Below are 72089 nucleotides of genomic sequence, written 5' to 3' on the forward strand. Positions count from 1 at the left end.
TTCGACCCACGCAACACAATACTCCTCAATCATCAGCAACTAAGCCATGAACTAAAGTGTATTGGAGAAAAGCGCTGGCTTTGGAGGGTCTGGAAACTTGTATTTAAGTCTCAGACCAGGGATTATGACTTGTGTAAATTTAATCAGGCATTAATTTCTCTGAGCCTCTTCTATTCTGAGTTAATGTATGTGCCTGGTTATTCTCTGGATGTCCCCCCAGACACGTTGGCCCCCCTTCTCTGCCTTCTTTGTGCCCTAAGGATTTGCCGTCTCCTACTAACTGCACTGCCAGGACTCCGTTGCCATCTGGCTTCTGGTTCAGTAGATCAGAAGGTGGAAAGAAAGAAGCAGCAAGATGATTCTGCCTTCCCACCTTTGGCAGTGGCTGGGCGACCCTCTTCTTCAGCTCTGACTTGTCACGGGGCTCCTTAGTTTTAAGGAAGGTAATGGCTCTCTGCTCTTGCCAGTTAGCCTCTGGTTGCCTCAGCATGACTCGTGTGCTCTTTAACCTGTCCACAACCTCTGCAAGTGTTCCTGTCATTAAACTTTCCATTGAATCTTCTGAGTAAATTCTATTTTTTTTTTCGCTTAGAACCTGATGGGTACATTATTCAAAAAGGTTTGAGAACTATAAAGCATCATCTATAAAAAGATGTCATCAAGTTCGTGTTGTTTATTATTATTTGGCCACATTTTCACCATCAGCACTATATTCTGAAGTTTGCAAAACTCTCCTGATTTAGCAAAACATTGTGCCAGCCCAGAAATTTAAAAAAATCAGAAGCCAGTCGTCAAGGCTATGTGGATTAAGGCATCCCTGGATCTGGTTTGCTTCCTCTTTATAAATTAGGAAATAGTGGCAGAGATAAATAGTTACCAAAGGAACAATTTCTGTCATAATTAAACACTCCAACCTCAAGGAATGAGTAACTAAAAATAGAATAAGTAGCTACTGTTTTTGTACAAATGTAAACATGTGTGTGTCCATCTATACACACACACACACTGTGTGTGTGTATATGTATATATACATATGGCATTTTTTAGTGAAGGGACTACAGCAGTTTCTCCCACATTCAGCTATTACAGTGATTGATTTCATTTCTGCTGTAAGTATTTCATTTTGGAAATGGGAGTTTATACACATTACAGAATTTATTTGAACATTAACAGTTTTACATAAAAAGGCCAGTCTATTTGTAATTCCTTTTTTAAAATAATGCTTTTTAACATAAGACTATAATTTTTCTCAATACATTCAGAATAGTTATACTTATTGCATATATATATTCAAACTGTGTTTTTCTGCCCTGAGGAGTAAACTATTAGATGACTCAAGGAAAAACAAAATGAATTCTCATTTTTGTCAATTTCAACAAATATATTTTTAAAGGTCTAACAATTGTTTATGACATTCTCCAATTTATTTATAAGGGTAAGTACATTAAGATTCTTTGGTCAGAAGCAAAAAGAGTCAATTCTGGCATATTTAAGTATAAGGGAATTTTACTGGAAGGATATATGGGCTAGTTCAGTTCAGCTTGGGGATCTAAATGGCAGGAAAGGATGGATGATTTCTTCAGAGCTCCACCATCAGAAAGTCTGGCTACAAATATCTTCTGACCTTGAGTCACCCTGCTCAAGATTCAGATCCCAGGAGAATCCGCTTGGCCTGGCTCGGGTCCCAGGGACACTGCTTGGCCAAGGGAGTTGGGTCAGTTGATTGGCAGTCCTGGCAAGTGGAATGAAACGGAGTGGTTTGCAAAAGAAAAAGTGGGGTGCTAGGACGAGGAGAAGGGGGAAGAAACAGTAAGCCAGCAAAAAGAACAGAATCTACCACAAAAATCTTCAAAGTATTTTATGATATATTAAGAGACTGGATATGGTACATTTTCTTCCTTAAAATAACTCCCCCAACTTGCACAGTGGGACGTTAAGGATATGACATGAACCTAAGGTTGAAAAGGAGGCCACAGAGGTGGTTCTTTAAATTCTTGTAGAAACTACCGTTTCTTCACCAGAATGTGCAGTCAGGAACAGCTCTCCCTGCCACCCTCCTCCATGACTCAGTTAACACAGCTTCCATAGGGGCAGCAAAGTCTTCCTTGTCACAGTGAAGATGAAACCATATTGGCAGCAGCAAAGACTGTTACCTTTCTCCATCCCTCCAGTTAGAAACAATGTTTTAGATTTCAGAAGCTTTTTGATTGACAGGAAAACAAACAGGAAAGAAGTCTTTAAACAAATAGTTATCAGGTGGGTGGGTATAGCTCGATGGTAGAGCACATACTTAGCATGCACGAAGTCCTGGGTTCAATCCTTGGTACCTCCATTAGAAGAAAAAAGTCATTATTAATTTTAGGGTAAATGTGCTATGCAGACACATGCTTTTTCAGATCTGTGTCTTCTCCATGGAATTCTGGGATGAGTAGAAAATGTTTGCCCATGAGGGCAGGGATTGTGTCTATAACGTCTGCTGCCATCTTCTGCGCCAGATAAGCACCTGATACATATTTTCAAAATAAATGGATCAATGACTGACTGAATATACCTATTACTAATAAACAAGATCTCATGATGACTCATTTTTTACAGAGATTTTCTTTTAAAAGTGAACAGTTTTTGCTTTCAGAGTATGCAGAAACTTTGAAACTTTTGGAAGGAAAGAAAATCTACTTCAACTATTTCTTCTGTTTTGGATTTAGATTTATTAGTTTTAACTGTTTCTAACTTATTATGTAATTTAGCTATTTATTATGTTTGCTGTCCATCTACCCTTGTTAGAAAGTGGAATGCACAGGGATAGATTTCTTTGTCTTTTTTGTTTACTGCAGGGCTTCTAAGTAGCCAATAAATATTTTGAATGGATTAATAATACATAAGTTACCTAATATTATATGAAGGGTTAATGGAATATAATCTTCACAAGGGCAGGAATCTTTCTCTGCTTTATTTATGATGTATATCCCAAGTACCTTGAGCTGGACATGGTGCATTTTGGCTTTAAGCAGATACTTGATGAATGGAAGAATGAATGAATACAATATTTAATAAAAGTCATTCCATCTCTAATCACCCCCTAATTATAGAAACATATTTAGCAGTTATTTAGAATGCTGCTAAATTAAAGCTTTAACATACTATATCCTTACTGAAGATAGGTTTGAAAAAAAAAATTAAGATATAGTTGACATAGAACATTTGTAAGTTTCAGGTGTACAGTGTATTGGTTTGGTACCTTTGTATATTGCAACCTGATTACCACAGTAGTTTTAGCTAGCACCTCTGTCACATCACATAATTATCATTTCTTTTTTGTGGTGAGAACATTTAAGATTAGTCTCTTAGCAACTCTGAAGTTTATAATACGTGTTGTTAACTATAATCACTAGGCTGTGTGTTAGATCTCCAGGACTTACTCACTTTCAGATTGCAAGTCTGCATCCTTTAACAACATCTCCCCAGCTCCCCAGCCCCCTAGGTCCTGGTAACCACCATTCTCCTCTCCATGTCGCCGAGTTCAGCTAAACATAGCCTTTAAAAGGAATATACACTATTGGACCCTAATCTCTGCTATTTGCAGAGTTCACACAAGATTTGAGCCCTGTTGGAACCTATCTCCACCCCCTACTCCAAGAACAATTCCAAGAGGCTGGCTGAGCCTCTGCCTTCTCAAGCTCATGAATCAAAAAGTTATTTTATAATAGTTAAAAAAACTTTAAAGGTTTTCTCTAAAACTACATTTTAATATAACACCTCCTCAAGTTTAATCCTTATTTTTAATCTTATTTTTAATAAGAGTCAGTGGTGCCCACATTCCAAAGATCAGTTAACTTGTTGAGGATTATACATTCATATGTCTGAGGAAAACACAGAAGGTATTATAAATTAAATCTAGAACAAAGAAAATCATTCTCCACCAACTAGTTTCTTTTTCTGTTTCCACAGGCAAAAGTATCACCTAAGTAGCAGCTGGGGTCCTGCTTCTTATATAAGTAACAGAAGGCTGGTGGGGGCTCTACATGAATTATTTCCTAGGAGGCCAGAGAGGTCTAATGACAGCACTATAACTGGGAATAATTTTCTACTTTGCAAAATATCTATTTCAGAGAAAAAAGAAAGGAATGTTATCTGACTTTTATTATAGTTGTAGTCATTTTAAAAGCAAGAAAGCGAGAAAAAAGTGTTTTTTATGTTACCTAATTACTAGCCAAATGTATAAAAATGACTCAATATGAATTCTATTCTTGTGAATGAATTCTAGTGTTGAAAAGATTGACAGGTCTCATTTGAAACATACTTGTATTGTTCCAATATATATGCGATTATGTAGCCATGGGCTGGAGGTTTCAGTAACTCACTTGCTCAGCTATCACTTATTGGCCCCTTGCCAGGTGCCAGGCATTGTGCCAAGGGGACCGCAATAAACAGCCCCTGGCCTCAGAGAGATTACAGTCTAGTAGGAATATCCATTGTGCAAAGTAACTACACAAAGATTCAATCAAGTATAATTTAATATGTGCTAAAAAAAAGAACCCAAGTGAAATGTTAAGTGTATAACATGGGGCTGGACCCAGTCAGGAGGGTCAGGGAAGACTTGCCTGAGCACTGATGTTTAAGCTGGGGCCCAAAGGATTAAAAGGAGTTAGCCTGGTGCAGGGCGGGTGGTGGGGGTTGTGGAAGAGTTGGAAAGAGTATTTCTTGCAACAAAAACAGCAAGTGTGACAGCCTTGATGTGTACGGAAGTAAGGCACGTTCAGAGAAGCAAACAAAGTCCCCTCTGACTGGAGAATAAAAAGTAAGGAGGGAGAGGAGAAGACGGAAATGGAGAGGTTGGCAGACGGTTTTGGAGGCCTCGTTAAATATCTGGACTTCATTCTAAGGACAAGAAGAAGTGTTTGAAGGATTTGTTTTTAAAACACAAATTATGCTTTAAAAAGAACTCCTTCTGTTGGAGGATGACACTGTCCAACTTTAAGACTTACTGTAAAGCTATAGTAATCAAGACAGTGTGATATTGGCAAAGAAACAGACAAATAGATCAATGGAACAGACTAGGGAACCCAGAAACAGGACCACATAAATACAATCAACTGGTATTTCACGGAGGAGTAAAAGCAGCATAATGGAGCGACAACCGTCCTTTTAACAAATGGTGTTGGAACAACTAGACATTAACATGCAAAATAATGAATCTAGACACAGACCTTACTCCCTTCACAATTAACTCAGAATGAATCATAGACCTACATGTTAAATGTGAAACTATAAATAAAACCCCTAGAAAATAACATAAGGAAAATCTATGTGACCTTGGATATAACAATGACTTTTTAGATGCAACACCGAAGTCACGATCTATGAGAGAAGACACTGATAAGCTGGAGTTCATTAAAATTAAAACCTTCTTTACACTGTCAAGGGAGTGAGAAGACAAGCCACAGACTGGGAGGAAATATTTTCAAAAGACACATCTAATAAAGGACTATTATCCAAAACATACAAAGAACTCTTAAAACTCAATAATAAGAAAATGAACAACTCAATTTTAAAAAATGGGCCAAAGATTGAACAGACACTTCACCAAAAAAGAAATACAAATGGCAAGTAAGCATGTGAAAAGAGATTTAATATTGTGTATCATTAGGGAATTACAAATTAAAACAGCATTAGATACCACTGGGCATCTATTAGAATGACCAAAATCCAAAACATTGTTAACGTGAAATACTGATGACGATGAGAAACAGTAGGAGCCCGTATTCATTGCTGGTGGGAATGCAAAAACAACAGCTTGGAAAACAATTTGTTAGTTTCTTATATAATTAAACATACTTTTGCCATGTGATCCAGAAATTGTGCTCCTTGGCATTTACCCAAATGAATTGTTATGTCCACATAAAAACCTGTGCACAGATGTCTATAGCAGCTTTATTTATAACAGCCCAAACTTGGAAGCCACTAGGATGTCCTTGAGTTGGTGAATGGATAAACAACTGTGGTATATCTAGACAATGGAATATTATTCATTGCTAAAAATAAATGCACTGTCAAGCTATTAAAAGACATGGAAGAACCTAAAGTTGATATTGCTAAGTGAAAGAAGCCAATCTGAAAAGGCTACATACTGTATGATCCCAACCATATGACATTCTGGAAAAGGGAACGCTATGGAGATAAGTCAAAAGACTAGCAGTTGTCAGGGGTTAATAGAGAGGGAGTGATGAATAGGTGGAGCACAGAGGACTTTCAGGACAGTGAAACTATCTGTAAGATACTATAATAGTGGATCTATCTTTATACATTTGTCAACATCATAGAATGTACAACACCAGGAGTGAGTCAATGGAAACTGTGGACTTTGAGTGATTGTGATGTGTCAATGTTGGGTTCTTGACTGTAACACATGTACCACTCTTGTGGGAGACGCTGATGATACAGGAGATTGTGCGGGTGCAGGGATAAGGGGCGTATGGTAACTCCTTGTACCACCCATTCAATTTTGCCGTGAACTTAAAACTGCTCTAAAAAATAAACTTTATTAATTAAAAAAAAATGGAAATACCAAGTTAAAGACGAAAAGAAGAAGCTTCTGGTTCCCAAGAGGAGAACAGACTGGAGATAACAGAAGTGGAAGCTGAAGAAGCCACTGCAGTCCTGATGGGGTGGGAGCATAGCTCAGTGGTAGAGCCTGTGCTTAGCATGCACGGGGTCATGGATTCCATCCCCACTACCTCCATTAAATAAAAAATAATAAATAAATAAAAAAACCTAATTACTACCCCCCCAAAAAAAACCCCAAAACAAACAAAAAAGAAGCCACTGCAGTCCCCCAGTGAGAGGTGATACCAGCTCGGACACAGGGGTGACAGCGGGAAAGGAGAGAAGAGGAAGGATTCAAGCAAGATGTGTTTTCGGTGACAGAATGCTGGAACTTGCTGAGGGATTGGATCTGCTGGTCAAGCAAAGGAACAATCAGGGATGACCCTGGGTGACAAATGAGAACTGGAAGGTGGGAGGGAGCTGGGAACAGCCATGCATGGAGCACTGGGTTTTTTTGGAAGGAGAAACCAAGAGTTCCACTATAGTCATGCTGAGTCTGAGATGTCTGAGATATTCAACTGGAGGTACCAAGTAGGTTATTTTTGCTTGCTTTTACTTTGTGGCAATAGAAGTTTTGTTTCACTCTCTAATGGCACAGTTTCTCAAAAGTGACCTTTTCTGATTTGGGTTTTTAACTTTTCATTTGCATAACTGAAGGGCCCATTTTGATGGTTTTTCAAGAAAAAAAGAAAAATCTGACTCAAATAACTATCGTGTCAAATTCTCCAGAAAATTGCTTGCAGTTTTGAAATGAGTTATTCCAGCTCTATTTCCATCCTTACAGAAGTGACTCGAGGCCAGGTTTCAGACAGCTCAGGCTCAGGCACAAGGTTTTTTCTAATAGTCTCTGCAAAAAGGAACACTCTCAGCAGCTGGGTGCCTAAGAACGCAAGCTCGGCTGGGGACACAGAACCGCACATGGATGACAAGACTTACTATGCTGGACGGCCATACTTGTTTCCTTCTCGGTCATCCCTGCTGGACGGTCAGCATGCTCAGGCCAGGGAGTTTATATTCTAAGCATTAGCATTGATGCAATATTGGATATTTGTGTATTGGATTAACATATAAACCAATTTTGAGCCACTGGGTTTTTCACTTAGAGATTTAATACTGTCTTACCTGAAGTCACGTCAATGGTAAGAAACATAACCAAGCCACTGGTTGTTCACTCTGTGTTGTGACAATCAACCAACTTAGAATGATTTCTTTCACTGGGTTGACTAAATTTAGTGGTTTAGTAGTGATTTAGCGGACACTCTCTCTTGTAAGGGTGGTACAGTGTCAGTGTTCGCTGCAGGTTGAGGAGAGTCATAAACCCTGTTCTGAAAGCGCTAGATTTTATTTTAGATGTGTCGAGGTTTTGGTGTTTTCCTTTTGGCCTTTCATGAGAATTTTATTTTTTCCAGTCAGAGACTATTCACTTTCTAAAAAGCCATTCGGTGTTTAAGAAGAAAGAAATATCACAATTTTTGGTGTGTCTGATTTTTCACTCATTCACTCAACAAATATTTGAGTGACCCTTGTCCCAGGGACTCTTTTGGGCCACCAACAAAACAGCTCAATTCTAAAGTTTACACTCTGGTGGGAGAAGTCAAATAAATTACAGACAAATCATGGGTTGGGTGTTAATTTAAGTGCTATAAAGAAAAGTGAAGTAGGTCTAAGGAGATGGAGTGTGGAGAAAAGTGTGCATTTTTAGATAGGAGTCAGAGCCGACTTCTCTGAGAAGACAGGTGATCTAAGATCTGAGTGAAGTGAGGATGGGGGCTATTTGAGGAGAATAAGAACATTCCAGAAAGAACAGCAAGTGCAAAGGCCTGGAGCTGAGGGACTGGCACACAATTTCTACTGTATTTAAATGACAAGCTTCAACTATTTTCCTTTTCATTACTTAAGGTAGTATATATTTATATCTAATGTAAGTATGTATACACACATACTTATGTATTTATAACATGTACATATATATAGTAACATATAATATAAATACTTATATTACTTAAAGTAATACACTTTCATTTCAAATAAACAGAACACCGGGAGAGTGATTACCATATAACCTTCCAAAATTCCTCAGTTTTCAGCAATTCAAATTTAATGATAGAGAGAAAATTCCAGTGGTTGTAAACCCTTGACCAAATTGTGGGGGCATTTACAAGTCATTTTATCTGTTTATCCTTTTGTCTCTCTGTTCAATGATCAACTTCTCTCCTGCCATAGAAAAAGATATTTTAAAAATTACAAACAATGAAACATATGAGAATTAGGATGGACTGAGGGCAAAATAACCTGTGAAGACAAAGTTTGCTAAGCTGTTTGAGTCTAAATAATACTTAAGGGCTCTGAGTAACACATAAAGATCCCTTAAGCATCTGAGGGGCACTAGTTTACCTCACATATGTGAGAGCTGGTTTTGACCCATTTCTTTCATTCAGTCAAGGCCGTCTCCTGAATAATGCTTGGTGACTCTCATTCTTATAATGCAGGGAATTTTAAAGGAATTAGGCTGAATTTACTTTAAAAAAATACTTTCTAATTTAGACGTCTCACAGCAAATTTGACCTTTTCCCAGGTAACAAGGATGAATGGGATTTTGCAATGCTGATAGTTACAAATTTGCAGGAACTATATTATTTGTAATTTATGTAGATTAAATTTACATCAAACTTGCTGGACAGATTTTTCTCAAAATGGGAGGGTATCATTAAGATAGTCTGACTTAAAATATATAGACAAAAACTTGGAGTGGCCCAGGATACCCCCAGAAAGACTGGATTGGCATCCTTCAGTGAAGTTGAAGCAATGGAACAAGGAGAGACGAAGTCACTGTCTATAGGACCGTGAACCGTGGAAGAGGCAACAAATGGTGCCTCTATAATCCTTCAATTAAAAAAAATTTTTAATAGACTATATTTTAGAGCAAAATTGAGTGGAAGTTTTCCATATACCCTTTACTTTACATGCATAGACGTGCTCATTATCAGCATCCCCCTCTAGAGTTGTGCGTTTGTTACAACTGTTGAACGTACGTTGACACATCGTTATCACCCACAGAGTTTACATTAGGGTTCACTTTTGATGTTGTACATTCCATGGGTTTGGAAAAATGCATGATGAATGACATGTATTCAAAATTGTAGTATCATACAGAGTAACTACACTGCCTTATAAATTCTCTGAGCTCTGCCTATCCATCCCTCCCAACCCCTTAGCCCTTGGCAGCCACTGATCTTTTGATTCTCTATAATTTTCCAGAATGCCATGTAGTTGGAATTATATAGTGTGTAGCCTTTTTAGATTAGCTTCTTTCACTTGGTAATGTGCATTTTAGTTTCCTCCATGTCTTTTCATGCATCAATAGCCCCATGTCTCTGTAATTTGAAACTGAAATAAAAAAATCAAAATAACATTTCTGATTTATGATTCAGCTACTTTCAAATGGCCCACTCCATTTGACATAATTCAGAATGAATTTGAGAGACTTTTAATCAATTCATTCACTCATCATCAATATTTACTGAGCATCTCTATACGGAGCACACACAATGAACACAATTTGGAGCTGTCAAAGCTGCTCAGCTGGCTCGGACAGCCAGTGCCCTCTCGGCTTTGGGAAGGACTGCAGCATTCCAGTCTGGCCTGGGGTGCCTGCAAAGGGAAAGGCATGCCTTTCCCACAGCTCTGAGTTCTGATAAAGGGGCTTCCCTAGGCACCCCACAACATGGTACTAGGCACCTTTTGCCCACGGTCTTGGAAGATGGGGAGAATGCGAGGACCCGGGTAGGGTGGAGGGGAGTGTGTTCATCAGTGATTTCCCTCTTTACCCCCAGCTGTGTGTCTATCTATACTGGCTATGGGAGGGACCCCTTGCTGTGGGAGCAGTGGGATCTACCTGCGGCCCTGCCTCCCTAATGTCATTACATTGAAGGGGGACGAGGCCCTTCCGTGGCTCACAGAGCTAAATACGAGTCCTAGCCATGGGCTAGAAATGACCTTAATAAACATCTGTATTTAAAAAAAAAAAAAAAAAAGGAGGGGGGAGCACTATCTAGGTGTTAATCTATAATATACAGCAACAAAAGAGCCAAAATGTTGGTCTTTATGGAACTTACGTTCCAGTAAGAGGGTGAGACAATGAGCAAGGAAGCAACATAGATTAGTGAGTACTTGGTGAGTATTTCTCTTCCTCCTTCCTTTCATTTCTTTCTTCCTTCCTTCATCCCTTCAAGGTTTTCATTTGAACGATTTTTCGAGCACTGTGAGGAGCCAGGCGTCTACTGTTTCTCATCTGGCTCTGCTGTAGCCTCTCTGTAAGACCTTAGGCAGCTCCCTTCCTTCTTACGAGTTTTCCCCGGCCTATAAAATGAGGATGACAATAGCTGCTGCCTACGTAATTGGGAGGAGCAAATAAATTAAAAGTTGTGAACCTGCTTTAAAAGCACAGTAATACCTTCTATTTGCCAGCCGGAGTTGTGAGAATAAAATGCCTTTGTATTTCTTATCAATTTAAAATTTGTATTTATGCACACACAATTCAGCGCAACCTCCTCGTTTTCCCTCCTCCTGGCCTGGGCTGCTGGGCAAGGCAGAGCAAGATGCCCACTTTGTGATTTTTACCTCAGCGATGCACAGCTGGGAGAGAAAACCACAGCCTAGCGTGCCCCTGATTACCCCTGCAATTCATGTGAATGATTGGATCTTTTTGAGGCTTGTGAAAAGGCCATAATAAAAGAAAATACAAATGTAAAAGACAGCTCATTTCAAACCTATGAGGTGAATTTGGAAACTTTAAAAACAGAGTTACATAACATAAAATTTGTTGAAGAATCTGTCTTCATTTTGTTTTGAAAATAGCTGGAGGAATGGTTCAAGCGAAAGATCATCTACGGAGTGGACTTCCCAAGCCGACGACTTCTTTGATTTAGTTTATATGAAACAGAATTCCTTCTGAAGTTTTTAATCATTGTGGTTTTATATATATATTTATGTTAAATTCATATTCATGTATATAAATAAGCAAAAAGAGAGTCATTTTAATAGTTTTTCTCCATGCTCTATTTTTTAAAAATTCATCTTGAACACTTACTAACAAGTTACTTTACAGACGTGTAATCCTTCAGTTGGGCAAACTACTTACAAGATTTCCCGGAGAAGGTCTTGTTGAATGTTAGCGCAGCTTCTTTGGGGTTCCAATGCCACTCAAGATGCTCCAGCCTGGAAGAGTTAAAGACCCAGCAGCCAGGTGTTTGGCAAGAGCTGCACCCGGCGTTTCCCACTGTCCCCCGGCTGCCTGGTGCTGTCCCCGCCACTGGCCATGCAAGGCTCTGTGGTGGAAGGGGCAGGGGCCTGGTCAGGCCTTGCGGTTGAAGCCCTAAACTGGAGGAGAAGAGGCTGCTGTGGTAGAAAATTGTTTTGGGGGGACCCAGGACCCAAGAAGGCACGGAATGGAGTCCTGCGGGTGGAAAGGACCTTAGTGGCCCAGACTGGGGTGAAGACTTGTCTTGGGTCACTGACTGAGTCCCTTGGATGGGTCCCGTGGTGCCTAGTTCAGAGCTCCCGCACTAGGCCTGTTGCTCTCGGGGCAGAGTTATTCTCAGGCCTTCCCAGTGCTGTGCCAGGGAGCCCCGAGCCAGCCCCAGCTGTGCTGCACCCACTATCCAGTGCCAGCTGCTCAGAGTGGCCAACCCTGGCCACCCAGAGCAACAGCTCAAGGTCGCTGCCTTAACGCTCAGCCATGTACTCATTGCCTTCTGACATCTTCTCATTTATTTCCTTGTTTATTTCTTTACAATTAGTCTTCTGTACAGGAATACAAGCTCCATTGTGTCAGGGACCTTATCTGTCTTTTTTAAGGCTGCAACTCCAGTTCCTAGAAGAATGCCTGTTGGTTCATAGTAGGTGCTCAATTATTAATTGTTGAATAAATAAATAAGTGAATTTTATGGCTACAATTTCAGAGTTGCTTTAGCTTAGTTTCTGGTTGATATTTAATCATTAATGTTTTAGAACATCACAGCTTTTGGTTTCTGCGGGTATGTGTTCATTTTTTTTTTAAGTTTTAAAATTTTTATTTTATGTTCAAGGAGTTAGCATTGTTTCTGCATAAAGTAGATGTGCTGCATGATCCATTCAAGGACGTTCACTTAGTCCAACTTAAAGAAGCCGACATCCTTCACGTATTGGTGGAAACGCTGGCAGCTCATATTGAGGCTGTATTTCTGGATTAGAAGGTGCAGATTTGAGCAGACACAGCAGAGCAAGAACTCTGACCGAATTTTCTGAGGTGGCTTCAGTACAGCTGCTGGTGACCCATCTTGCTTTCTTGGATGCAATGAGGCAAAAGGAAAGAGTGATATGTGTTCACTGATCTGTAAACATGTACAGGAGATGTTTCTTTACAGGATCCTGTTATCCTTTTGTCATGTAAGGAACACTTCCGTCCCACGGAGGCTACCTGTCCAGCCTCAATCAGCAGAGCCAACAGAGCTTAGGCATTTAGAAAAGCAGCTCTGAAGGTGGTGAAGCCAGTGAGGAGGAAGCTGTCCTAAACAGGGGGTGAAGCCCTAACGACGACAATGGAAGGATGATGAGGAGATGAATTAGGAAGCCCCTCAGGGGCTACAGTCTTGGCAGCAAATTCCACATAGAGGGTGAGAGAGAGGGAGCAGTCAGAATGGGACTCTGAATGCCTGATGAAGTGTATGCTTGCCATGAATTGATACGCACAGCACAGAGCAGGCTGAGTTGTTCTGCAAAGTGAATGATGAAAATCACATGATTGGGGCTTAGATATTTTGAAGGTGGGTTGCGTGTGAGACCTGCAAAAGGTTTCCAATGAATATTTGGGAACTGGGTTTGGTGCTTAGGAGAAAGAGGGGACTGGAGGCGTACAGTTCAGAGCTGCCCGCATACACGTGGTAGACAAAGCCCCAGAGGCAGGTGAGACCAGCCTAGAGCGTGCACAGGGGTAAGAGGGAGGACCCAGCAGGTCTCATCTGAAGAGGCACCACGCATGGTGGGAAACAGCTGGGGCTTAAACTTAAACTTTCTGTGCCTCAGTTTAATAATAGTACCTCGCTCGTAGAGTTGTTCAGGGGACAAACTTATTATATACAAAATGCTTATTTAGTACAGGGCCTGGAACACAATACAGGCTATTTAATTGTTTCTTATTTGGAGGGTAAGGAGATTGAAGATAAGAGAGAAACAGAAGACCCAGTTAAGAGTGCTGGGAATGGGCAATGTGAGTGAGACAACGCGGGGGCAGGAGAGCGGGGTGCAGAGTTTCAACAGAGGGTGCTCGATGGTGCCAAATTTTGCAGAAAGTTCCCCTAAAGGAAGATGCCTGAGAGGCCTTCGTCTCTGTTGGTTAAAGAGTCATCTGTGTCCTTAGAAAAGGCAAACTTAAAAGAACGGTTACAGCAGAAGCCAGACTGCATGGGTTTAAGAGAAAATAGAAATGACCTCCCTCCAGAGATAGTAAATTAAACACTTTCACTTCCTTCCACTCCTACACTTCACTGACATAATGGTAAAGGGATTTTTTTCTTTTGCATAAACAAAGAGAAAGGAAAAACAGCTGACAGCCACAAAATTTTGGAAACTGAAAAGCAAAGAATGAATGCTCCTTTACTGAGTACCACTAAAAAAACTGAAAACTAAGGCTGCGCTAGGGGAAGCCCTAAATCAAGCTGAGTTACTCTAGAGAACCTCAGGAAAGCCCAGAATGGGGGATTTTAGGTACGTCTGAAAGTGGGGCTGAGAGTTAAGATGAAAGCAGAAAGCCTGCTTTAGCAGCAGTTAGCCTCATCCTCAGCCCCTCACCCTGCCCCTCCATGACCTTTCCTAGCTCTGAACAGCTGGGGACTGTCTCTTCCCACTGAGGCAGAAGATATGGGGTAGAGGGGGTGAACAAAGTGCCTCTGGCTGTGGAACATGACAGTAAAAATGGGAGGGTTGAGTGGAAGTCTATATGCTGAATGGTAAGAAACACCAGCTCTATTCTCTCACTGATCTCCCAGGATGCTGCAGCCAAGTTTATATATTCTGGGGAAAAGAATGAAAGCCTTTCTCTCTGGATAAATGTATATCCCAGAAGAAAACACCTAAAGCTACTGTCAGGGGTCCCCAGTAAAACGGCTCAACCAGATCATCTTCCAGCATCGTCCACCAGTTAGCAAGTCCGGCTTATGGACGTAGTGCTCCCATGGTCTCGTGTGTGTGTGTGTGTGTGTGTGTGTGTGTGTGTGTGTGTGTGTCTAAAATCTTAACAAAGACAAATGACAACTTGGGCATTTCTCTCTCTCTTCTCTTTCCATATAGTGTCTACATTATGGTGTCAGGGCTAATGGCAAGAAAGAGCAAGCAATGGGAGGAAACCATATCCCTTTTTATGACCTAGCGTTGGAAGTCACTCAGCATCCTCTGTACCTCATTCTGGTTACAAAAGTCCACCAAGTTCAACTGGAGGTAACAGAGATCCCACCCTTGATGGGAGAGTATACATTGTTGTATTGTAAGAAGACTGTGGGGGGGGGGACAGAAAAAAGCAATAAAAACAGCTTACACAGAAAAGATAGGGAGTGAAGGCAGTATCACCCTTCTTAACAGCAACGCTGGATGCTGGAAGACAGTGAAACAATGCCTTAAATGTTGTCAAGGAAAATGACTGTAAACCTAGAATTTTATATTCGGCCAAGCTCTGACAGAAGAGTTAAGATAGGATACAGACATTTGTACCTATTCAACTTCTCAAGAATTTTATCTTCTATATACACTTAACCCAGGAAGCTCCTGGATGTTGTGCTCTACCAATATGAAGGCGTAAAGAATGAAGGAGAGTCTGGTGTGGAGGCACCAACTGGGGAGACTTGAAAGAGACCCCAGGACAACAACCACGCTGCAGCTGGGACTAGAGAAGAGGACAGAGGACCCAGGAGTGAGGTCCCCATGAACGTGACGTGTTTTCTCATGTTTGAATGCCCCGAGGGTGTGGGGATGAATTCGTAGTAAGCATGTAAGAAAACTGAGCAAACAAAGAAAATGACAATATTTAAGTCTAGGTCTAGGGAAACCCGAAAGGTATACATGAAAGTAAGTATATCATCATACATGCATGACTAAGCTGTGAGTAAAATTTGCATACTCACAATAATATAAAAATCAATATTTGATCTATATTTGGAGGACAGGAAACTGCATGCGGGGTGGGAGTGGGGGTGGGGGTGGTGGAAGCAATGTGTTTAAGAGGGCTAAATCAGTACTCAAAGGACAAAATCAACACATAATTATGAAAATCAGAAAAAAAAATCCAAAAATGAGCACAGCACATTATTGGAAAACACGGAAGCAAGTACACAAAGGACAAGTGAAAGAAGTCAAAGCAGTTAACACTGGGAAGCAGGAGTGGGGGGTATAAAATTATTTCTTAAATCAACAACTTTTATGGAAATGCTTCATTTAAAATTTATGTATGTATACATCTTGATTAAAATAAAAATTTCTATTTAAAAATCATAAATGCAAACTTCTGTAAAAACACGAAGGTTTGCACATGTTTTCTCCCCATCCCGATCCCACTAAATGCCATAAAGAAACTTAGAAGGGCAAAGAGAATGGAAGAAGAAACAGAGCCAGGTAGACACTTGGACAACTGGAGATAGAAGGCCCTCACTTACAAAAACACAAAGTCAGATATGAAAAGGAATTTAGACTAAGAAAAGATGTCGCAGCAAATTTCTAATTTTAAAAAGCTAACAAACCATGAAATAATAAAAATAGCAGTATCTTTATTAACTGCCCTAAATGTTTTGTAATACGTTTTTCCTTACCTCTTTGGTTACATTGCCTTCGATCTCACCTTCGTGGGATAAAATAAGTATCACTTTCTTTAGAGAGAATAGAGGGGTAATGTAGTCTTCTCTCTGGATTGGTGAAAAAAATTTTTTTACTTTAACTCCTTTCAGCTTCAAAATTCACCATTGGTCATGTCATGTAAGCTTTCAGGACTGTTGCCAAATTTAAGAAAGTAGCTAACTTTTTTTCCATATTCCATTAATTTTCAATACGAATTTTTCTCCCACTCCTGTAATAAATAAATGTATAGATTACAAAATATTTTTTGTATATGTCCAAATGAGAAGTCTTTAATTTTTCACATCTTTTATTGAAATAACCCCAAATTTATTTCCAAATTGCAATAGTTATACCCTATAAATACCAGACATATGCACAAATTCTGATCAATCTTTTTTGTGTGAAATCCATCAAAATGGAAAACAGTATATGATGTGTTTAATGATTGTATATACTAAGTTATCAAATGTAGTCCGTAAAGAAGAGAACTTCTGTTTTACCTGGGTATCAGTGAGATTCTAATGCTCCAATTATAATTTACACACGACATCTTTGGAATAATTTCCCCAGACCAGCTTCTGGCTCAGTCATGTGACACTGGCCCTGCATTTTGTATCATGACGGCATGAGTAGCCATGGGGGCAATAGAAGAAGTCCTGACAATCAGTTCCACACTTGGATGGCTGGTAATAACATGGATGGAACTGTGACTCTCACTCACACATCCTTCTAAACCCCATTACTCACTCTAGATGGAGCGCAACTTCCCCTCAGCCAGATCCCCAAAATGCCTACAGCAACTCCAAAGCCACCACTACACACAGGGAGATGACACAGGGGAGACTTCTTAATGGAAAGAGATGGCAAACTTAGCCAGTCACGGCTAAAATGTCTTACTTTTAGTATTTGTATAATCATGTGGACACATTGCCAGGACTCCTTCCAGGACCTTGGAGCAAGACTCTATAAAGTTTGAGCTACATTAGCTTCAAGGTTAATTTGACTCTGACAATAGCAATAAAATTTCAGAAGACAAATTAACTTGTGTAAATGGCTTGTCAGACCAGGGAAAGTCAGCACCTGAGCTAGAAGCAGGAGTCCTAGGAGCAAGTTACATTCCCACTACAGATCCTGAAACAAGACCAGGAAATTGAAGCTCTAGGTATTTCTGAAAGTGGTAGTAAATGATGATCTGAAAATGAGGACTAAATGAAAAAGAGTATGTGTGAGTGTGTGTGTGTGTATGTGTACACAATATGTTTTACACCAAAAACTAATACAACATTGTAATTCAACTATACTGCAATTTAAAAAGTGGGGAAAAAAATGAAAATAGGAGGACTGAGTGTGAAATATCTACCAGAGAGAAAGTGCTCCCCTCTCTCTAACCCTGCTAAACTCACTGCTTTCAATACCTTACTTCCCATTCATTTTCCTTTCTGATTTTTAAATAATTTTTTATCAAATTAAAATTAACAAGCAAATCTCCGGCCCTCCATCTCCAACTTGTGTAACAGGACAGGACCCAATACCCCCATCTCAGCAGAAGACTGGAGGCTTCCTCTCTGAATGGGCTAAATCAGAGGGTCTTGGACCCAGGGACATCTGGCAGAGCTGAGAGTATGTGTGTGGGGAACCCCATCACTGCGATTCAGTTCAAATCTAAATACTGAATATGGTAAGATTCTCCCTACTTGTCTCCCCTGCTCTTCCTTGATTCACTTGGGAAAATACTAGAAGGCTGACAAGAGATTTTAGAATTCCTCACTGGTGAAACTGACCAGCCTAGGAACAGAGATCTCCAGATACTGACTTTTGGGGTCCTCCAACAAAAGGACACAGCCTGATCACCTAGCACCCTTCCATTGAAAAGCTCCCCACAGAGTTTTAATTAGCTTTCAGTGTCTCTGTCTGAAATGTGGATAGACAACCAGAGATCACCTGACAGTAGGAAAACCTCTGACACAAAGGACTGAGACCAAAACAAACAGGAAAGTGATAAATAAAGAAAATAGGAGAAGATGGCAGCAACAGCACAGGGTTTGGTAAAAATGAAATAGTCGTAAAAGAAAAAGACAGCATTTAGAATTTAAAATATGATAACAGAAAGAGAATATTATCTGAAGAGCTAAAAGATATAGTTGAGAAATCTCCCAGAAATTAAAAAAAAAAGATGTAGAAAATGGAAAATAAATATAAGGAAATTAAAAGATCAGTCCTGATAGTCCATAATCTGAATAGTGGAAATAGATAAAATAGAGTTATCCCCCCCCAAAAAAATGATTTCAGATAATTTCCCAGACTGAGAATGGCCCATTGTGTGTCCAGGAGAAAGCTTGGAAAATCAGGTTATATTATTATATAATTCCAGAACACTGTGGAGAAAGAGAAGATTTTAAAAACGTCCAGAGAAGAAAAGATGTAGTCTTGTGAGGTTTTGATCAGAATAGCTTTTTAGACTTTTTATCAGTAGTACTAGAAATTAAAAGACAAGGGGGTAATGACTTCAAAATTCTCAGGGAAAGTTATTTACATCCTCTAACTCTATATTCAGCCAAAATATTAGTCAAGTGTAAAAACAGAACTTTTTAAATTTCAGACATGCATGGATTTAGAAAGTTATAGCACAAGCATATTTCTTAAGGGTAAGTGAATTAATGCTCCTTCAACATAGCAGAAAACCTGCAGTTATTGTCTAAAATTGATAGTCAAGAAATGCAGGTATATAAAGTAGCGGATTTAGAGATTTCAAGTAGCCACCAGAAGAAACATCAATAAGACTTCAAAGTGGTTGGGAGGATTAGAGGATCAGGGAGTCTTAGAAGATTCACGCACTTCCCTGCAAGTTTTCTGTTTGGTTTTTTTAACCTTGTGCATGTATTAATTTTATTAAAAATAATTTTAGTTGATAACCAAAAAGGAAGGTAGATGGAAAATGAGATAATAAAAGCCATGACTATAAAGAGTTAGAGACAGGAATAGTGTGAGGGTGAAGTATTTAATATATAGTCTTTACACACATGAAGCTGTTTAATCCTCCCAATGACTGAAAGAAATACCATCATACCATTTTGGAGATAAGGAAACTGAGGCTCAAGGAAGTTAAAGGAATGCCACACAGCTAGGAAGTAGCAGAATTAAGGCTGAACCCAAGTATGTCCAGTTCAAAAGCTCAATCATGTTCCACTACATTGTTCTGAATGTTGGCAAACAAGAGAAGATGCTGAGATCTCATATGAGGGAAAGACGGTGAGTTTTCATCAGAGGAAACACACAAATATTAAGGTAAGTTGAAGGTGAAGAGTCATTCGAGCCAGTAATTGAAAGTATAAGCAATAAATTAGGAAACTACAAGAGGGATAAATCAGGAGTTTGGGGTTAACAGTTACACATTACTATATATAAAGTAAGTAAATAACAAAGACCTACTGTATAGCACAGGGAACTATATTAAATTTCTTGTAATAACATATAATAGAAAAGAATCTGAAAAAAATATGAATGTATATGTATAACTGAATCGCTTTGCTATACACCTGAAACTAACATTGTAAATCAACTACACTTCAACAAAAAAATTAATAAATAAACAATAATTAAAAAAGAGAAAGTACAAGAGAGAGAAGGAATAACTGAGCCAAGTCTTAGAAAGTTTGATGGGGGAGCAACATGGTGATACAGGCAAGAGACTGCCTCGGGAAGAAGCACAGCTGTTGGAAGGAGGTGTGGGCGGTGACGTTGTTACTAAACTGGAACTTGTAAGCAGTGACACTCTTTTCTCCAATGAAGTAGGAGGCTAGTTATTCTCCTATGAATGAATGAGTGAAGAGAGGGTTTAGGTCTTTACAGGGGACTGGCGGGAGGAGAGTGAGTTGAAAAGTGACTGGAATGTTTAGGAAGGAGAGGAAGGTTGCCAGATTTAGCAAATAAAAATACAGCTCAACTCAGATAAATTTCAGCTGCAAATTAACAACAAAATTGATTCAGTGTATGTCCCAAATATATTGCGTGGTATTTTATCTGGCAACACTTAAAGAGAGACACTTAAGCATGCATTTAAAAAGCAGCAAAGCTGCTCTGAAACAAGAAATTTGACTGACTCAATCTCAGTATGGTGGGCATCAGACGGTAACCTCAGTGTGCCGAGAAGTGAGGAAGGGACACTGGGCTTGCCTTTCAGGCAGCAGAGGAAAAGGAGCTGGGCTAAGAGCCAGGAGGCAGTTTGAGGATGCAATTCGTAGGGCCTCTCCTGAGAGTAATGGGAAGAGATGTGTGTGGGAACCAGAGACTTGGAACTGGCAGGGAAGCCATTGCTGCAAACAACTTTGCCTACTTTCTAATTTTGCCTGAGTGTCACCTACATTTGAAATCTCATAGCTGTGTACTCAGGATGAATCTTCATCTAAGCAATCGTCTGCAAAGTATTTGAGCTGTCCTAAATGCGGAATCAATATTGAATGCTGTCCTCACCAATAGCACACATTAAGAAAAGGGCTGACTTCCCCTACATAATTCTCCGACATGGTTGAGGTCTATTGTGGTGGTTTGGAGTAGTGGTTTAGAATCTGCAGCCCATCTACAGTCAGAGACCAAGAAAACCAAGTTGCTAAATATGTCTGGGACTCAGTTTCCTTGTTTGTAAAGTTAGCATAATAATAGTACCCAGCTTGCAGGATCATGGTAAGGATTAAATGGGTTATTATGTGTAACACTTGCGTAGTCAGGAAATAAGTAAGTGATTTTTTAAAAGGACTTCATTGTCAAACCATTGTATACATATGGAACCCCTTAACTGCTTACTGAAGGCATTAGACATAGCATCTGAAGCACTGGAATTTTGGAATCCAGCTCAACTACTCACTAGCTGGGGCATCTAGTGATTTAAACTGATATTTCCCTCATCAACAAAATGACCAATAATGCTTGCTACGCAGAGCAGTAGGGTTCAATTAGACAGTCTACCGCCTGCCTGATAAGAGTCTGGGTGTGCAATTTAATTCCTTTCCCTTTAAAGAACTCATAAATCAGTAGATGGGGTGAAGTTTGCCAAGTCCACATGATATGCTGTGCTGGGTAGACTCAACATACCCTTCCTTTTAAGCAAAATAAGTCCTCAGACCCAATCAGAGTCTATTCTAGAGTCTAGAGGACCGTTATCTTACTTTCTACCTCGTCTGCACTTACTGTTGTTGAATTTGTGGGTGTGTGCTGTGTGCAGTGCCGTTGAAGAGGGCTTTCGGTTGACTGTGTATTAACTTGTCATTTGATTTTTTTCCTTTGCAAAGTCGTAAGATCCCAGAAGCCAGGAGTCTGTTGTTTATTCTTTCAGACTCCTTCTGAGTCATTCAGGTACAGGGTGTGTCTGTTAATTGAAACTGCACAACGGAGTTTTTCGTTCACATCTGCCAGGATGGGAAGCCAGTGCGACCAAAGACTGGGTGGGAACCGCCTGTGCAGCAGGAGGGCAGGGCAGAAGCGCCCTCAGCTCAGCACTTACGCGGAGCTGACCAAGGCTGCCTCTCAGTCTTCCGTTCTTGAAGCAGCATCCAAGCGAAAGGAAAGAGTGGGCGAGTTGTGAGCATTAAGGTCTGGGGGCCTCCCAAGTACCCAAGTAGAAAGGGCGAGAAGGGTGCCGGCCCCGGGCTGGGCAGCGGCAGGCCCTCGGCTGGTCTGGGCCCGGCAGCTCTTTCCCTTTGGAAGTTCCCGAGCTGCTCAAGCTGTGGAAATCTCTCAGGCCCCGGCAGCTGCCCACCTCGTCAGAGGGGCCTCCCCACTGGCCAGAATCTGGGACACAAGGCCTGATTTTGCGCCCAGTTGAGTGAGGGGAACCCCCGCCCAACACCTCGCTAGGCGCCAATCCATTTCACTGTGCGCCCCGCGAAAACCACTTTCTGCCCCTCAGACCACAAGTTTCGAGGCAGCAGTGGGATGGGGTTTGGGGGTGGAGGTGTGCAGAAGTGGAGGAACCTCCCAGGCCGTTCTCCCTCCCAGGCTGCTCGCCTCCTCCGTACCTCTCGCAGCCCCTTCCCAGCCTCTCCTCCCCAGAACGCGGCCCGGACTCGCGGGTCGCGGCGCGCGTGCCCCCTGCCTGCGCAGAAGCGGCCGGCGCGGGTGGGGTGGGGTGGGGGGTGCGCCGGGTCACAATCTCGGGACTCAGATCCCCCAAGGGCTGCGGGGGTGGGGTCCAGAGAGATGCGCTACAGACGCCAGGCTGCCTTCTGGCCCCTAAGACTTTTCTTGAGAAAAGTTTCCAAAGGCTCTCCACCTCCTCCGGTTTCTAAGGCTCGAGAGAATGGCCTCCACCGCCCTGGAGCGGCCGATAACAGGGCGAGAGCCGTGATTTATACATTAGAGTCCGGGGGCACCAGGCTCCGCCCCTTTTCTTTTTTTCTCTTTTTTTGGGGAGGGTGTCTGGGGGGAGGAGGGGTTCTTTTTGTGTGTGTGTGTGTGTGTGTATGTGTGTGTTTCTGCCCCAGACCTTTCCTGGACAGTGAGTCTCGGCAGCCGAGATCCGGGGGCCCCCAGCCGCGCGCGGGCTGAGGGCGTGGAGTGTTGAGGCCTTCACCCCTCCCCGTCTCCTCCTAAAGAAGCCACTCAGCCTCAGCGGGGCGCTCGGCGACTTCAGCTAGCCGGGCCGCGGCGAGCGCGCTGGCCATTGGAGTGTGCGACTGCGGAGGGAGGGGACCCCGATTCGAGGGAGTTGCGAGCGTGGCGCAGTCAGTCCGGGCAGCAGCAAGATGCCGAGCGCGCAGGGCAGACCTGGAGCCCCCCGAACGCAGCTTCGTCCTGCCTGAGCCAGGTGAGGAGGGCGCGCGGGGCCGCTGCGGGCCCGGGGGCGGGCCGGGGCGCCGGGGAGCCCCGAGGCGGGAGGTCTTCAGGTGCAGGCACAAATTTTTAAACCAGAAAGGAGCAAAACTAACACTTTTAAAACATCCATTTCTGGGTGCTGAAAACATGCTTCTCTGGACTACTGAAGAAGCCCGAGACGGATCAGGCTGTTTTTGGCACACTTGTGACTTAGAAAGTTTGGAAAAGGGTTAAGTCCCCAATGAAGAACGTCTGGGACTGGGGGACAGCGGAAGCTGCGGTGGGTGGGAGATGGGGGAGGGAAAGCGCTTATTTTGAGAAATCCTATAGACAAAGAATATGGTAGGTGGGGGTAAGGGCTTAAACTTGCACTGCGAGCGAGCAGGGTGTGGAATTAGATGAGGGAAATGGGGGGCTTCTGGGCGCGAGCAGGCTCTGCTGTCCCGGGTATGGCTGGGATTGCTCTCCCCTCGATCACCCCACTTTTATCACATTTGCAACGTTACCTTGAAAACATTTAAACAACTTACGGGTAGAGTTCTGCTAACCAGTGCCTTGTTTCTTTCCCTCCACACTTTCTAGTCCTATGAGAGGAGGCAACGTATTGAGGGAGGGCTGTAAATAAAACTGCCCCCTCTAGTTTAGCAATGCACCGCCAGACGTCGGCTTGTGTGAGTTTCTGGAGAGCAATTTTGCACTGGGAATTTGGAATGCAATGGCATTTAACTTCTCTTTGTGTGTGTCTGTGTGTGTGTGTGTGTGTGTTTGTGTGTTTTGGCAATACTCACGGTAACCAAAAATACTCCTTTTGCAATCAATAAATGTACGAAACTTCTGGGATTTATCGCAATATCTTATGAATGGTTTTCACTGAGTACTTTTCTATTTCTTTGCACGGGCTTGCAAGAAAGAAAAAAAAAAGGAGAAGAAAAGGCAGTTGCTTCACGGAGACGCTAAGCTTTCCTGTTTATCGCAAGGCCAGGGCGGGCCACACCATGCTGCGCCTTCGGACCCCAAGCACACCTGCACCTAGAGAGTTATTAATAGAGACCAAAAAATGACTTACGCTGTCAAATGATTTTTGTGCAAATCTAATTCCTTGCATGGCAATTAGGAGGTGGTTTTAGCTGGGCGGTGGTAGAGGGCAGAGGCGTGCGACTCCGCCCTCACATTGGCGGTTGGGTCTCTTCGAAAGAGCCACCAGGAGCTGGCGATGAGCCTGCCGCTGAGCGGGCGAACGCTTCGGAGAATTTTCGGCTGCAAATCTGGTGGGGGTAGGGAAAATAGGGGGCGAGGGGATTGAGGAGGCAGGAATGGAGTCAATGTGCGGCTTACTTCTCCAGTTTTCCCATTTCCATATGAGTGGATGTGAACTTAGGGGTCTTTTTCGTCTTGTCGAGTCGGAGTTTTCAGTCTGGGCAAATTTTTGTTTTTTCTCCGTGTCTTTCTTCTTTTTTTTTTTTTTTCTTTTGGCAAGAAGTGAGAATTTGACTTTTTAAAAATCTCTTCCCCAGTGCTCACCCCAAGTTTCCTTAAAACAAATCAACAAGAAGAGAATTGGAGCAATGCCTTCGCTAGAATGAATTACGCCAGTGTGCTGTGGCTTTTTCCCTGACTCTCTCCTCTTTGTGATTTGTTTAAGGCTGCGGTTTCCGAGGCCCTCTCCAGCCAAGGAAAAGCTACACAAAAAGCCTGGATCTTTCTCCCTTCACCACCGGCGCTGCAAGCGAAGGTTCTCTCCGGCCCGCCCTCTAGCGTTCGTCTGGAGAAGGGCCACCCCCGGGGTCCTGGGGACTGTGCGCATCATGGGGTCCACTAGCATCCCGCAGGTCAAGGCCTTCCGCAGATCGGTATCCGACTATGTCAACTACGACATCATCGTGCGGCATTATAACTACACGGGAAAGCTGAGCATCAGCGCGGACAAGGAAAACGGCATTAAACTGATCTCAGTGATGTTCATTCTCATCTGCTGCTTTATCATCCTGGAGAACATCTTTGTCTTGCTGACCATTTGGAAAACCAAGAAGTTCCACCGGCCCATGTACTATTTTATTGGCAACCTGGCCCTCTCAGACCTGTTGGCAGGAGTGGCCTACACAGCCAATCTGCTTTTGTCTGGGGCCAACACCTACAAGCTAACCCCCGCCCAGTGGTTTCTGCGGGAAGGGAGTATGTTTGTGGCCCTGTCTGCCTCCGTGTTCAGCCTCCTCGCCATCGCCATTGAGCGCTATATCACCATGCTGAAGATGAAACTCCACAACGGGAGCAACAGGTTCCGCTCCTTCCTGCTCATCAGCGCCTGCTGGGTCATCTCCCTCATCCTGGGGGGCCTGCCCATCATGGGCTGGAACTGCATCAGCATGCTGCCCAGCTGCTCCACGGTGCTGCCGCTCTACCACAAGCATTACATCCTCTTCTGCACCACGGTCTTCACTCTGCTCCTGCTCTCCATCGTCATCCTGTACTGCAGGATTTACTCCCTGGTCAGGACTCGGAGCCGCCGGCTGACCTTCCGCAAGAACATTTCCAAGGCCAGCCGCAGCTCTGAGAAGTCGCTAGCGCTGCTCAAGACCGTGATTATCGTCCTGGGCGTCTTCATCGCCTGCTGGGCGCCGCTCTTCATCCTGCTCCTGCTGGACGTGGGCTGCAAGGTGAAGACCTGTGACATCCTCTTCAGAACGGAGTACTTCCTGGTGTTGGCTGTGCTCAACTCTGGCTCCAACCCCATCATTTACACTTTGTCCAACAAGGAGATGCGCCGGGCTTTCGTCCGGATCATGTCCTGCTGCAAGTGCCCCCGCGGAGAGTCCGCTGGCAAATTCACGCGACCCATCATCGCCGGCATGGAATTCAGCCGCAGTAAGTCAGACAACTCCTCCCACCCTCAGAAGGACGATGGGGACAACCCAGAGACTATCATGTCTTCTGGAAATGTCAACTCTTCTTCCTAAAAGTGACAACTGCCAACCCGCGGGAAGTGTTCTTGCATGGTCACCCACCACCCCAGTGTTTGGAAAAACAAAAACAAAAACAAAAAATCTCTCTCTGTGCCTCCACTGCTGCCTGGAAGGAGCTGCTGCGAGCCAGAGGGAGGGAGAAGGCGCATCAGAACAGCCTGGTGGTGCCTGGTGTTGGTGGATGGAGTTAGTTCCTGTGAACAATGCACTGGGAAGGGTGGAGATCAGGTCCTCGCCAGGAGTCTATTTCCTGCCCCCTGGAGCTTTGATTTTGCACTGAGCCAAAGGTTAGCATTGTCAAGCTCCTGAAGTGTTCATTTGGCCCCTCCTCAAAGACTAATGTCCCCGTGTGAAAGCGTCTCTGTCGGAACCTTTGAGATGTTTCTTTCACTTTAGTTTCCAACCCAAGTGAGTCTGTTCTCACTTCTGCTTCTCTAGGTATGCTCTACATATCCCACCCTTCCTTCCCCTGCACAACCCTCCTCAGAATTCCTTTACTTTATATTTTAACTACCTAGCATTCAGAGCTAGGGGTGCGGCATGGTTTATTTCTTGGTCATCTTGTAGCATGTTGGCTGCGTCCAGCAGGTAGGCTGTGATGGAGATGGTTTGGAGATGTAAAGCCATTTCACTTGCTGAGGCCAAAGTTTCCAGGTAAGCTGGACGAGTTTTTTGGAATTTGGTTGCAGTCACTTTGCAAAAATCTTTGCAATGAAATGTGTTACAGTATCATATCCATCATGGCTGAAATCTGCATAAGAAGGTCCAACTTATTTAAATGACATCAGTCAGGATCCTTAGTGTCACAGGAGCAGCCAACAAGCAAAACAAGGTGAAAACTGACTGAGGGGTGACTTTGTAAACTGAGAGGTTTTCTTGATGAATTTTTCTAACAAATACATCTGTCTTTGGCACTTTTGTTGATGTTTATTTCAGAGTGTTGTGTGAATCATTTCAACCCAACAGGATCGCTGTATTTTGTTGTGTTAAAAGTACTTTTTATAATTTTTGAATGTATTTGTTTCCACATCTTATTGGATTTTCCTAACCTGTGTTAACACCATTGAATGTGTATTTCTTCAGAAAATACCACCCTCTTGTGCCCTTAAAGCATTACTTTAACTGATAGGGAACATGAGAAGTTTTTCAGTACAGCTGTTCATTAAATAGTTCATTGAAGATGTGTATAAATGTTACAAAGAATAAAAATATATTGATGTCTCTTTAGTATGGTTTCCAGTGCAATTAAACTGAGAAGTGTCTTTAAAAAAAATAGTATTTAATAGGTTTCTGACAATGTGGATCATTTTGCACATAGCTTCATCAACATTTAAACATTAATAAACTGATTTTTTTTAAAGATTCCTTTGTGCAGAGCATTTTTAAAAAATAGTTATTAAGACATTCTATTTGACTATGTGGCTCTTTAGAATCAAAGTTAAAGGCAAATTTCTGTTATTCTTTAAAGGATTTTGCCCTGATAAACTAGGGTGTGAAAAAAAATGTGGTTTAGAAACCACTCTATCTTTTTCAGGAAGAGAAACTTCAATAAGTTAACACTGAAGAGTAGTAAAGAATGAGATGAAAACCACCAACCTCCAAATACCACACTGACAAGTAAATGTAATTGTTTGAACTTTAAATTACAACCAAGCCAAACTAAATTAAGTCCAATAATTCTGTCTTAAAACTTGAGTTCTACAAGAAATACTATACAACAATGTGGTTGTAAATCTAATTTAAATTGTGACACTCAATGGTCGGTTCACACCCATCCACAGAAGCTTACGTTCTTATCTTTGCACCAATGTGCTGGAGAAGTGGGGATATGAATATGGGAGATAATATTAAATTACTTAATTTTTCCAAGACATTGTCTTGGCTTCTCCCAGTCCACCCACTGAACAATATAAAACTATACAATATCAATAAAGGAGCAAGCTGCAGAATGTAGGCTGAATAGCCTACAACTTTTATATGAAAATTTTTGATTCACAGTATCCAATAGCTTGAACATCCCTAGTCATTCATTTCTCCAACTATCAAACGAGAATGAGGACACTTTGCAAGCATCACAGAATTATTGTAACAGTTAATTCTTGTTCTGATATTATTGGCATCTTCACTGGGGATTATGTTAAAGTATTTTGGTGTGTTTGGCTCTCCAGTGCTATTGTTAACTTTCAGAATCTGTGCTTTCAAGTGTCATTGAATATGCACAGGACACAGTTGGGACATGAAGATAAACCTCACCTAATGGGGTAGATGTCATTTCTGGGTAAGGTTAACTGTGGGAAACAGAAGCGTGCTCACTAAGGAAACCTTAGGTCACAACCTCCAGTTTCCTGAAGGAAATGCCAAAAATGTTCCAAAGACAAAGGACTGGAAACCAACTGGAATGTTTCTATCCATCTGTCTGCTGAGGCGGAAGGAATGAGTTCATGTTATAGTCACTTCCTAGGGCTTTCATTACAGAACCCAGCATAATGGAAAAGCGCGTCCATTTAGTATTTCTATGGAAGATAAAGTGGTTGTACTCTTGGGCTTATCTTTGTAAGCACAGCAGTGACTCACAGGACGAGGGGAAGATGAGGCAGGGCAGCTGACCTTCGTGGGGACTGGGGAGCTCATTAGTGACCAGGAGGATGGTCTCGCCAGCCCACCTGTGAGCACATTATTCACTGGTTAAATGTACTTTCTTCCTGGAAATTCCAGACAGTGCACTTCATTCCAAGAAAACTGGACAACCCTGGACTGTAGTTTTCCTGGGTAGATGTGGGGCAGAGCCTTAGTTCTGGCCAAGAGCAATGGCTAAGATGAAGGAATCCTTGGCTGTAATCCAACATGAATATCTGGTTTCAATTCAGTATATTTTGAGAACTGAGGTTGGGGAAAAAAAAAAAAAACCTTCACTACCTATATGTTCATACTAAAATAAACTCCATAAAGTTTTGATTAAAAAACATATGTAGAGGTTTTTAAACAGGCGTAAAACAGACAACCATAGCCATATTTTATATGTTCTTGTAAAAAGTACCATTGGCTCATAAATATTCAGGAAAATTACAAGATAGCATTAAATAATACTTTCTTCCTAACAACATTAAACGTGATTACACTTTTATAGAACGTTCAAATAAAAATCTCATATAAGACAGTGTTTGTTCTTCCTTTTCAGTCTCTTAATAAGCAGAAAAATCTAGTTCTTTAATAAAAGTTAATTTAGTGATATTATAAATTCAAAAATGTATAGGGGTAAGAATTTCGCATTCATGCTAATTAGATACTGTAATCTATTTGAGTCATATCAGCAGTAGGGTTGTGATTTCTGGCATCTCCAGTTTTTTTCCCAATGTAAAGTGTCTTATTCTAAAGATGATAATGTTCCTTATTTTCAGATTGGATTAACTTCTCCTCTGGACATGGCTGATGTTCGAGAGATGCCCAATGCAATACTCTTGTGCTACTTTTCACCTAGGCTGTAGGTTTTGCACAGTTTGGGCTCTACACACCTCTGTTCAGTACATCACTGAGACCTGCCAAGTCTTCTAGGCAACTATAAATGTAGCTTTTTCTGGGAGCTGCTGCTCTGAAATAGCACCTCCACAAAGATGATGGACCCTGCTGAGGAAATCCTAGGAAGTGAGGACTTGTAATTCAAGTAATTCTAAACATTAGCAACTCCATTTTCAGTTGAGAAGCAAGGGATAACACTTGAATGACACATTTAAAAAAATTCTACAAAACTGTTAAAGATTTGATCTTATAAATAGTCATTGGCTTAAAAATTAATCTCTAGTTGGAAACCACTATTTACCCACAGTATTTGCAATAATTAGTTTCTTTAATCTCCTTATAATGTTCAGTTCTCCTTTATTTTTTTTAATACTGCTTTCTCCATACTTAGCTGGAATGATGTTTCCTGTGGACACCTAATTAGATCAAATTAGATTGATTTGTCTATGTTTTCCCCAAATAGGTTTTAAACATCTTAAGGGAGGAATCCCAAATAACCAAAAGAAATCTTTATAGGACCTATTATTCTTTCCCCGTGGACACAGTAAGTTCTTGATGATGAGAAATCACAATAAATTGCATAATTTCCTCCCACCTCCCTTCCTGCTTTTTTGATGTGTGCTTGGTCACAAGGAAAGGGACTCAAAATACTTTTTTATATGTACCATTACCCTCACTGCCACACTAAGGGAAATTACAGAATACCCAAGCAAGCAAGGTTTTCTTGACTAGCTGACAGTATTTAGATTACCTACAAAGGAAAAGAATTTTTAACCAGTGGTCAAAAGAGCTAGGAAAGATAAGAGGAAGATAACATTGAGGGAGGGTTAGACCCACATATGATTCACTCTTTTCACAATCCTTGACGAGAGCCAGGACCTGGAGGAAATTCGGTTCGTGTTGAAGACATCTCCTCTGATACCTCCTGTCTCTTACTCCTTGTGCTTTCTACTCAGGTGCAGACTCTCAGGGAACTCCCAGTTTTCCTATGCTCTCTCTTTTTTTTAATCCCTTTGAGGATTGAAGGATTAAAAATCAGAGTTAGTTATGGGTATAGTCATTAGCAAAAGCCAAGTATAAATTGCAGATTGAATGAACAGGAATCACCACGTTTGTTTTACTGAAGTACCATCATGTGCCCAACCAGCTTCTGTGTTAATTAATAACGGATAAGCACAGTGTGATAATTTCATAGAATGAAATATCATCAGCAAGCAAAAAAGGAACTCCTACATTTTGTGTAAATCTTAAAACCGTCACGTTGAGCAAAAGAAGCCAGCCACAAAAGAGAACATACTGCATGATTCCAGTTCACGCAAAATTCAAAAACAGATAAAACCAATCTATGCAGATAGAAACCATCAGAACAACGGTTGCCTCGGGGAGGAGGATAAACTGAAAAGAAAGATGAGGGAACGTTCTAGGTTGTTAGCAATGCTCCCTATCTTAATTTTTCAGTTACTAAAAAACTGGTTACTCAATGAATGCATTTGTCTAAACTTACCCAACCATATTTTTAAGACCTGTGATTTTTTTTTTAAAAGATCAATATGGTAAATTCTACTTTTGAGTATGACGGCTATAAGGGACTTTCTCCGTGAAATTAGGGAACAAGGTTCCAAAGAGTTCAGTAGAATGTGGCAAAGGTTCCAAAGTGTTCCATAGAAGGAACATATGCTCTTTTAGTATTCTCCTGGGACCCAGAACCAAAATATTAAAATTCCAAGTAATTGTGATCCAGTGATACTCTCTGTGCTTCTGTAGGATGAGAATTTGGCTCAGTGTTGGTATTTTCAATCCCTGAAGAACTTCCGTGTCCTGGGGGAGTCTAGGGTTATACTTGAAACTGTCAACAATAAAAGTTTATTAACTATCAGATTTCAGTCTTAGGAATATATGGTACAAATATATATACATATGTATATGTATGTGTGTGTGTGTATATATACATAGAGAGAGAGAGAGAGAGAGATTGCATTGTCAATCACCTAGTGAAAAATGGACATTTTACGCACTGGCAAGGATACTGAAACATAGTATTATTGGCGACATACAAACTGGGATGTACCAAACCATTACTTACCACCTGACCAAACCTATGAAAGATGTTCAGTCACATAATAACTCTTGTCCTGGGTGCAAGATCTGCATTGTTAGAAGTAATAGGCAGAGACACGAAAGAAATGGAAGATAAGCTCACGCTTTTGAGGGCTGTGCAAGCTTGCTAAGGTTGGATACCGTGTTTGCCTGTGCTCAGCGCTGTTTCAGGAGCCCTTCCTTCAGCCGGCTCCGGGAGGAGCCTGCGTGGGGGTGTGGGTGGGGGGGCGCGGGGGCGACGCGCTGCAGGTGCCGCAGCGGTGCCGGTCCTGGGGCGGGCTGATCAGATACAAGGAGAGCTGGGAACAGGAAGGAGGGACAGTGCTACCAAGGGCAGACTGGAGCAGGGAAGGGAGTTAGTGGCTTATCTACTTCCCTAGAGCCCTAATCCTATTATTGTTCCACTTTTCTGCTGCTTTGTTGAAACCAGGGCAGAAAGAACAACCCTAGAGGAAGCACTGGGGTGGCTCATGCTTCCTGCTTCCAGCCTTCTTGATAGGTGCACCCACCCGTGCCCCCACCGGTGCACCCACCCGTGCACCCACCCATGCACCCACCCGTGCACCCATCCATCCAACAAGAAGGCCTGCTTTGGGCTGTGCGCCAGGGGTACTGGACAAATGATAAGCAAGGTCCCAGCCTTCCCAGAGCCGACAGGATCCGTTCCTCCAGCTCTAGTGCTCCAACGGCTCATTCTCCTTGGGGTCCAGGAAGCCTGACACAGCAAGAAATAGTTCTTCTTTCCAAGGGTTTGTCCAGTGTTGTACACTTCCCCGAATGTATTGAGTTCTCAAGCAGTGTCAGATAATTTCATTTAACAAGTATGACCAATATTGGCAGTTTTTAATCCTTGGCTTTTATTTAACCGATGTCTCTAAATAAGTTAAAGTTAAATAATGGGGAATTAACTTTGAGAATTGGAAAGGAGAGAAATCCTTTATGTTATTGGACTCTGATAAATATCAGTATTTGTATTCAATTGTTTTCTTTCAGTTTTATTGAGATATAATTGACTTGCAGCACCGTACACATTGAAGATGTGTATCATAAATGACTTCCATACCTCATGAAGTGATTGTCATAATAATTTAGTGAACACCCATCATCTCTTATAACACAAAATTAAAGAAATAGAAAAAAATGTTTCCTTGTGATGAGAACTCTTAGGACTTACTCTCTCAACACTTTCCTGTTTAACATACCGCAGTGTTAATTGTATTTATCATATTGAACAGTAGATCCCCTGTATTCGATTTTTCAAATTGTTCTAGGCCCCATCTGAAATCAAAGCATTCAACTTTATTTTTAGTTTCCATCTCACTTTGGTTTGCGCTTTTCTGTCTAGAGCACTGCTGTGCACTCTGCTGGGTGGAGCCACCTGGGTGACAACGGGCAAATGAATTTGAATAAGTCTTAGGTGGTGTCCTTATTTAACCTCTTTGCGAAAGAAAGGAAACAAAAATGCACAACTCAAGAGGAAACGGGACACATGTCCTTAATTATCAATATCATGGGCAAACTCATCTCATGGTGAGCAATCGCAAATCATCTAGAGGGCTGGAGAAAGAAACCGGGGTCTTTGGTGTGCTGTTTCGGGGACCACATGCCTGGGAGCTGGGGCTCGCTCCCAAGCAGCCCAGGCCTCTGCATCCCAGTCTCGTATACTACTACTCGTATACTCGTATCCCACTGAGCCAGAGCCGACCTCCCACTCGTGGGTCGTTTTTATGAGGAGGACCTTTGAGAATGCCAGGAGCTCAGACGACCACTCACCATTACCGGATCTACCCCTCAAAGGTCTACTGGTGGAGGCACTAGTGGTTTCATTCTTTTGTACAAAGGAAAACATGTTTATTTCTAATTTCAGGGTTTCTCTTGTGCCTGTCTAGACACTGCAGAGAAAAACAAATTTAAGTCATCAGAACAGTTACATTCTAAAATAAGAGAAGACTTGTGCTAAATCACTTGTAAAGACATTAACTCTCATGTGCCTGGAGATTCTTCACTCACTGAACTTCTGCAGATCTTTCGCGGCACCAGAAATAGCGGTTAGGACTCACATGCTGTTCTGCTTCATTTAGCATCAGTGGCCACCTGCAGAAATAGCTCTTGGTTTCTCTTCCTTGTCTAGGTGCCGGTCACGGCAGCATTTAGAAAAACACGGATTGTCATATTCCCACTCACATGTGCAAAATGAATTAGGAGATTAAAGCATTACTGAGATTATTCGATATATAAAACCTTTTGCCTCAACTATCTGAATATTTTATGTCGACGCTTTCCCCAGCTGAATTAGAATACTATAATAAGCACTATATAGTAGGAGTTGCAAAATTACGAGGAATTTAGAAGACACACCCACAAGGACCTCATAATTTAAAGGAGGCAAAAGAACTCCTATAACAGCATAGTTTGAAAAGCAGTTTTATATACATTCTCTCATTTTATATATATATTTATTTTATTAGTGTTTCCTTTAAAAATTATGCATATACAGGGTTTTGTTTTTCATAATTGTTTATTTTAAACTGTGGGCCTAAGCAGCAAAAATCGAAATGAGTTGAAGCAATTTAAACATCTGTAGGTGATTTGTGTCAAATAGATTCCCATTCTCTGCTCACTTTCTAGAAAATTCAATACAAGCAGTTTAGTTACTGAATTGCTGTCAGAGTAAAGGTAAAAGAAATATCTAGAGACCGTCCTTTCCTTATGTGGCCTGTGAATTAAGGAGATTTGGATTTCTGGGGTTGTTCGTTTGGTATCTTTCTATACTCATCTGTGTTTTCTATTAAATTTGTAAAAAAAAAAAAAAAAAAAAGACCAGTGTTGGAAATTCTTACGAAGTCTAGGCTAAATACTAATTGAGGCACTACAGTATAAATCTGAAGTGTGTGTTAACATCTAACACATATAGCAGCTAATTGCTAGCAGTGTGGCATCTTGGATACTTAGGTGCACATCAGATTTCCACTAGAGGGGAAAAAAAATTGTTCAATCTTGTGTTTGTCTTCTCAAAAAAGGAATACATTAACCAATTCCTCCCTAAAGTAAAAATTTAGAGTGAGCATATTAATTCAATGCAATGTTCAACATTAAAAACCTAAAGTACTTTCAAATTAAGAAATGGACAATCATTTTCTTTTCTTTGTGTTTTAAAATAGACTGTCTTGATTTATAGAAAGGTGGCTTTTTGGAAGTGCGATATGATTTTATCAGTCTCAAAAGAAATAATTATTTATACATAATTTTTGTCTAATGGACAGAAAAAAACCTATGGAGAATTTGGTGGAATTAAATAAACACTGAAGGAAAAAGAAAAGCACACGAGAGATGAGTTTCACCGAAAACCACGAAGTGATCGAATGTTGATTCCTTCCCCGGTGAGGACAGTTTTCAGGCCACCACAGCTGCCTTTCATCATGTCAGGGTTGAATCTGGCACCGCGGGTGATATTATTAGGTGGTTTGCAGAATTTTGACTCATACGGAATTGTGTGCCTGTGTGACCACAGTGAGTTCACTTTAAACTTTGCATTTCATTATCAATAAAGAATGCACTGGTAACTGGCCTGAAACTTCCATTTGGAGCAAAGGAATGGGAACATTTCTTACTGTTGAAAGCACTTTAACTTCCTCCCAACTTCCATTTAAATCTATCTGAAGGAAAAAGAGCAACGTGTATTCCATGCAAAAGGAGCCTTAGCCATCAGAGATCACCACGGTGTCTCTGCATTCTAAACCCTGTACATTCTCTGTCTGTCACTCCATGACCTTTTCTGTAATTTAGGGGAAATCCACAGCATTCACTGTTCAGGGGCTGTAACAGGCTGCCGAGAACACACAAAGTTAGCAGCGTCATTCTCCTTGCTGGATTCCTTTTTTAGGAGAAATTTAAGGAGGGGTATAAATTGAGGGTGTAACTTTGTTTCCCATGTTTTTGGACAAGCAGGGTACCCCTGGGATTGCTGGCTGCCTCCTTGAACAATCTCTTGGGAGGAACACTATTCACATTGCGTGGCTCCAACTAGGAAGCACTAACAGCCCAGTGAAGAATCCTGCTTTTCACTTGTCAGAGAATGAAGAGGCCTTGCCAGAGTTCAGAAAAGGATGAGAAAGCATGAGCTCTTGAATGGGATGCACTAACATGAAAGTCTAAGTGTGTTGAGCCGTTTCCCACAAGCAGGACCTGATTCTGGGACTGGCATCCAGGCTGGCACCCATCACACACCGGGAAACTTCAGAGAAACAAAAGTAATTCCACTGAGATGAGCCAAGTGCGGGCTTTGGGGAAGTAAGGATCTGTCTGCTAAGCTTTGATAAATAAAAGCACAGGGTCTCTGGGCTTTATCATATTTCCACAGAACGGGGTTTATTTTTGTGGAAGAGACCTGTAGAAGCGAGAATGCTTTTACTTTAAGGAAAACACTGACTTCCTTAAGTAGGCTGAAATCTTCCAGTAGATAGCGGAAATGTCTCCACAATGTATTTGTTGGCTAATTAACATGGTATCTTATAAAATGGCATTTTATGTAGCAGGCTTGGCAGAGCAGAACAGTTGAAGAGCAACTGCAATATTAAAACTGCTTCTGGGAGGGGAAGGAATAGCTCAGTGGTAGAGTGCATGCCTAGCATGCCCAAGGTCCTGGGTTCAATCCCCAGTACTTCTATTAAGACATAAATAAATCCTAATTTATTTTTACCTCCCCACAAAAAAATAAAGTTTTTAAAATTATCGAGAAAACAAACAAAAAAGCCAGTGCAACTGTGCTTCTGGCCTGGCCCTCATTCCTTGTTGGTGCTGTAAGAATTCTCCAGCCTGTTGGCCACAGCACTGAACTTCCTTCCATCATTTGGTTTTCAGGGGTCCCTAGAACAGGTGTCTTGTTAGATCAGCTTCATGATTAGATGCCAGAGGTGCCCCTTACATCCTGAGGGGGCTGCACCCTGGCAGTTGGGGGCTTTCAGAAGGTTTCCTTGTCTACGTACGTATTCGAGTCAGTGGTTGCACTCAAATGCCTCTAGGGACCAGGCAGAGAATTTACTGGAGTGAAGTGAGCCAGGTAGGACTGAGATAAACTTGAGAAGAAATGTCCATCTCAGTGGAGAAGGCCTATCTCCTCCAGCCCTTTGCTGCCTGCTGACAATGTGAGCCCAGTGCTCTTAGGTGCTCTGATGGGACCTGAAAATACTGGTTTTGATGTGTAATCTCCTGATTTTTAAATGCTGGTAACTGATTCTATTTAAAAAAAAACCTTATACAGGTCAGATGTCACATGATAGTAACCATTCGTGAGCACATGGTTCCTCTGCCACCAGATTTAAATCTGAATAACTAAGCTCTCAGAGCTGAGCAGCTCACTCGAGGCCCACCATCGGTGCTACGTCAGTCCCACGCTGAGGGAGTCTCCTTCTGGCGTCCTGGGGTGTGACAGCCTTGGGTGGAGGTGGGGAACAGGCTAGATCGTGTTCTGGGACTTCAGGTTAGGGAGGGTTCTTTGTTGGCGTGTCTGAAATCGTTGGAGGCTGTCAAATACCTGAATGGGATTTTTCCAGTTCTTGGGTTCCCACTGTGTGGTGCTGATGGATATCAAAACAGCAGTGTCTCAACTTTTCCAAAAGATGTCATCTTGTACGATACAGTAGCATAAAGAGAAAATCAGCTTTGCACGTTGAATGCTGTGGCACTTTCCAAATGTTAGTTCCCTCCTTCGTCCATGCTTTCTAAAATTCCTTTAAACATGAAAAGCTTTAAAAAGTATATGAGCAAGCCTGACTTTCCCATTTTTCCATCCGCTATATACAGCAATCCTATGAACTGTGTATCACTACCTGTCCCCTGAGGATGAAGAATCTTAAGTTAATGAGGTTAATTAACTTCCCCCAAGAAGCTGGGATATGCTTTTCCATTACACAGAGAAGCCTGGAAAACTTCCTCAGGTTTCCCAGACTCATAATCGTAGATCTACTGAGTTGGAAGGGATCTTAGAGGTTCACATGTCCAATTGTCTTATTTTAGAGATAAGTGACTTGCTCCTAATCATTTCTCTTTTCCTTGTACTATTTGGAAATCAGAGTCTTATCGGCAAGACCCACAATTGGAAGGGAAATATCTGTGTTGCTGGTTGTATTTCCATTTTTACGCATCCAGCTTTATTTCTTTTAGATTGAGCCAGATTTTCTTTAGACCCTTAGGCTATGGGCCCTTGCTAATTTTTATAACTGGGATAAATGGAATGCAAGTCTCCGACAGTACAATGATTTTGCCCCTGCAGCAGTGTGGATGTCTGTTGAATTTAGAGGGACTCTCAGATCAAAGCAGAAGGGTGGGGCAAATGTTAATGTAGATGATGGTGTGTGACCAAACAGCCTGGCAGAGAGTGAAACCCCAGGCTGTAATTTAAAAGATGGTGGATACTTTTGTGGTTTGTAACGTCACTGGAAACGCAAGAAAGGACTTACTTTGGGCAATTTGGCCTATTTTGTTGTTTATTTTGGTTACACAAGGCTCAAGGGTTCTTTTGACATTTAAAAATGCGTTATTTCAGTTAAAGTTATGAGTTATGTTATGATTTCCATTTTTTCTTTCCTTTTTTCTTTTTCTGGGATGGCATTTTATTTTCCCACATGGCCTTTTCTGCTTTCCTGTGATTCCTTTCTATGCAGATAACTAACAGCATTTCTGTTCAGACCCAGCAGTGGCCGCACTATCAGTGTTACTTTTGCAGTGTGATCACGGCAGCAGAAGCATTGTTTTTGCAGTGGGCATCTGGTCGTGGCAGAGAACACCGAGATCCTCCTTGTAAGATAAAATGGAGGGCGGATATACCATTGGAATTTCTTCTGTATAAGGAGGTTTCCTTCCATGGGAGGAAAAACACTGAGAAGTCCATGTAATCAGTCTGGCCGGTGTTTGAATTCTGTCCCCATCACACACTTCTCAGGTGTGTGACCCTGAAGGTGTTATTCGATTTGTGTGAACTTCTTTATCTATCAAACAGTGATGATAATATCAACTTCAAAAGGCTGTTGTGAAAATTAAATAAGATCATGTTTTACAATGTCTGGCACAAGGTAGGTACTCAACACGTGTTTGTTTCTTCATTCAAGTGACACAGCTTTGTGGAGCACTTACTATGCTCCAGGCACCGCTGCCAACACATCAGAGAACAAAACAGACAAACTCTTCGCCGGTTCCCTTTCCTCTCTCTCCCTCCTTCTCAGTCATTCAATCCTCCCCCTGAAAGTCAGACCACAGAGGATGAATGTCCCTGCTCATTCAAAGAATTCATTCCTTTGGAAGTCCTACCAGTACGTTTGTGCTTACGCTGCCTTTTTGCACAAACCCAAAGAGAACATGTGATGGAGTTACACAATTCAACCTACAGTGCAGCTTGGACGTGCAGAATCATGAACTTTACTTCATCTATACTATTTTTGGCTTCCTTCCCAAGCTTCCCTCAAGGTCAGAGAGAGGAATAACATTAACTGAACAGCTGGTGTAAAATGTAGTCCCACTCCGTGGGGGCTACTATTCTGCTCCCCTTGGCTCAGCTTCTCAGATAACCTCTTCCTCCCAGTGCATCTGGATCCGGGGAAGAGCTGAGGCTTGTACAGCCTCGGCGGTGGGAGGAGGAGGCGGTGTCCTCGGGCACAGCTGTCTGCTGCCCTGGCCTCCAGGCTGCTGTCCCGCCCTCTCGGTGCTGCCGGCCCTGTGGGTGTTTGTGGCTGACTTGGGTGGGTGTGACCTGGGGTCAATCACTTGCCCGGTCAAAGTCTGGAGCGGGCCCTGGCTGACCTGTCCTCATTTCAGTTTCCCCCCAGTGCTACTGGGACCTTTGGAGTCTGGCAGGGTTTTGCCTGCCTCTGACAAGCAGAGCGGCTTGAGGTTTCTGGGTCCTCTCTACATCTCTGCCCTGCCGCACCGCACAGCCTGGCGCTGGCTGGGTCCCTGGGCTTGTCTGGGGACGTGCCACCTGCAGGGCCACCTCATTCCAGAGTCCATGGGAGTCTCTTCAAAAGTCACCCCTGCTCTGCCTCTGGAGGAACTATCCTTGCTTCCCTAGTGTGCCTGTCCCTGTCTGGACCAAACGCAGAAGAGCTAAGGAAGGGGAGATTAGAACCGCCTTCACTATTTCACCTCTGTCTGTCTGTCTGTCTGTCTGTCTGTCTGTCTGTCTGTCTCTGTCTGTCTCTGTCTCCCTCTGTCCTTGTTTTTTTCCTCTCTCTCCCCTTCTTTTCCTAAGTCCCACAATTCCCCACACTAGCAAAGTCCAGATCTTTCTTTCCATCATAACTGCTTCCTGATTTCATTCACCTGGCTGATTCTTAGTGACAAACAGGCTACCTTTTCTTTTTTTAATTAAAAAATATATTTTTCCTTTATTGTGTCAGGCCTCTATGATCTGAAGCCTCCATGCATGGTTGTTAAGCAACCAAGGCCTCACAAAGGAGTTCAGTGAATCCCTTTTTCAGGGGCTGGCATAACCCTGTTTTTTGAATGACGGAAGCAGAACATCATGCTTTGTCTTGTTCTCCTGTAATAAATTCTCACCTTCTTCTGGGCACATCACAGCCTAAGGCAGACTGGTGCAAAGATTTCTGCTCAGGAAAAAAGAGAAAAGCCCTTTGAAATTTTACAAACTTACCCCTGTTACAGAATCATGGCTGTTGCCTTCAAGGAGCTCACTGCGTGTTACTTTTAAAGTTCCAGGGACTGGACTGCACCCAGATGTTGGTGGCCCTGGGAAGGCGGCTTTCATTGAAGTCGGGGACAGATTACATGCTGTAAGTCACACTTCTGTTCTACCTGATGGAGTTTCCCTTCCTTTCCTCTTCATAATCTCTTCTTGCTGTTTGGGTTTTTCACTGTGGTTGTCCTAGCTCCCACACTCGCACTTTGCTCCCACATGGCACACATCCAGGAATGTGTATTCACACACACACACACACACACACACCCTTTCTCTAGTCCTTATGTACACACTTACAGCTCCTTCACCCTAGCTCTTCTTCTAGATCTTTCTCTTTTGTTCTTCTGTACATGTGAACATTGATTCCATAATGTCACGAGAATTGAGCACCTTTTACACAGTAGAGATGAGAAAGGTTTTTTATTTGGCTCTCTCATTTAATCCTAAGAACCCCCACTGTGTGTGGGAAGAAACTAAGGCTGAGAGAAGTTAAAATATTTCTGTTTAAGACTACAGGACCACCCTTTCCTGGTTCTCATTTTTAACCAAAACTACATTCAAGGCAGATTTCAAATAATCTCTGCCTTTTTAAAGCCTTGTCCATATCTTGGCAGATTTGCTTTCTCTATGTTCTCATGGAGATGTATTTATATGTCTTTTAAAGCATGTATTGCAATCTGGCTTGTATGATATTTAATTGTATGAGTTTCTCTTCTACCATATTATAAATCTTTGAAGGCAAGGATTAGCTTTTACTCATCCATCCCTTGCACCCAAAACCTAATAATCCAGTAGCATCAGACATAATGGACTAAATTTAGTACTTTTAAAATGTCAAGTATCATGCAGTTTCTCAAAAAAAATTAAATAGATTATTCATTCATTTAAAAATTATTTGGTGTCTACTCTGTGTCAGTTACTATTAAACAAATGATAAGCAAAATTATAAATTATCTTGGCCCTTGAAGAGAATTCATTTATTGAGTGGGGCAGATAAATAATCAACCAAATAAATTTATATTATAATAAAGAGAAAAAAAAAATGCTACAGAACCAGTAATTGGCAGGACTTGAATCCAGGTTTCAATGGCCTCAAAGCCCACTCTACTAAGTCACACTACTCTGAAGGAAGATTTAGATTTTTGAATGATGATTTTATATAAATTGAATTCTCCTACAGTAACTCTGAACATGGCACTCAAAAAGTTATCTTATGATGACTAGTCTATAAACCATTATAGTTGGTTCTTCATATCCATGGGTTCTGCATCCAGCCCACAATGACCCAACCACAGATGGGAAATATCTGAAAAAAATATTCCAGGAAGTTCCAAAAAACAAAACTTGAATTTGCTGCATACAAGTGACAATATAACATTTACCTTGTATGTACAATGACATAGCATTTACTTGTGTTCAGTACAATAATTAATCCAGAGATGATGTAACGTATAGTGGAGGATGTGCATTGGTTATATGCAAATTACTACACCATTGTCTATAAAGCACTTGAGCATCTGTGGATTTTGGTATCTGTGAGGAATTGGTCCTGGAATGAATGCCCCTTGGATACTGAGAGATGGCTGCACTTTGAAAGGAGGAATGGGGAACTCCTTTACAGAGATGATTAATCGTTGATGCAATTCTGGTAGAAGTGCTGACTAACGGTCTGATGACTGCTTATTTTGATCTTGGTGTTGGTAAAGAGGGCAGTACAAGTCAGGAAATGAAAAGAAGCCAACAGATTTCAGCCACTCAAAATTGCTAACCATGGAGGTCTCCATATTATTTTTGCTCCAGCTTTTTTTTTTCCCCCTAAGCTAACCACTTCCTCTTCCATTCTTCTGTTTTGTTCCTGCAGGCCAAATTATTTTTCCCTTTTCTGTTTAAGTTATTATTAATTTTTAAAATCATATTTAATTTCCCATTTTTTGGTAGCATCTTTTACCATCTGCCCTTATTTTCTCTCCTTTCTTTATATTTCCCCGCTCTGTCTCTTGCTTCGTTTCTTGTATCCTTGCTCACATGCTCTGTCCCCATTAAATTACTGAAAATAAATTATGCTGGAATCCTAATCGCCAAAATCCTGAGCATCACAAGTAGGGCCCTTTGAAGTTTGCTTTCAACCTCTGTTCAAGGGTGGCCAACTCACTCACCAATTACAACTGTGCTTTTGTAGCTTTTGGAGGTGGTTGTGGAGCTCCGCCAGTATATTTTTTATTCTGTGAGATTTTGCTAAGAATAATGGGTGGCTCAATTAAAAAAAAAAAACCTGATTAAGCGTTCACTCAAGGAAAAAAGTATGTGTATCTATGTGTCTTCGGGAATGAGAGGGAGGATGAATTCTACCTAAAAATGTGCAGTTATTGCTATGAGCTACTTGTCAGCATCCTCTTGAATTGAGGTGGAATTTCATCAGAGCAAAATGATGATTCAGAGTGGTTAAGTGACTGACGTTCTGAGGATTAGGGAAGTGAGGGGAATAAAAGGAGAGCTTTCAAAAAGACTGTGTAAACTAAAACTAAATCACGTTTACTCTCTTTTCTCTCCCGCTGCCATTCCCTTTTCCCTTTTCCCTTCTGGTTTCCTTGATGGGCTTATCCGTAAGGGAAATGGGGAGGATTCTTATGGGCTCCCCTTCCCAGAACAAAGAACCATCTCTACCCGTTCCTGTTTCAGAGGAAGGGGTGGGGGTGCAGATCCTTTATGACTTGCAAGAGGCCAAGGCTAGTTCCTCAAGTTTCTCTGGTGTTTTGAGATACATGATTCTTTGTGCTCAAGCTGCTGTGACCTTTCAGGAAACTTCACTACTAGCGATATCAGAGGCACTTGGAAGAAATCACTGTATTTCTTGATGGGCATAAGGTGTTAGCAAAGGTCAACTTCAATGTGTAATATTTATTAATTGTTAAATTTCAAGAAATGATTTGTATAAACAGGGATACTGTTGAATCACATAACATCTGTATGCATGAGTTTGTTTCGTCTGTGTACATGTCATTTAGTCTGAGGTGCCCTGCAGAACACCATGCACAGGTGATCCTTAAGCATTTAGGCCACCCACGATGTGCAACCTGAGGTGACAGAGGCTGGTGTCTGTATCTGGCCGAGACTGTTTACTCTTTTTTTTTTTTAATTGAAGTATAGTTGATGCACGATTAAGTTACAAGTGTATAGCATAGAAATTCCCAATTTTTAAAGGTTATGCTCTTAAGAACCTGCTAAGAATTGCACAGAGAAGTGGGATGTCCAGGGGGACCTTCTTCTTCTGGTACCTCCCCCAAATCCTCTGCTTTACATTCCTTGGGAGCCATGCCATATTGTCCTGCCAGATTTGACTGGGGGCAGCGGGAAATGAAGTAAATATGCTGATCTTCACAAAGAAGCGGTCACCAATCCACTTGGAATGAGGCATGCATTCTAAGTCAGGTTTCTAGTTGTGACCGAGGTCCAGCTTTACCATCATGCTTCCTTCACCAGGCCCAGCTCTGCTCTTAACCAGAAACCAGGCTTTGGGATTGAAGTGAAAGAATGCTAATTGACTGCTGTGGGTAGTCAGATCCACATAACCACCCGGGAATCAGTAGTCAGATATAAACAAGGATGCGTAAAAGGGAGGAAATAAAAGATAACAATTTAGCCTCTCAGTGTGTTTTCTTGTACTTTTACTATTTTTCTCCCTTTTTAATTCAAATTAGGGTCTACTCAAAGGGCTTAAGGGGCCAGGAGTAGCTTCTAAAAAGAAAAGTTTAGACTTACGAAAAAAGTGTCCTTTTCCTATAAGACAAATAAGCATAATCAGTTCAGGAACATACTCCCTGGAAACTGTGACAAAACAGCACAGTATTAGGAAGATCAACCCATCGAGTGGTCAGAACCCATCGCGTGGTCATCCATCGCGTGGATGAATCAGGACACGTGATTCCAGTGGTTCTCTGGCTCTTTCTTTTCTGCTGGGGTTATGAACGCTCCCTCCTTTAAAATGTCACCTTCAGGGACGTGTTGCCAGCCCCGTTCAGTTGCAATCTCCAAAGAACACAGGGAGACTGAATAGGAACTGTGGGATGCCGATATTCAGATCAGTTTCAACTTCGAGAGAGGGAACTATAACGAAGACTTCCAGCAATTTTAACAAACTGTCAGCAGGCTCAACTGAGTCATGTTATTCTCAAAATTTAGGAGGCAGACGAACTCTATAAGAGGAAACTAAATTTATGGAAAACAGAGACTAGGGTTTAAAAAAAAACAAAACCAAGAAACCAAAAACTTCTGTTATTTAGTTGCCAAGGTAACTTTTCCTGATTGGAATAAGACAGATACATGATGTAAAAACATAGCTGATTCCTCTGAGCACATTTTTATTATCTCTCTTCTTGTGGCTAAGCTTTATGAGAGGGAAGGGGCAAAGTTTTCTTTTCTCGTGGTGCAGAAAGAGATGCAAAGGAGGTAGAGTGGAAAAATGAGACAACCGAGACTGTGGAGAAGACACTGGTTGCCCTCTTCCTGATAAACTGCAAGCCGCAGTCACAGGATGGAACTGCTTCTGGCACTCAAGTGGTTAAGAGATTCTGAGGTCAAAGCCACAAACACTGAAGTAATGGGAAGCCATGCATAGACTTTTCAAAAGTCAGAGAGCTTCTCTGAGAGGAGAACAGGAATTAGATTAAGCTAATGTTGCTTAACACGTGAAATTTGGTTGTTAGCAGTTTACCCAGCCCAGGAAACTACTCAGCTTCTTCAGGGCGTTCCAAACTCTGCCCCAAAGCAATGGAACGTGTTACAAAGAGCAGAGAAAATAAAACTAGAGCAGAAGAAAGGAAAAGAACTCCCAAACTTATGTCTGATACAATTAGCGGTTGCAAACAGAGAGAGGAGGAACCGCAAAATCTGTATGTAAATGACAGGGCTTACCAGGAACCTGATACTGGCTCTAAAACTAACTTTGATTATTTTTTTATTTATAAAAGTAATGTATTTAGGAAAATTAATAACTACTGGCAACATTTAATAATAAAAACATCATGTTTATTTTCAATACCCAGAACTAACATTATAGCTGGAACATAATAATTATTTAGCACATGTTAGCCATTGAAAGAAATAGTGGGAGGAAGAAATATAGCTCAGTGGTAGACTGCACGCTCAGCATGCACGAGGTCCTGGATTCAATTCCCAGTACCTTCATCAATCAATCAATCAACCTAGTTATCTTCCCCCGCAAAAATAAAAATTTAAAAATGTATATATAATTTCCATACATATCTACCTATTGATCTACATTAAAAAAAAACTACCTTTATTGCTAAACAATGTATTAGGACTTTTTTTCCATGTCAACAAACATATTTTGTAGTTATATTTTATATTCTTTGTCTTACTACTAATATCTGTATGCTTTACAACATAAAAAGATGGAATGTGGACCATCTTGGCTGTATCTAGAAATCAACAGAGCTTATCTATAAATGCAATGAAATCCCCTCTACTCAGAAAAGAGATGATAAAAACAGAGCCTTCAAGGGAAAAAATATGGCAGAGACTGAATGTGCACACATTTATATGAATATTTGCAAAGATACGGACTGAAGAAGCGAAGATCTATTCTGAGCCCAGACAAGAGAGATGAGCCCCTCCCTTCCTCACTACGTGACCCCTCCCTCTTCTCCTTCCCCTCTGTCTCCCCAGATGTGCTCTTGCTGGCTGGGTCACTCCAGGATTTCCTGATTATAATGAGGAAACCCAGCTGATCAAGCCAATGAGTTCAGATTGAGATCTATCACCTTTTGACCTTTTGCCCCACCCTCTGTTTACCAGTCTGAAAGCTGGCACAGATGACTCTAAATGGAAGAAAAAAGACAGAAGGCAAAGAAGCAAAGTGACATGTGCCAGCGGCTGCCAGTTTTGCAAGCCACACCTTGTTTTTCTCTTCCTGTGTAATGATGAGAAGCAGAGTCTTGGGCCATTGTCGTGTAGGGTGGGAACAGAGCTGCAATGTACAAGCAGATTATTTACCTACTAAAGGCAATTATATTTCTTTGAGAAAGTAAAACGCATCAATGGGAATTTCTTTATTCGCACCACCAAATCACTAATTCTGCCCATATCTTTCACCATCTTCCTTTCCCCTAGTCCTGCTCTTACCAAAGACCAGTCTCTCCTGTTCTGCCCTGGGAGCCACTGCCTCTGCCCACTAGACATTGACTCCTTTTCTTCTCTTACCACTTCTCCAGCATCATCATCTCTTCCCCCAACATGCAAACATACTCTAGTGGCTATCAAATTTAAGAGATGCAAAATCCTCTTTTGAGCTCTTATCTTCTTCCAGTTGCCACCTCTGTTCCGTTTTATGTTCCCTTTTACAGTAAAACTCAAAAAAGTTTCATTAGTGTGCTGTCTCTACTGCCTGAATTCCATTTCATCCTTCAACACGCTCTAATCTTGCTTCTATCTCCACTAGCCACTAGAAGAGCTTTGGTCACAGTGAACAATGACCTCCACATTGGCAAGGCAATGGGCATGTGTGTCTTATACTTGTCAGCCTCTCAGCATCATTCCACATGGTGAACAATTCCATCCTTCTTCCCTGATTTTAGTGATACTTTCTTCCCGTGTTTTCTTCTCTTTCCTTCTTTCCTTCTTTCTTCCTTCCTTCCTTTCTTCCTTCCTTCCTTCCTTTCTATTTATTTAAGTTGAAGGATAGTTGATGTTCAATATTATGTATAGTGATTTGACATTTGTATGTATTATGGAATGATTACTATGATAAGTCTAATATCCATTTGTTCCCCTACAAAGTTATTATGATCCTATTGACCATGTTCCTTATGCTGTATATCACATCCTGTGGTTTATTTATTTTAAAACTGGAGGTTTGCACCTCGCAAACCCCTTCACCTGGCTTGCACCCCCCCACCCCCATCCCCTGGGTTTCCTCCTACCACACTGACTGCTCTTTCTCTGTCTCTTTTACCAGCTCTCTAACTGACTTCTAATAGTTTGACTTAGGGCTAGGTCCTGAGTCCTTTTTCTTTTACTCTCTGCATTTTCCCCTCTATGAGCCCATCCATGGCCTAAATTGCCATCTCTATGCTGATGATTCCTATTGTGGAGACTGGTGGTTCACCACCCTGATATTCCCTTCAGGACTAAGGCACTCATTTCCCCACCTGAGCTGTTGGCAGCTCACAGTTGATTCCCTCCTTGAGCGTTGTCCTCAGCCCAAGATTGCACCCTTTCCCCCAGGACAGCTGGCATCTATTGCTGGCTGAAGCAAGGGCATAAAGGTCATCAATAAAGGACAACGCTGAAGGGCCACGTCAGTGCCAGAGTTCCCTGTAGAGCTGGCGAGGCTTTCTGTCACAGCTCCAACACAGTTCAACTTCTGCCCAGTCATACTTCCCCTTCTCCCTTACAGACATGGTTTCCAAGAGCATTTCTGTGGTAGACACGGTGATATAACAAATGTCTCTTCAGGAATGGAGGACTAATTTCCATGGCTGCTGGGAATGCTCTGGCTGACATAAGCCCTCTTCAGGGCAGCTCATATCCAATGACTAATCATCATGGGGACAAAAAGGCTTGACCTTCTCACCCCAACTTGAGATGGCACTGAAGGGTCATCTTAATTCAGAAGCCTCCCTAGGGAAAAGGAATACCTCATCAGTTCAAGGAACATAGAGTCTGAGTTGATACCCAGAGACCCAGTGTCATCCTGGTCCCCCTCCCCTCCATTAGAGTAGAGATTTATAACAAATTCCTGGCTAAATTCTAGCAACAGGGGGTCCACTAGGTCCCAAGATCTACCTGGTGATCATTTCTCAAATACCCAAATGCATGACCAGGATCAACATACTTGCAGTTAGAGGAACCCCCATATTGGATCACTGGCCTATGGAGAAAGAGATATCATGGTGGAGAAGGCCAAGTGGGAACCTCTGAAACTGCTCTGCACTCCCCAGCCAAGGTAGCAAACAAAGGGAAATTATATCCTGGGAGTAGAGGGATGGCAGAGATTCATGCTACCATTAAAGACCTGAAGGATGCAGGGGTGATCGGCACTACTCTATGTGTACCTTCATTTAAGTCACCAGGCTGGCTCCTGCAAAAACTGGATGGTCCTGGGGAATGACTGCAGAAAACCACAGGCTCAAACAAGGGATACCTCTGATTGCAGCTACTGTGCTGGAGGAGGTTTTATTTCTAGATAAATAAGATAAAATAGGTTAATAACACCACAGATACATGGTATGTGGTAACTGACTTGGACAATGTGCTTTTTAAAATTCCAGTTGGAAAGAAGATCAGAAACAGTTTTCACTCATGTGACACAAATAATAGTCACATGCAGCTTTGACCCAGGACTATGTTGACTCTCTTCCCTCTCTAGCCATATAGTCTGAAGATACTTGGGTCATCTTGAAATCCCACTGAAAATGATATTGATTCATTCTATCGATGACACCATGCTGATTGAATAGTACTCTAGAAGATTTCATAAGGCACATGCAAGGTAAGTACATTCTATGAAGATTCAGGGACCTGAATATTTTTGTGGTTCCAGTGGTCAGGAGTGTGCTGGGCTATCCCCTCCAAAGCATAAGATACATCCTGCATCTGCCACCACAAAGAAGGAAGCTCAGTGCCTTCTTCAGGTTCTGGGGGTACAGTAGGCATCTTTGGGTTCCGTGGGGTAGTACGTTATACACCTAGGAATACCACTAGCTTTGAGTGGGGCCCAGAGCAGGACAGAGTTCTGCAGTAGATCAAGCCTGTGGTGCAATCAGCCCCATCATTTGGGCCAAATGGCTGACACCTAACTGTACTGGAAATGCAGCTGTGGGGCTCACCAGATCACAAATTGGAGTGACCCACCAGCAGTCTGTCAAAATGGCTCATCTGTGACTAAGCCAGAGTATGACCAGAAGGCACAAGTACACTGCATATAACTCTCTAGAGTTGCTCAAGTGGCCTCCCCACCAGCTCACACCTATGGCCACATTAGGAGTCTCTGGTTATCTGAGGGAGGATGAAAAACCCTGAGCTTGGTTTGTCAACAACTGGTCTTGGTATGTGAGTGCAAGCTAGAAATAAACAGCAGTTGCATTATAGCTACAATCAGGGTTGGCCTTGAAGGCTAGTGGAGAGGACAATTTTCCCAATGGAAAGAGCTGAGAGGGATACACCAAGTAATCTGCGATGTGTGAAAGAAGTGGCCCAGGTAGTTTCAGTGATGAGCTCCTTCACATATTCAAAGCAGAAATAACACAAATCTAATACAAACTTCTTCAAAATATAGTTTGATTAATCAATAGAAGGCAATTCCAGTCAAAATCTAAATAGACTTTTTGTAGAAATCAACAGGTCAGTTTTAAAGTTTATATGGAAATGCATATTGAATAACCAAAACAATCTTGACAGGAAAGGAACAAATATACTACCCGATTTCAAGACTTATTATGCAACTACAGTAATAAACACACTATGGTATCAGCATAAGTATAGATAAACAGATCAGTGGAATAAAAGAGTCAAAAATATTCCTATATGTATAATAGAATTAAAAAAAAAATCGAAACAATTTTAATGGGAAACGGAAGGCCTTTTCAACAACCATGAGGGAAAAACTAAACACCTAAACGTGTGGGGCTAGGAGGGGATGAACTTGATCTCTACCTCACACCATATACAAACATTAATTCGGGCTGAATCAAAGACCTAAAATGTAAGGCTAATCAAATCAAAGAGTTAATTGTAAAACTAAAGGTATAATGCTTCCAGAAGTACATAATAAGCATAGTAAGCTTTGTGACTTTAGGGCAGGCAAACATTAGGGCAAAAAGCATTAAACATCAAAGGAAAAGTCTCTATTCATTAAAAGACTTAAGGAACTCAGCATTGCAGTCATCAGGTAGATGCAAATTAAAACCACACACAAAAAAATATCATTTTACAGTCAATAGAATAGCTAAAAAAAAAAAAAAAAAGTGACAGTACCAAATGTTGAAGATGATGTGGAGCAACTAGAACTCTTATATGTCTGTGGTAGGAGTGCAAAATGTTACAATCATTTTGGAAAACTGTTTGCCGGTTTCTTATAAAGGTAAACATACATCTACCCTATAACCTGGCAATTATATTTCTAGGTATTTGAGCAAAAGAAATTAAAACTTATATCTACAAAAAGATCGTATAAGAAGGTTTATAGCAGTCATATGTAACATCTGAAAAGGGAGAGTCAACACAAATGTCCACCAGTGGGGGAAATGGATAGACAAGTTATGACACATGAAACGGATGCTGGTATATGAAGGAAGAAACCACTCTTACCTGAAACAACAAGAAGGGATTAAAACAGGATTATGTTGAGTGACAGAAACCAGATATAAAGAGTAAATATTCTATGATTCCATTTGCATGAAGCTCTAAAACGGCCTAAAATGATAAATGGTAATAGAAATTGGATAAATGGTTGCCCCTGGAGGAAGTGAGGAGGGGGTGGAATTGACTTAAAGGACTAGGAGGGAAACTTCTGCAATTGTGGAAACATTTTGCATGGTGGTAACACAGGTGTATACAATAGTTAAAACTCATCTGACTATATGAAACCCATGTATTTTATTATATTTAAATCCTATTTTGAAAAAGTATCACCTACCCGTACTTGCAAAAACATGAAAGAATCTCAAAAACGTGTTCAGCAAAAGAGGCCAGACACCAAAAAGTACATCTTGTGTGAATTTATTCATATGAAGTTTAATCACATGCAAACCTAATAAATGATGATTGAAATCAAAACAGTGGTTGCTTGAGGTGGGTGAGGTTTGGCTGCAACAGAGATTTTCTGGGGTGATGGAAATTTTCTATATCTTGATTGTGATGTTGGTGACATGGTATAAACATTTATCAGAATCATCAGTTGTATATTTATGATACATGTATTTCTATATACGTAAGCATTCACTAAATATAAAATTTTATTTGCACCCATCCAAACTGACCTGTTTTTGGCAAGGATTTAGGTAAATGATCAACCCCATACCTTCCTACAGGAAATGGAAGCAGTTATGAGCCTGTTTAACAAGCAATCTGTCACCTGTATCTATTAAAACATAACACTGTGTCCTCTAGTCTAGCAATCCCACTCCTAGTACTCCATCCCGTGGAGGTGAGAGCGTCAGAATGTAAGGGCATTTGAACAATAATGCTTCCTGAGGTAGTGTTGATAAAAATAAAAGGACAGTGAGCCAATGAATGTCCATCAATTAGGAGACCGCTGAATAAATTATGGTGCACCTGCCTCCATGGACCATGATGTAGCCATTGACATGATGAATTAGAGCTGTACCAGTTATCTTGAAGGGATTGCTCACAGGTTAGTGTTGATGGAGAACAACATGATGCAGCATGATCTAACTTTGGCAGGACAAAGACAAAAACATGCCATATTTTTGCATACATCCATATATCTAACCTGGGCCTATTTAAGACTGTCTGGTAGGAAACACTGACTTGCTCACATGAGTTACCTTAGGGAGGAGCAGTTGCTAATGTGAGTGGAGGAGAAGAAAGAAGATGAAGTCAAGAAGAAAGCAAAAGGACTTCGCTAAGAGAAAAGCATGTTTTTGCTACAGCATTTCTGTCTTTGCTTGAAGACAGATTTATATTGAGATATGAGTAAAGACATCTATTAATTTTTGTTTGTTTACTCATTTTTTTTAACAAGTGTGTATGTGACTACATGCCAGGCACTATTGTAAGTGCTTTCAAATAATGACTAATTTAATCCTTGTAACAATACTCTGAGGAAGGGACTGTTAGTTTCTGCATTTTAAAAATGAAGAAACTGAGGCACAGGGGGGTTGCCCACAGTCGTGTCGCTACCAATTTGAACACGGCCATCCTGACTCCAGACTCTATGCTACTAACTGTCACTCTGTGCCTTCTCTCTTTTTAGCAAAAAGTAAACCAACCATCGCTCCACTGCTTAACAACCCCCAATAGCTTGCCATTGCATTTAGAAGACAATTCTCTTTTGATGGCCTGTAAGAGCCTTCACGATCTGGCCCCTGTCACACTCTCCATAGATACCCAGTGATACTGACCCCCATCTCTTCCTTGATAGACCTGTTCTGGGTCCTGCTGTTTCCTCGCCTCTACCTCAAGCCACCTCATGGCTGGCCCTGTCACACCCTTCAGATCTCAGTGTGATGTCCCTTCCTCAAGGGGCATCTTTCTGAACACTCATCTCTGAGGGCTTCTCTGTACTTCTCTCCCATGACGTTTTGTATTGCATTTAGTGCAACCTGTGCTTATTTTTGCTGATTATTTGTTGACGGTTTATCACCCTCCTCTGTGGAGCATAAGCCCCTCGGGGGCCTCCGCTGTAGCCCCACTCGGCACCAGGCTCGCTTATCAGTGGCTACACAGAGACATTTGTTAAATAAGTAAATAAATGCGTGAAAAGACAAGAGGTGAGCAAGAGCCTGGTTCTAGAATCAGACAGACCTGGGGTTTGACCTAATCCTCTGATTTTAGAGGCTTGTGAATCCTCTTGAAACACGTTTTTCATCTGTAAAGGGGAGATATTAATAGTGTCTACCGCATAGGGTTGTTGCGAGGATTCAAGGAGACAGCCTGTCTCCCAGGTGTGCTGTAAACCCTCAGGGCGTCGAGCTGTGATTGTTACGCCGTTGTTGTCGTCATTCTCAGGCAGCATTGCAGGTCTCTGTCCAGACTGTGGGTTGACAGCACTTGGGTCAGATCCTATCCCTGTCTTTACCAGCTCGGGTTGGCAGTTAGGGCAAGGCTGGGGGACCACCTTCTAGCTGAGCCTGAGGGTGGGACGCATACATGTCCTGCTCACAGTAGTGAGTAAAGCCAGCTGACGCTTCCCATAAAGCCCCTCTCCCCTTCTCTCTGCCTCTTCCCAGCCTTTCTCCCAGCCCCTTCCCTTTCTCTGTGTTGCTCTCCATACAGCCTGAATGGAATCAGTCCTTTGCTTAGCTACCTTTCTGCCAATGGAAAGCATCTTTGGGAGTTTGAAGGATCCTGTCCCCTCAGTTAAGAGGCTATACAGAGACAAGTGCTTGATCTTGTGTTAAGATAGGTTAACCAGACTTCTAAGGAAACACACAGTGGCTTAATCATAGCACAGAGCTGATAACCTCTTGTTTTCTCCTCTTCCTGGGTCACAGGAAACCCATACTACTCCACCCTTCCCAGTGGCTGTCGGCAGAAAACACTGATGTGGGTTAACATGTAGGGTATGTACAGATGCACATAGGAGTTAAACTATCTTCATCAGTGGAAAAGCATTGGGAATTGGAAAATAAGAGAGGAAGTTGTAGGAAGCCTTGGTTGCTTTATGATTACTTAAGGTGAGAGGTCAGAAGCTGCTTCTCTAGGGATCGGCTGGAGACGACTTCCTGGAAAAGTACCGAATTATCCAGGCGCATGTCTGCCAACTCCAGAACGACTGCCCGCCTCCAGGCCCCCCTGAACTGACCTGCAGTTATCCGAGCAGTTCTTCTTGACCGTGTGATGCTGTTCTCTCTTACAGGGGTGGCTTTTTTATTCCCTGTTCCCTTAATGGCTTTAGGAACTCCTGCCCCTTATAACGGTCTTGTCACTAACTTCTGTCCCCAGTACAGTGCCCAACACACTATGGACATCTTGTAAATGCTTGTTGAATGAATGATGGATATTCAGAAGCTTCTTGATGCAAATAGAAATTGTAAATAGGTGAAAAAGGTAAATGTTGGGTGCATACAAAGGATGTCCTACAATGAGGTTGAGTCTTGGGAGTTAATTATCCCGAAAGGAGATATAAACTAATAAAGCAAATATGTCAAATAAAAGGCTAGACATAGTCTTAGAGGATAGTTGCATCCCGGGTGACAGTGGGGAGCCTGAGCTGACAGAGGCTTGTGGGCAGGTGGTGACGGGAGGTTGTGCCCCGCCCAAGAGTCTGGCAGAGGGTAAGAAGGTGGGGTTGACATTTAGCTCCCTCTCAACTAACCAAGAGGTCAAGCTGTATACTGTGGAAAGGGGCTGTGACAGCTCTGAGGATGTGACACCTTGTTCTAACTGGTCCTGTGAAGTACCTGAGTTTTGTGATTTGCACAAAGTCCCAAGCTAGCGTTGGCCCTGGAGGGGCCACACTTTGATATTTTAATGCTGATGTTGTAAAGAAACACTTGCCCTTTTCTACATAAATGTCACCACTAGAAACAGTGTGGGACCACAGACTCCCCTGGGGTAACAACACCTCTCTCTCTTTCTCTGTCTCTCTCTCTGTTATTGAGGGACGGAAGCCTACTTGGTGGGTGAAAGAAAAGGGGAAGATTTTCCGTATTGAGCTAAGTAGCTACCCTCCGCAATACCCTTCTCTCTCATCCTTCCATGATGTTTCAGTGTTGAAAGCATCACCTGAAGAAGCTCTTGGGCTCTCGTTGAAGATCTTTAAAAGGAGCACAGATTCTCCTCTTTTCTGAGATGCTTTCAGTGAGGCTAAGATTGACTTTAAAGGGATAAGCTGACCACTTCATACCTCTTACAATGCTTTATAATTATCTGATTCTAGGACTTCAGATTTGCATGTGCTGAATAGTCAAATATGCAAACAGCATTGACTATTCTGGGCAGAGTTTGTATACTGACTGGGTTAGTGGTCCATTCACAATCACTTTTGATTTCAAGTTCTTCTTAAGATAATCACAGACTCTGATTAATTAATTCCTTTGTTGAAATGATTGTTATTGGTTTTTATTCCTACATGGGAGTTAATTGCAAGGATGCTTTTCTCACGCAAAGCAGTGTTCCCCTGTACCCCTTCCTCTGACCACTGTTTCAGGAAAAAAGAAAGCAAATAAGACCTATATGTATTAGTCTGAAGGAGGTGCTGTTTATGAGAGGCACGTGATGCAATGGGAAGAAGGCAGACTAGGTAGGTGTCATTCATTTAACAAATATTTATTGAATGCAACTAGTGTAGACTGGGTTAGGTGTCCTGGGTTCGAATCCTAGCTCAGTCTCTGACTAGCTGTGTGACCTAGGGTGACTAATCACCCAGTTTGCCCAGGACTGTCCTGGTTTAAGCGCCTGAAAGTCCTGCGCACAGGAACCCTCTTAATCCTGGGCACTCTGGGGCGGTTGATGATGTTAGGTCACTTCCCTTCTCTGTAAAATAGGGAAGTTGATTCTTTTTTAGATCATGAGTCTGATGTGAGGGTCAAATGACATAAGAGAGAGAACTTGTGAGTCAACTGCCGTAACACAGAAAGTATCGTGTGCTTGTTCTCAGCCCAGGTCAGTGCAGCAAAGGGCCTGAATCTAGAACCAGATTGTCCCAGTGGGGGTGCAGGCAGGTACCGAAGGGGGCAGGGCAGCCCGGGCTCACCCAGGCCTGGGAGAAGTTTCCTCTGACTGCAAAGTTTGGTGGCCACTTTGTGGGGGATGGAAATACCACATCAGAGTTCCGCAGGCAAACTGTAAAAGGTCCAGACAAAGTGGCAGTCGCCTCCGGTGGTTCTCAGGCGCATCTGTCTGCAAGTAGGTATTGGGGCAGCGGCCATGGGGCGGGGAGTTTGGGAATCTCTGTGGGAGGGGATTGGCAAGAGTGGCCCAGGCGGCCTCATGGAGGGACCTGGGGTGTCGGGTAGGCACCTACAACATGAACAGGACCAAACAGGCACTAAGGCAGAGCCCTGTTATCCGACCAAGACCGACGCTGGGGATGGACTCTAAGCCAAGCTGACTCATGGGCTGGGCCCCAGAATGAGACGCTGGAGTCGGAAGAAGAATGTGGGAAGGGAACATGGGGCAGAAAGCGGACTTCACAGCTCTGCTGGGGACACAGCTCTTCGTGGTTTCACGACCCTTTTACAGAGTTTGCTATTCCAGAGTAGTGAATCCACATACTCCCAACTCTGCCTTTATTCAGCCTGTGTTCTTCCTCTGTCTTCTCATCACCTTTCTCCTTATTTTCGACGATATTCAACACCTTTTCAGCAAGTGCCTGTCTGTGCCAGGCCTTGGGAATGTCTGAAAGTGTGCTGGGTCATTCTTTTATTTGACATATTTGCTTTATTAGTTTATATCTCCTTTTGGGATAATTAACTCCCAAGACTCAACCTCATTGTAGGACATCCTTTGTATGCACCCAACATTTACCTTTTTCACCTATTTACATTTTCTATTTGCATCAAGAATGTCTGAAAGTGAGGCAGGTATCATTTCCTCCATTTTATTGACAGAGAAATGAAGTTCAGAGAGTTTAGCTAGCTAACATAACTTTACAAGCGTATGTCAGGAAGTTGCCATTTGAACTCAGTTCTGCTCTACTCCAAGCCACGGTCAGTTCTACTCCAGGATCCGGCGTCCAGTCTGAGTCCTGAGGGTTTTAGTTCCTGTGTCATCCTTTCAGCGTGTCACCCCTTCTGCACCCTGGGTGACCAGTAACCTTGGCTTACTGGCTCTTCTTATAAGCATGTCTTGTCTCCCTCCCGTTCCTAACCCACCAGGACAGTCACCTCTCACCCTGCTCCAAACCATCACCAGTTCAGAGAGAACTTTGAGTCAGGGCCACTCACGGTGCCGCTCTGCAAACTGTTTGTTACGGGTCCACAAAGATAAGGCACTTGGGCCAGAATGTAAATCGACCACCTCACCAGGCGCACTGTTTAGCTCAAAGGACACTTTGAATTTTTCCTAAAGCGAGACTTTCTGGATGAAGTGAGAACTGCCTGGGATTTACTTTCTGGCACAAGTTCCTTTTCTCAGAGCAGATCAGCAAAAACACTGGGAAGACTGACATTGATCCAGAAATTGGCCCTGGTCCAAGGACAACACTGTGTCACGCCGCTTCAGTTGACATCCCGTCTCCTTCTCCCTCGCCACTGTCAACTTTGGATTATTGCAACAGCCTCAGAGGGTCTCTGCTTCCCGGCATTTCCAAATCTGTTTGTGACACTCCCGTACTTAAAGCCGCTCAGTGGCTCCCACCATCTCCTGACAAAGTCCAAACTCCACTCCAGGCTCTGTGACCTGGCTCCGGGTGCCCTCTCCAGCGTCTCTCTCTCTCCCCCTTGTGCCTTGGGCCCCAGCCTTACTGAGTGGTTTGCAGTCCCCTAGATGGGTCATGTGCTCACCTCATAATTTTTTTAAATTTAATTTAATTAAAAACATTATTTAATTTTCTTTAAAAAATGTGTTTATTGAAGTGTAGTTGGCTTACAATGTTATCACCTCACAATTTTGTATATGTGGCCCTGTCTGCCCCTGGTGACCTCCCCTCCCCTTTCCCATCACACAGGGGCACGCCCTCCCCTTTACAATAGTCACAGAGAACTTCAAAGGTGATAGGGGAATAGGGTGGGATTGGAGAGATTTTGTTTCAACTTCAGGATTTGAATAGGTGGAGGAGGGCAGGGGAAGTAGGGGATGCTGGGGATTTGCAGGATGGGTTAGGGAGCTATTCTAGAAGGCTGTTGCCAAACATGAGGTGATAATTAGCTGAGAGTCAGGCAGGGAAAATAAGGAAATTGAATGGACACAGGGCTTCCCACAAAACTGTAGACGTGGGGATAACTCATAGGTAGAGTGATTTGTTTTTGCAAAGAGACAGTGTGGTAAACAGACAGTTCCTACAGAGAAGCCCCCTGGGGTGCCCTGAAAGTGTCCGGACAGGTCAGAAGGAGGACTCCTCTCCTTCAGTGTTTGTCAAAATACTGAGAGGGGAGGGAGGGGAAAGATAATTAGGTTTATGTTTAATGGCAGTACTGGGGATTGAACCCAGGACCTTGTGTATGCTGAGCTGTACCCTCCCCCTTTGAAGCACTATTTTAAAGCAGGGAGTGGCTACTGTCAGCGCCCCCTCCCCCCCGCCCGGGGTGGGAGCTGGAGTGGCCACGGCTCGTGGTGGAAGTAGTTCAGCTGTCTCCGTCCCCTCCTCCCACGCCTCCCTGGGAGTGCGGACACTGGGGACCCCAGGATGTCAGAGGCTGAGGAGATATCCAGCCGCCCTGCGGGCAGAGTCTCTGGCTCTGCTCCCTTATCCAGGGCAGGCCAGGCCCACTGAGGACCACGGTTTCTCCCTGGCCCATGTTAGCCTCTGATAAGCAAAACCTTCAGAGGGAAGAGATCAGTCTCCTTTTTTAACTTGCACAGATAGAATGAGATGGGTGTCCTTTTCCCACTTTTGGGAGGCTAAGATTTACGAAAACCTGCAAATTGCCTCCTTCAAGAAAACATAGTATGACAGGATTAGCCTCCAGGCAGGTGTCTTAGTCTGATGCTGGTTCCAGCAAGACATGAATAGGAGCTTGCCCATTTAATGTTACCCAAATGCCCTGTGGAGATGAACTCCGACGTCCTCACTGCCTGCCCGCAAGGCCTGTTACCCTGCCTGGACCTGAGACCACGCGCTGCGCTGATCCGCCCGCCGCTGGGCAGCTGGCGGGGCAGGAGGCTGGGATCTGCTGGCCGCCTCGGGGCAGCTTCCTCTCGGGGGAAGGAGATGCCCCTTGGGCCTCTGTCGAGGTAGCTGGCACAGCCTGAAGAGAGCAGCTAGGAGCCCCAAGCCTCAGGAAGACAGAAAATCCAGCCAAACACACCAATCAACGTGAGCGCCCATCAGTGTGAATGCGTGATAAGGCAGCAGCAGCAGCAGGTTGAAGTTCGCCTTCCGGAGCCCAGTGACAGCCCGGGAGTGACAGTCAAATTAGCAGGGCTGACACCATCGTAAGGGAATGCCGAAGCAGTTTGCACGTGAAGTGTGTAAATGGTTACAAAGAGTTGCAGTGATTTTTTACCCTATTGCTTTATGTTGCACAGTGCCTCCCAATTCCGAGAGCTCTCTCAAATGTGCAATGACGTCTTCATGGCAGTTCTTGGAAGTAAGTCGGTGGATACTATGGGCTGAATTGTGCCCCCCCCCCACCCCGCAAAGTTAATTTGTCAAAGCCCTAACTGTAGGACCTCAGGATGTGACTGTATTTCGAGAGAGGGCCTTTCAAGAAGAGATTAAATTAAAATGAGGCCTTTAGGGTGGGTCCTAATCCAGTCTGACTAGCGTTCTTGTAAGAAGAGTGAATCTGGACACAGGAAGAGACGCCAGGGGCCTGCACGCAGGGGGAAGGCCACGTGAGGACACAGGGGGAGGGTGGCCATCTGCAAGCCAAGGAGAGACGCTTCAGAAGAAACCAGATCTGCTGTCGCCTTAATCGCGGGCCTCCAGCCTCCAGAAATGTGAGAAAATGAAGCTCTGCTGTTTAAGCCGCCAGGTTGTGGTGCTTTGTTACCACATCCCAGCAAATGAATACGGTACACTATTTTGGAACACCCTTAAACATTTTCGAAGCTCTTATTCGGAACCAGAAGATGTCTATATGAATCAGAGAACTTTCATATTGTCTCATCAATAACATTAGAAATGGCTCACATTGTAAATCAACTCTACTTCAATTAAAAAAAAAAAAAGAAATGGTTCATACTAACTGAGGCTTCCCCCTGTGCCAAGCACTGTTGTAAATGTGTTACTTCATTTCATCCTCATAAAACCCCTCCAAATAAACATGTTTTGGGGGGGGTTCTTCCTTACAACGTAATTCTAGTTAACGCATGTAGAGGGGACTAGAGAAACAGAAGATCGCCGTGGGGCAGACACCGTAGGAATAACTTTGCAGGTAAGGGCTTTGATGGATGCAATTAGTGGTGAAAGCATGAGAAATGGGATATCTGCATGGTCTTAAAGTATCTCCCTATAAATATTTCTTAATTACAGGGGAGAAGTCCCCTATACACCACGTTAGCCAAGCGATCAAGGTTAACCCCCTCGATAGTAAGACAGAGCCGCATCCTGCACTTTCACAGATGATGCGCTGACAAGGGCACAGCATCCCATCCGTGGTACCCTTACCAGAAGTGCATCACCTCCACCTACTCATGAGAAAACATGAGAGACAATTTGTGAATAACTGGCCTGGACTTTCCAGAAGTATCACAGATTGGAGGAGATGAAGACATGGGACCCAAATGTAATATAGGATCCTAAACTGGCTTGTGGGTCAGAAAAGAGAAATCGGTGGGTAAGCTGGTGAAATTCAACCAAAGTCTACAGTTTTAGTTAATGGTATTGTACCAGCGTCAGTTCCCTGGTTTTGATAATTGGACTGCACTTTTTGTAAGGTGTTCATAGTAGTCAGGTGAAGAGTATATAGAATCTCTCTATAATTTTTTACAACTTTTCTAAAGTTATTTCAAAGTGAAATGTTAATAAAGACAAATCCTCTGAAGTGGGTGCTATCATTATCTTGTTATGAGCAGGTGACGTCGCCTGCTCAGGGTTACCCAGCTTGTCAAGGGCAAGGCTGTGAGACGTCCCCAGGCTGCTTGTCTCCAGAACTTACACTGAACCTTGCAATGTCGCCCCTTAGCACCTGGAGGAAACAATGATGTTTTAGCTTAGTTTTAGTTTTTCATATAGGTGCATCCAGAAATTATATTTCTTTAATGATATTCTATAAAAGACTTTTTTTTCTAAATCATCCTGTCTCCTATTAGTCCCCACTAAGGAGGTGCTGGCATAGGTTTTGAGTTGGAAGAAATCAAAAGCTGGGTTGGGTACTGCAAGCTACCGTTACACACACAGGAAGAAGTGGCAGACCTCTGTGCTTCCCTCAGAGAATTTACCAAGAGCTGAGACGTATGGGAGACAGTTAACAGAGTGAAGCAGAAAACATGGCCAAACTAAATGGTATAAGCTCTGTGTGCCATGGTCAGCCAGGCAAGAGGGAAAGTGCACTTCAGCTTGTATGGTTGAGGAAGGAGGAGGAGCCATTTGACCTGGGCCTTTAAGAATGAGGAGGATTGCAAAAAAAAAAAAAAAAAAAAAAGACATGCCATGGAGGAGATAGAAGAATGACTTGAGAGCAGTTAGATGGAGGTGGGAAGGCCCAAGACAGTTGGGCAGGTCAGTTAGATCGTGGTCATAAAGTCACTGTGGAGGGCATTTTAGCAAGAATCCCAGCCTGCTGCCTTCTGAGGCAAATGTACGGAGGAGCCTAGAATAAGACATTAGAGAGTGGTGGGTGTTCTGGCAAACCGGAGGGGGGCTGCTCCACCTAAAGGCATTTTGGATTAAAATAAAACAACAAAACCGAACACTGCCCTAGGCAAACACGTTGCTGCTGACCGGATTCTGCCCAAGGGCTGCTGATTTGAGCCTGCTTTTTGACACCAGCTAAAGTGTTCTCGGCTGTTACAATGAAGGACAGAACTTATCAAGAGATAGAGGTATTATCTGGAATTTGCACTAATAATTCTCTCTGGGCCTCAAGGCTGTGCGTGTAGCCAGGCGGGTCAGTTGTGGGATGTTAATTCAGTTTCCCCGTTCTAAGAGCGCTAGGCCTGCTGCTTTCCTGTTGTTAGGACGCTACTGCCACCTAGCGGTCATCCGGGCTGTGCCAGCACCAATGGAAAAGCAACGGGGCCGCCTTCTATATATGGTGCTTCCATCTTCCAAGTGTTTGTCTTGTGATTCATGCTGAAAAACATCCAAATAAACGACATAATCCTTTATGTCATGTAGTCGTTAATAGTGTAAACTTTCACTAACGGTGAGGGCTGTTACTGCCGTGTAATCAATGCTGTGGTAGCAAGGCTCGGGCTTGTTTGGTGTCTGGTCGTTAGTTTCCTCTGCCACGACGTGTGCTTGTGTTAGTGGTGTCTCCTAGGCATAGCTGTGAAAGTTCAACAAATGTCTGATCTGCTGGGTCGAAGGGATTCTGTTTGAAGAAGCACAGAAAAACCATTGAAGAAAGAGTGAGGAGAATTAGGTTTATTTGTTAGTGGTGTGACTTTGAGCAAGTCACTTGTGCTCTCTAGGAACTTAATTCTGGCTAAAAAATGTAGGATTGCCCAATGTTCATAGCAGCACTATTTACAATAGCCAAGACATGGAAACAGCCTAAATGTCCATCCACAGATGATTCGATAAAGATGTGTTATATTTATACAATGGAATACTACTCAGCCATAAAACCTGACAACATAACGCCATTTGCAGCAACATGGTTGTTACTAGAGAATGTCATTCTAAGTGAAGTAAGCCAGAAAGAGAAAGAAAAATACCACATAAGATTGCTCATATGTGGAATCTAAAACACACACACACACACACACACACACACACAAACATAAATACAAAACAGAAACAGACTCATAGACATAGAATACAAACTTGTGGTTGCCAAAGGGGAGGAGGGTGGGAAGGGACAGACTGGGAGTTTGAAATTTGTAGATACTGACAGGCACATGTAGAAGAGATAAACAAGATTATACTGCATAGCACAGGGAAATATATACAAGATCTTGTAGTAGCTCACAGTGAAAAAAAATGTGATAATGAATATATGCATGTTCATGTATAACTGAAAAATTGTGCTCTGCACTGGAATTTGACACAGCATCGTAAACTGACTACAACTCAGTAAAAAAAAGTTTAAAAAAATGTAGGATTGAAAAGATTCAACAGTTCTCTAACTGGATCCCATTTTGGGGGCCTCCTCTGAGGAACTTCGCGCGATTAGAAGTCCTAATGAGTCTTCGTCTGGGAGTGAGGGTTTAGAGCGAGGAGAAGTGGGAGCAGGGTGTGGTCCAGACTGCTCTGACCAGAACAGCTCCACTATGAAAAATTTTTAATTGTTAAAAAATTGATTTTGAATTGGTGATCCACGTACATCTTTCAAAATCCCAAGAGGTACAAAAGAGTCTGCAGTGAAAACTCTCCTTTCTACTGATCCTTGGAGGAAACCAACGTCACCGTCTCCTGTCTGTCTTCTGCAGACCACCCCCACCTGCCACATGGTCTCACCTCCTTTCTCTTACCGACACACAGCGTCACAGCATTCACGCTGTTCTGTAGTGCCTCCTGCCTATTTTATATATTGGAGTTTCATGTAAAATTTCACTTATACTTCACTAAACTGAGAATGTCTGTCTATAAAATAGTTGACGAGCTTATCCATAAATCTTCTGCACGAGGCCATTTCGGGACTCTTAAACCTACATTTTTGATTTGCTATAAAATGAATGATTCATAGACTTGTGGCTATGAGGAGACCAAAAAAAAAAAAACAAAAACATTTGAACTTGGTCTTGCTGTCAGGCCTCTGAAAGACAAGAAGAAAGAAAGTTCCAGGAAAGTGCCTGGTTCAGTGTGTTTGGTTCTGAGGATGCCTGGCTGCTGTAATCATGATGGCGATCCCCCCCTTAGCCACGGGTGGGGAGAGCAGAGCAGATGCGGCTCAGACACCGGGAGTGTTAATAAGGGAGAGGAATCGCGGGACTGACGAGGACCCAGCAGGTGAGCAAGGACCAGTCGGTTTAGAAATCTTGCTAAGGTTAAGTTAGCTGGCGATGAACTCCTCATTCCACAGAGCCTCTATTCAGTGGTTTTTTTTCCTTCCTTTAAACAGGATCAGATTCTCAGACCAGTGGCTCTCAGCCCTCGTTGCACGTGAGAATCACCTGGGAGCTTTCTTTGGCTCCCACCGGCAGGGCCCCACCTGCAGGGATTCTGATTTACTTTTCCAGGCATGGGGCCCAGGGCCTGGTGTTTTTGAAATGCTCCCTAGATGATTCCAGAGGCAGCCAGGTGACAGCAGGGCTGTGGACTGTCAGTGACTTGCCCGTGATTCAGTTCCTTCCTCCTGCAACAGGTGGTTGTTCTGGGCACGTGGCCAGATTCCTCCTTGAATGCCTTCCTTTAAACTGCTCTTCCCTTTCTCCCCTCTTTCTGTTGCACTGCCACAGTCCTGGTGGTGGTCCTCTGATGCTTATCAATCTCCTGAGCATACATAAGCCCTTCAGGTAGTTCGGGCTGGAAACTATCAACCCCTGTCCTTCCCAGTCCTCTTAGATTCAGCTACTGAAGACTCTCCTTGAGCTCTCCAGCCGGCCAAGTTCTAGGTCAGTGGTTTCCATCAGTGCAGAAGCATTAGCAGTACCTGGGAAGTCCTCAGGGAGTCAGATTCTTCAGCCCATCCCAGATCTCCTGAATCAGAAACTCTGGGGTGTTTTGGACAACATCAGCAATCTGCGTTTTGGCAAGTCCTCCGGATCGCCGCCTTCCCTTGCATCCTGTCTTGGTGCTGGAGACTCAGCCCGGCTGCTTTCTCCATTTCAGGACCTCAGCCCTTCACTAGGCTGGGCTCTTGCCAGGTGTGGTCCACCGTCTGCATCTCTGCCACCACCCCCCCCCCCCACCCCGCCGCCGTGACTCCTGACTCTGCGGAGAGGCCTCTCAAATTCCCCTGAGGCAGAAACAGTTTCCTCAAGAGGGCTTCCTGGAAGAGTTTATCTTCATACCCTGTAACCTCGTACGACAGACTGCCCAGCAGGGCTGACTCCCGCCTCCGTTGTGGGCCTGCCGATGACTCACTTTGTGCTCTGAAGCCTGGTTTCTTACCTAATTGGGGCTGGAGTTTCCTCTACTGAGATATGACATATCAGATGGGATTATCAAATAATGTGTTTCTGCGGTCCTGGCACGTAAGCATTCCAGAGAGTGTTGTCCTTCAAAATACTCATCTTGGAAAGCTACCCATTTATTCTAACACAGCTGACTTGTTCACAGTGTGACGGGAAGCGCCCTTCTGGACCTGCTGCAGTCTCGAGTCTGACAGTTATGTTCCTCCATCATCTGGTTTCATCTTCCACCGCCACCTCCCAAGTGCCTGTTGCTCCAACCACAGAACAACTGTTTGCTCTTTCTTGAACTCACCCTGCCCTTCCGCATCTCTGTGATTTTGTTATTCTTACTCAGTCTGGAATTTTCTTTCCATTCCATTCTTGGCTTTGCTTTGTTGATTCTATTTGTCCCCCAGATGCCAGCTAACATGCTGCTTTTCCTCCGAAGACCTTCCCTGTTCTGCAAACCGAACTAAAAGCCCGCTGTCTTCTCACACATCGTGGCATTTCACGTTCGCAGGTGTTAAATGTGCTCACTTGAGTAAGCGCTGCTTAAAATGCAAGTTTCCTGACGGCAGGGACCAGGGAAACTAACCTTTCCCCTGTGGTGCCAAGAGAGGGAGAAGCAGCGGCTGTCTATAAAGAGCCTCAACAAGGAACCACACGAGAAAATCAATCTACCTGCTTTACTGTTACACAAATGGCATCGTACCCAGGGTGACCACACACCTGAGTCACCAGAGCTAGAACCAAAGGACTCTCGGCTATTTCGCATAATCATCCACCTCAAAGGATAAAGAGTCAACAAATTTTAGAAATAATTAGAAGATGTGTGGCCGAGGACCAGCAGCTGGAACTAAGCATATGCTACTACTTCGGAGCAATGGTGAAACTAGGTTGAAACTGCCTCAAAGTGGACGGGATTCCTTTCCGGTTGTTGAAAGCCCTTCCTTATTCTAGACGTGTGCCCTCCGTGACAGTAACACTCTCTGTCATTTTCAGGGCTTGAGTTCCTGAGGTAGAGAAGTGCTTCAGAGATAAGGACAGATGACTGAAAGGGTCTTTACATCAGTGTGTATCTGTGGCTTCAGTGACCACCGAAAGGAGGAATTGGATTCGATGAGCCCAGTGACTGAAGTAGCTCTGGGAAATGCAACATGGTTGAAATGCTGCGCTTCGCGAGAATGGAGTCCCCCGTGGCACACTTGGGATTTTTTTATTGTGGTATTTGGTCTTTTCTATTTTTGTGGGCCATCTCTCATGGGCACGTTTTCATTCCCCTGTTTCTTTTCCCAGCATCTAAATTGGTCTTGAGTCATGCTGGGTGTGCTCGGGTTTCCAGCCGTGTCTGCCACACCATAGATTTGTTCTGCCGCGGTGAAGAGTGCCCCCGAGGGCTGTGGTGTCCCACATCGGGACCCTCTATCTCTTCTCCCCAGTAGTGACTCACTCTTTCCTGACTTGGCGCCCCCCTGCCTCCCCCACTTGTACACCAAAAAAAATTTTGTCCTTCTCTTATTGGATAATTTCAGTCTCTCTCCATCTGTTTCTGCATTGATTCAAAGTCCACATCTTCCTGGAACACTGATACATTCTAGCCTATTTGGATCAATTCTTAATTTCACATCGTCTGAGAATTTATACATTCAATTTAGAAGCTTTATTTTACAATTCCTTTTGTTGTAGTCATTCTGAAGCTATTTTGCCTTATCAGATTGATTACATCAGACAGAGAGATGAATTAAGATCTGATTCCTTGTGTCCCACGGAGCTCCCCACCCCCACCCCGCCTGTCATGCTGACATAACGAAGCTTTACAGCTCAGGATTATTGAGAGGAAGGGACTAGAGGTTGACACTGTTTAAAAAGGAGGTGACCCCCTGGAAGATGAGCATCCCCCAAATTTAGGCAGGGTAGTTGGTGGTGGAAAATTCTGAGTGTCACGGACTGGTGTCACAGTCCATCACAGTACCCCAGGAGTTAGTAGGACCACTGATGGGGACATGTGGAAGCCAGTGTGGTCAAACACTGAGTGGTGGCCTTGGGGTCCACAGAAGATCCCAGCCTCAGTTTGGTTCAGAGGGAGTGGCACAGATTTAGTTTGATTTAGAGACAGAAAAAAAAAAAAACAAAAACCCCAGCAGCGTGACATTTCTTGCACCTGAGTATAGTGGCATAATTCATGCACACTACGTGTAAATTCCTTGAGGATGAGAACCATACCTTCTCACCTTCCCCAGACTATAGTGATCTATTTATAAGCTTGTGGATGAACTTACTGGCTTGAGAACTTATTTACAGGAACTAACACATCAGTATCTGTGTATAAATCACCATCAGCACAGACTGGTGACCAGAATATAGACAGTAGGGAAAAAAAGAGTATGTACTTTGCAAATCACACTGTTTTTCAACCCATCACCCCAAACCCCAAACTGGAGTTGAATTTTCACAATACTTGGTCTCTTCTAAATCGTAAGCTCAGGATACTGCTCCAGTTGTCCTGTGAGTCAGGTGTTGGCCAACAGATACTTACTGGGCACCTGTACGTTGCAGAGACTGGTTTGGGGTTTCTTCACGGAGATTTCATTGCACCGGTGGGAGAAAGACCAAAAAGAAAAATCAAACAAGCAAAAGCCCCCACACCCAAAACATAACAATTAAGTGCGTTGTACGGTAGGTTATATAACACCACATAGGGCGGGTGTGGGGACTGGGAATGCCAGGGGGAGTTAAGTGGGGTGATTTGCTAGCATGAGAAGATGACATCGGAGCACAGACTTGGAGGAGCTGATGGAGTTAGCCTTGTGCACTTCTGGGGAAAGGCTGTTCCAGAATGAGGGAAAGGCCCGTGCAAAGGCTGGAAGGGGGGCATGTGTGGTGTATTCCAGAAACACCAAAGAGGCCAGGGTGACGGCACAGAGTTCACAAGAGAGGGGTGGGCAGGAGGTCTGCGGGTGGAATCACGTCAGGCTTGCAGATCGTTGTAGGGACTTCAGTTTGGAGACGTGAGAACTTATCGGAGAGTTTTGAACAGACAGGTCATGTGATCTCACCAAAGTGTAGAAGGAATACTCTGGCTGCGACATGGAGAACAGACTGGCGGTGAGGTGAGTGAGATTGTGAGCAAGGTGGGTACGTGAGGACCAGTGAGGAGCAACTGCACTCAGTCCAAGTGGGAGGTGATGGCGATTTGGACCATGGTGATAATGATGGAGGTCGGGAGACACTCTAAGTTTTGGGAGGTAATTTAAAAAGGGAGTCAAGAGATTTCCAGTTAGGTCAGAAGAGGGATGTGAGAGAGAGAGAGAAAAATCAAGGATGAGTTCAATTTTATAGACTGAGCAACTGGAAGGATGGAGTTGTCTTCAACTGAGATGAAGAAGTCTGTGGGGAGAGCAGGTTTCCTGGGCGTAGGTGGTGGGTTGGAACTTCAGAAGTTCATGTCACCAAGCCAAACTCGGGTCCACCACGCATGCACAGTAAAACCAATCTACCGACACCGGGTTGTGGCAAAGGAAAGTGCAGTGTTTATTGTCAAGGCGTCCATACAGGGAGGACAGGTGTCTCATGGTCCAAAACTCAAACTCCCCAAATGGTTTCAGCAGAGCAACTTCAAAACCCAGGTGAGGGATGCGGGTCCCTGGGTGTGTGATCAGCATCCTCACGATTCTCCGATTGGCTGGTGGTCATCAGTCCTCAGGCACCAGAATGTCTAGGGGTTATGTGCTCATGATCATCAAGTAGTTAATTTCTTCCATTTGATTTTGGTGGTTCTAGCATCCAAAACTCAGGAAAAACTCAGGAAATGTGCATCAGATACTATTATCTGGGTACTTCAGAGAGGAGCCACAGCAGAGGATATGGAAGAGGGGTCTGTCCCGGGAAGGCCCCATAGGGTCCTGCTCAGTTACCTTCAGATTTGGATAAATGATGCTTTCAATGTTTTGGTACCTATAGATATAGCTCTGTGGTACTTGTTTGCCTATATTCATGTAAATTCATCAAAGTCCATGGACTCCTAAGTGCTTGCCACACTCTGAGCCCTTAAGGCAGTTTCAGAGAGTTCCCCTCACCTACACAGCCCTGAGGGACAGAGTCGGGGGCAGTGGGCACCGCAGCCACTGGGATCCTGCAGAGTAGCCCATGAGGTTCCCGGGTGCAGGAACTCTGTCCAGTGGGCGCAGCCCTCATTGGGTAACTACCAGTTCATTCGTGTTCTCTCTGTGCGGGAATCCGATGCGAGGTAGAAGGAAGGGAGAGATAGACCAGTAGCAGCAGAGGGAAAGAAGCAGAGGGGGAGAGAGAAGCTTGTTCCTGAAGAGTCAACCAGAGAAGCAGAGCTGCCTGCTTAGGGCGGGGAGATGCATGCACAGGGGACCGGGATGGTGTTCGGAATTGCAAACCAGCAAGGATCTTTAATTGACATTTACTTTTGGGTTCCTCATGGGGTCTTGCCGTGTAGTGCTACAACACTTTCTTGCCTTCCTTTGCATATTTACAATATTAAAATGGAACATTGTAGGTTATTTGCAACGGGAAAGTGCCTCAATGATACTTGATGATATGGTAACCTAGCGTATGTTAAGATGATGTGGGAAAATACACAGAGATGGTAGAGAGAGTTTAAAGAGGACAAGAATGATTCACAAGTATAAGGATTATAAAGAAATATACTTGACTGTTTCTTAGTACCTCCATCCGCAAACATTTCACTCAATACCACACGTGAGGCACTGACCTAGGTCCTGGGGAGAAGCCAGACATGGCCGGGTCACTAGCGTCTTGCTGTGCCCCAGTGTTCTCACGTCTCTGAGTTAGATTCTCCTGCCTCTCTTTCTCCTGGACACCACAATGTCTCCCACCTTCCTTCCTCACTACCATCTTCCTCTTTTCTTCCTGGTTTCCTCAGCCAGGTGACTTTTTTTTTTCCCCTTGAACTCGACTGCGTTCCCCGCTTTCAGCTCCACCTCCAACTGCTTCTGACCACGAGCCGTCCTCTAGGGTTTAACTGGAAGTCAGTGCCTTGTAGAATTCCTCAGAATTGACTCAACAGTGAATCTCTGCAAAATGAGCAAATCATTTATCTTCTCTCCCACACCTCCTTGGAAGGGATGAAGTTAGTCACGACAGAGACAGGGTAGAACACACCCAGAAAAAGGCTTCGCCTGGATATCACGAAACCTACTGCCCAGAAACCTTCAGGGAATCCGTGCCAGCCCTTGTCACGGCTTGTTCTAGGAGAGCTGCCTTGTGTGTCTTTCTCTACACAGGAGTTGTGGTTTTCTTCAGGACAGAGACCAAGTCTTACCCATCTCTGTTCTCGTATTCCCGCTGCGCTGCATGCACGTGCCGTAGGCACATGATAAGGACCCCAGAGAACAACGTGAAAAGAAGCGGATAAGGTGCTTGTGTCAAGCACCACATCGTTTAAAGTTGCAGGTTTGGAAACCAGCTTGAGCCCCTCCGAGTAGCAGCTCCCAGAAAAGAAAACATTCTTTTATCTTGTGAAGTGTTAGGCAGCTGACACCATTCACTGAGGAAACCACGATTAAGTCTCAGGAAACAGAAAAGGAAGATAAGATACAATTTGACTATAATGAGTCCGGATGGGTGGGCCTGAGGTTAAAACTTCTGATGTCGAGACCAACCTGACTCATAAGCTACTCTTTTGAATAACATCCTCTTTATTCCCAGTCCTTATCCACTTAAAAATATTTTACCTTGATGTGCCTTTACTGTCTCTCAGACCGACTCCTGGATCTTGTGAGGTTTTTTTGAGAGTCTATAGAGGAACCCACTCCTCACATTTCCCCAAACTGGTTGTCAGGTAACCTCACATAGCATCAGAAGAGAATCACATTATGTTCTCTGGATGTTACTCCAGTCTCCAAATCGCTACCCAGTCACATTCTCAAAGGGAAAGGATGAAAGTAATGCAATGAGCCCACAAATAGAAAGTAGAATCAAGAAAAGAAGTCAAACACTTGCATGCTTCCAAATCTGGCCTCCTCCGCAGCAAGGGACGTGCTTGACTGATATCATACATATCCAGTTCCGGGGAGGCTGTGGAGAAAAGGGAACCCTCCTACACTGCTGGTGGGAGTGCAGGTTGGTGCAGCCACTGTGGAAAACAGTATGGATCAAAAGACAAGGAATAGACTTACCATATGACCCAGTCATCCCACTCCTGGGCATATATCCAGAAGGAACCCTACTTCAAAAAGACACTTGCACCCCAATGTTCATAGCAGCATTATTTACAATAGCCAAGACATGGAAACAGCCTAAATGTCCATCGACAGATGACTGGATAAAGAAGATGTAGTATATTTATACAATGGAATACTATTCAGCCATAAAAATGGCAACATAGTGCCATTTGCAGCAACATGGATGTCCCTGGAGAATGTCATTCTAAGTGAAGTAAGCCAGAAAGAGAAAGAAAAACACCATATGAGATCACTCATATGTGGAATCTAAAAAAAAAAAAAAAAAAAGAAAGAAAAGAAAAGAGAAAGACAAATGAACATAAATACAAAACAGAAACAGACTCATAGACATAGAATACAAACCTGTGGTTGCCAGTGGGGAGGGAGGTGGGAAGGGACAGACTGGGAGTTTGAAATTTGTAGATACTGACAGGTATATATAGAATAGATAAACAAGATTATACTGTAGAGCACAGGGAAATGTATACAAGATCTTGTGGTAGCTCATGGTGAGAAAGAATGTGATAATGAATATATGCATGTTCATGTATAACTGAAAAATTGTGTTCTACACTGGAATTTGACACAAAATTTTAAACTGACTATAACTCGATAAAATAAAGTAAAAAGAAATAATAGCAAAATAAATAAATAAATAAATATCCAGTTCCTGCTCATTGAGGAGCTACCGTTTCCTTGGTTACGCTGCCTGTGATGGTCAGTTCTCAAGAGCTTTGCAAGAGTGAGACTCTAAAGCAGGGCTTTGTTGAGAATTATTTCCAGGTGTTCTTGGACAAAGATGAAAAAAATTAAAAGGATGGACAGAGTAGATGACTGAGGTTGGGAGGGGGAACCTGAGTGAGATACAAGAGACCTAGT

General features: G+C 43.0%; 1 protein-coding gene and 1 pseudogene across 1 annotated transcript; one reads left to right on the forward strand and one right to left on the reverse strand.

Moving 5' to 3' along the window:
- Positions 1-12645: 12645 nt before the first annotated feature.
- LOC116665911 lies at positions 12646-12919 on the reverse strand (annotated as a pseudogene).
- Positions 12920-22912: 9993 nt separating this feature from the next.
- S1PR1 (sphingosine-1-phosphate receptor 1) lies at positions 22913-27587 on the forward strand. Its single transcript, XM_032487214.1, has 2 exons — positions 22913-23260; positions 24911-27587. Exon 2 carries the CDS (start codon positions 25074-25076, stop codon positions 26220-26222), a length of 1149 nt encoding a protein of 382 aa, XP_032343105.1. The 5' UTR covers positions 22913-23260; positions 24911-25073; the 3' UTR covers positions 26223-27587.
- The last annotated feature ends 44502 nt before the right edge of the window (positions 27588-72089 follow it).

Source organism: Camelus ferus, chromosome 9 (genome assembly GCF_009834535.1).
Source record: "Camelus ferus isolate YT-003-E chromosome 9, BCGSAC_Cfer_1.0, whole genome shotgun sequence".
NCBI classification, from domain to species: Eukaryota; Metazoa; Chordata; class Mammalia; order Artiodactyla; family Camelidae; genus Camelus; species Camelus ferus.

What these genes read in the sequence shown, in the direction of transcription:
- S1PR1 (XM_032487214.1), top strand. Translation starts at nt 25,074, where the DNA reads ATGGGGTCCACTAGCATCCCGCAGGTCAAGGCCTTCCGCAGATCGGTA.